The sequence below is a fragment of the Acomys minous genome (assembly GCF_964271855.1).
Source record: "Acomys minous genome assembly, chromosome: 6".
Lineage (NCBI taxonomy): Eukaryota > Metazoa > Chordata > Mammalia > Rodentia > Muridae > Acomys > Acomys minous.
Window position 1 is genome coordinate 109,144,444 of NC_140487.1, and position 68,946 is coordinate 109,213,389.

General features: G+C 49.6%; 4 protein-coding genes and 1 pseudogene across 9 annotated transcripts in view; 3 read left to right on the plus strand and 2 right to left on the minus strand.

The window, feature by feature from the left end:
• The first annotated feature begins 18,030 nt into the window (after positions 1-18,030).
• On the plus strand, positions 18,031-28,528 carry KDF1 (keratinocyte differentiation factor 1). 4 transcript variants are annotated; one of them, XM_084785280.1, is made up of 4 exons: positions 18,031-18,210; positions 26,000-27,067; positions 27,608-27,682; positions 28,034-28,528. In XM_084785280.1, the coding sequence occupies exons 2-4, from the start codon at positions 26,032-26,034 to the stop codon at positions 28,114-28,116; spliced, it is 1,194 nt and encodes a 397-aa protein (XP_084641406.1). In that variant the 5' UTR covers positions 18,031-18,210; positions 26,000-26,031; the 3' UTR covers positions 28,117-28,528. The 4 variants fall into 4 exon arrangements, with proteins under 4 accessions (XP_084641406.1, XP_084641403.1, XP_084641404.1 ...); XM_084785277.1 differs by having other exon boundaries at positions 18,032-18,210; positions 25,797-27,067; XM_084785278.1 differs by having other exon boundaries at positions 18,032-18,151; positions 25,797-27,067.
• On the minus strand, positions 18,195-19,572 carry LOC311599082 (annotated as a pseudogene). Its single transcript has one exon. The product of its transcript is annotated as an uncharacterized misc_RNA (transcript).
• Positions 28,529-30,473: 1,945 nt separating the features above from the next.
• NUDC (nuclear distribution C, dynein complex regulator) lies at positions 30,474-46,980 on the minus strand. 2 transcript variants are annotated; one of them, XM_084785291.1, is made up of 8 exons: positions 46,773-46,977; positions 39,614-39,691; positions 33,688-33,891; positions 33,529-33,594; positions 32,179-32,481; positions 31,351-31,434; positions 31,142-31,260; positions 30,474-30,730 (listed from the first exon to the last, which is right to left on the minus strand). In XM_084785291.1, the coding sequence occupies exons 1-8, from the start codon at positions 46,851-46,853 to the stop codon at positions 30,679-30,681; spliced, it is 987 nt and encodes a 328-aa protein (XP_084641417.1). In that variant the 5' UTR covers positions 46,854-46,977; the 3' UTR covers positions 30,474-30,678. The 2 variants fall into 2 exon arrangements, with proteins under 2 accessions (XP_084641417.1, XP_084641418.1); XM_084785292.1 differs by lacking the exon at positions 33,529-33,594 and having other exon boundaries at positions 46,773-46,980.
• Positions 46,981-55,083: 8,103 nt separating this feature from the next.
• On the plus strand, positions 55,084-58,162 carry NR0B2 (nuclear receptor subfamily 0 group B member 2). Its single transcript, XM_084785297.1, has 2 exons — positions 55,084-55,751; positions 57,605-58,162. The coding sequence occupies exons 1-2, from the start codon at positions 55,211-55,213 to the stop codon at positions 57,844-57,846; spliced, it is 783 nt and encodes a 260-aa protein (XP_084641423.1). The 5' UTR covers positions 55,084-55,210; the 3' UTR covers positions 57,847-58,162.
• A 7,803-nt stretch (positions 58,163-65,965) lies between these two features.
• GPATCH3 (G-patch domain containing 3) overlaps positions 65,966-68,946 on the plus strand; it is a 7,750-nt gene continuing 4,769 nt past the window's right edge. Inside the window, exons 1-2 of the mRNA XM_084785275.1 lie at positions 65,966-66,790; positions 68,456-68,880. Of these exons, the coding sequence (XP_084641401.1) occupies positions 66,355-66,790; positions 68,456-68,880 (861 nt within the window). The 5' untranslated portion in view covers positions 65,966-66,354. The remainder of the gene's footprint in view (positions 66,791-68,455; positions 68,881-68,946) is intronic.

Below are 68,946 nucleotides of genomic sequence, written 5' to 3' on the forward strand. Positions count from 1 at the left end.
ATCATGTTCCCTCCCCCACTAGGCAGCACTTCTCAAAGCCTCCATTAGGATCTCATGGCTTTTTAATTTTTTCTTTCTTTCCAGGGAGGGCATTGTTTTGTTTTGTTTTGTTTTGAATTGCCTTTTTGTTTTGCAGTACTGGGCACCGAACTCGGACTTTCTGCATGCTAGGCAGGCACTCTGCCACTGAGCCACATCCTCGGACAGGGTTCCACTTTTCACATCACTAAAACAGCCTGGACAAAAGGGGGGGGGGAATGCCCTCTCTCATGTATTCATTCAACAACCCAATTAAGTACCTTCTATTAAAAAAAAAAAAGCCACTGTGTGAGGTTAAAAGGTCCTTGTTGACAAATCTCATATCTCAGAAAAAAAAAAAAAAAAACAACCGAAGTCCTAGGGAAGGTACCTTAAAAGGATAATGAAATATCTCACATCATTTCCCACGTGCTCCCTCTCTGCCGGGAACAGGTCCCAGAGATGCTGTTGCATTTGGCATTTCATAAGTGAAGAAAAAGAAAGACAGATGGGAGTGGTCAGTGTCACACGGCCAAAGCGTGTGGAATCCAATCCCATGCCATCTACTTCTAGTTTGAAGGTGCTTCCCAGGAAACCAAGGGGGAGCTGGTGACTTGGTAGGAAAGGCAGTCTGGGAGAGCTTCCTCTGCGAGGGTGACATTTAATCTGAGACCCGGAAGGTGATGATGGGAAAATAGACTTAAGGAACTGGGGAGGCAGATTTCTCATCAAAAAATAATAGCAAGTGCAAAGCCCCTAGGGCAGAAAGGTCAGCGTGCTCATTTATCTGCTGAGCCTGCAGGAGAACGGGAGGACTGAGCTCGGAGCCAACCCTTCAGCCAAGAGGGAAGACTTCAGATGTTACTCTGTGCAGCTAGAGCCTACAGGTTGGGGATCAATGCAATCTAATTCATTTCTAAAAGATGAGGCTGTTGCTAGGTAGAGTGGAGAGACTAGACTGGAAGGGGTTGGGGGGGCAGGGGGTACCCCACGAGGGATGACTTAGGAGATTTCGTTAGTAATCCATGGAAGAGAGCACAGTGCCAGGCCTAATGGCTAGGAGGGCCCGAAGGGGATGGGTTAGGGTTCAATTTGTAAAGGAGAGGGCTTGAGAATGGATTAGTGGGGTGAGGGTGCCCACAAATCAGCAGATGGATTATGGTGTTCCTGGCAGAGAGGAGAACAGGGAGGAGAGGCCGGTGGGTAGAGAAATCAAGGTCAGGGATTTACGTTAGGGCTGATGAGATGGGTCTCCAGGTAAAGGCGCTGGCTATGAAAGCCTTACAGCTTGAGTCGATCCGCGGAACCCAAGTGAAGGCAAAAGGAAGGAACCAATGCTACGGAACTGACCTTAGAACTGACCTTTGACCTCCACACGCACACTGTGCCTCCCTGGGAGGAGGTGAGTTGTCAGTGGCAAAGATGTAGATACCGCTTGGAAAAGCTGGGGGCGGCATGCAAAAGTCAGCATGGAGCCGTGCCACTGTAATCCCAGCCGTTGTTACAGCGAGCCCACCAGAGACAATCACTGAGGCACAGCTTATATCTGGGGAATTTAGGTGTGCCCCAGAGTGTCCAGAATATGGGGGGGCCGGCTTTAAAACCACATCCTGGGGGCTGGAGAGATGGCTCAGCGGTTAAGAGCACTGTCTGCTCTTCCAGAGGTCCTAAGTTCAATTCCCATCACCCACATGGTGGCTCACAACCATCTATAATGAAATCTGGTGCCCTCTTCTGGTGTGCAGGCAGAACACTGTATATATAATAAATAAATTTTTTTTTTAAAAATCAGTAGGAGTAACAGTAACACTGCCCCCTTTCTGGCCCCTGACTTTATTCAGAGATCTCTTTCCTTTCCTTTCCTCTCTATCCTTTTTTTTTTCTTTCTTATCTAGGGTTAGGGGGCTAAAAGAGTAGAAAAAAGAGAAAGAACACACAAAGTAGCAGAGGCCGGCTATCGCTCTGAGCCTGGCGGTAGCCTGGCCTTTACCAGTTCTTCGGTACTCTCCCGGCAAGCATGGTCTCCGTTGAGCATGAAACCGGAAGTGCACGATCCAGGCAGAAAAGGGTGAAGCACTGAGTCAAAAGAGCTCAGGGCTGCGGACCCCGAGCCGGACAGCAACAAGGGCTGACTAGGGCAAGTTGGTGGCTGCTTCATGAGCCGCTAGTAATGGCGGCTCCCTCTGAGCTCTGGAAGCAAGAAAGGCAGAGGTGGGAGCCCGCGTTTGTCTGGGCAGCCAAAATGTCTTTTGAGAAGAGCCAGCAACTTGCCCCCCGCAAACGGGCACTGCTGTTTGTGGATAGGTGCTAAAAAGATGGCAGCAGCAACCCGCTGGTGAATAGTAGAAGCTGGCGGTGGCCAGTAGCACATGGCTGACTGACCAGCAGTCAAACCCCAGGAGTCCAATGGCGATTCTTCAGGGAAGAGGGGAACCCTTCCTTCCCCAGAGCAAATGTTGAGTCTCAGATAGTCACGGTGAAAGGATGATAGCAGCCCCTTTATTTTGTGTGAAACAGGGACTTTTAAACCTTGGGCAGTGGGAGGGGTTTTGAGAGTGAATGTATTTGATTCGCTAGGGCTTGGAGTGCCAGGGATACTTGATCTACATGTATGAAAATAGCCATGGCTGGGTGGTAGTGGCGCACGCCTTTAATCCCAGCACTCGGGAGGCAGAAGCAGGTGGATCACTGTGAGTTCAATGCCAGCCTGGTCTACAAAGCGGGTCCAGGACAGCCAAGGCTACACAGAGAAACCCTGTCTCGGAAAAAAAAAAAAAAGACTCTGTCTCAAAAAACCAAAAAAAGAAAGAAAGAAAAAAAAGAAAAAGAAAATAGCCCTATCATAAGAGGGGGAAAGAGATACTTAATTATCCTATGGGTGGGGGAAGAACTCCAGGTATGGTTGAAAGTCATTGGTTGAGAGAGCCAGGACACCAAGACATTTCATTAGCATAGGGTGGGTATCTCCAGGTGCTCTATGGACTGTTTTTTGTTTTGTTTTGTTTTGTTTTTTTTATGAAGAAACCGTTAGGCTTGTAATCTCCCTGAGGGCTATGAGGGCTATGTGGTGCTCCTTAGAGGTTCTGGGGTTCCCCAGATCAGGTGGAGAGGGAACCCAGCTGAGAAAGGGAGTCAGTCATCTTATATCAAGCTCAGAGGCTCTCTGGAAACACTAGACTCCAACCTTAACAGCAGAGACCCACAACTAGCCACAAGTGGCACCCAATATGGGGTAAGGCAGAATGGGAAACCCTGCTTCAAATGCCATACAGAAAACAGCAGCGGATGAAGGGATGGATTTTCCCCTCCAAGATGCCAGTTAAAACTTAACTGTGGCTACTACCACTGGGATATCCTCCATTTTGCTCCCAGAGGAGATTTTCTGTTTGGGGAGGGATTCTTCTTCTCTTCTTATATTCTGTTTTAAAAAAAGATTGGGAGAGCCGGGTGTGGTGGCGCACGCCTTTAATCCCAGCACTCAGAAGGCAGAGGCAGGTGGATTTCTAAGTTCGAGGCCAGCCTGGTCTACAAAGCCAGTCCAGGACAGCCAGGGCTGTTACACAGAGGAAACCTTGTCTCGAAAAACAAAAACAAAAAAAATGTTGCTTAAAGGTCTTAAGAGTGGGCTGGGGCTGGAGACTGGAGGCATGGCTCAGAGGTTAAGAGCACTGACTATTCTGCTGTTCTTCCAAAGGTCCTGAGTTCAGTTCCCAGCAACCACATGGTGGTTCACAACCATCTATAATATGATCTGATGCCCTCTTCTGGCATGCAGCCATGCATGCAGGCAGAGCACTGTATACATAATAAATAAATAAATAAATAAATAAAATCTTAAAAAAAAAAAAAGAGTGGGCTAGAGAGATGGCTCAGTGGTTAAGAGCACTGTCTGCTCTCCAGAGGTCCTGAATTCAATTCCCAGCACCCACATGGTGGCTCACAACCATCTATAATGTGACCTGGTGCCCTCTTCTGGCCTGCAGGTGCACATGCAAATAGAGCACTGACTACATAATAATAATAAATCTTAAAAAAAAAAAAAGTCTTAAGAGCTTGGGACAAAGTTGAGGAGGCTGGGGGAAAGTCCACCTTGTTTACAAAGATTATATAAAGCTCTGGAGAAGCCCTCACTGATATTTTACGAAGATTAGTCTCATCTGTAAACAAAGCTATATCAGATCCCTATGCAAGACAGGTGTAAGAAAATGCAAATACCAAATGTAAAAAAAGTTAGATCTTTAATGGCCTATGGACTAGTGGATAAGGGATATGGCCAATGTTGGCTCTAACCTGTACCATGCTCATATAATAGGTCAAGCAATTGCTAGAGGTCTCTGACATCAAAATGGCCGGTGCTTCAGTTGTGGGAAATATAGTCATTTGCAAAGAGACTGTGACCAAGATGCTGAAGGTCTCAGATCTCGAAATGCCTGGCGCCTTAACTGTGGGAAATACAATCATTTGCAACAGAATTGTGAACAAGGCATTGCTAAGCCTTGGCTGTCCTGAAATTCACTCTGTAGACCAGGCTGGCCTCTAATTCAGAGATCCATCTGCCTCAGCCTCCCTGAGTGCTGGGAATACAGGTATGTATCACCACACCCGGCTGGCAGTGGCTTCTCTAAATATAAACCAGAAAGAAGGCCTAGGTTTCCAGGAGTGTGTAGGTGATGTGACTTCAAGGGTTGCCATTGGGCCAATGAGTGTAGATCCAAGGGAGATATCCAATGCAATTTCTTGCAGTCAGGAAATGGCCTTGGGGGCCTGGCTGGAGCCCGCAGCAAAAGTTATGAGCCATTTCAGACAAGAGCAGCTGAAGAGTCACCAGAGAGAGAGAGAGAGAGAGAGAGAGAGAAACAACCCTGTGGAATTGAATCAGTCTATATGCTCTAAAGAAGTGTCAGAATGGAAGGCTGCAAAAGTTTTGTGTTGGGAATGCGGATTTGCTAATATTTCCACAGGAAACGGAAAGCTGTGGGTACCAACAAAACTGATAAAGGTTAGAACTGAGCAGGAGAGGTCTTCTGAAAATCTTGGCCACTGATCTGGAAAGCATTTATTTATTTTTTTAAAGATTTATTTATTTGTCATATATACACACTGTTTTGCCTGCATGTACACCAGAAGACGGCGCCAGATCACATTATACATGGTTGTGAGCCATCATGTGGTTGCTGGGAATTGAACTCAGGACCTTTGGAAGAGCAGGTGGTGCTCTTAACCTCTGAGCCATTTCTCCAGTTCCCGGAAAGCATTTATTTTATTGAAAATTTCTCTGTTTATATTTCTTGTTACACATAGCTTAAACATGAGGAGAACACAGAATATATTTTCATTTTAATCCCAGGTGTGGGGATACGGGGCTACTTCGGAGCAACTGACTATGACTTGCCTTGTGCTCTAGCAGAGGCATGAATTTGCCAGCTGCAGATAGTTTCTCTGACTGTGGCCTTTGGAATCCTGAGGACTTTTTAGAGGGCATATAAATGCTGGAGCACTGATCAGGGGATTGTTGGTGGACTGTTGGTCGCTATTGGTCATGATTTGTTAAGTAGTCCTTCGAAAAGAAGAAACACCAACAAGAAATTAGAAATCCTGACAGCGAGGATCAACCTTGCTCCAAGGAACTCGACCCCCTCAGTAGGAGGTAGTCTAAGGATAACATTGCCCCCTTTCTGACTTTATTTGGGGATCTCTTTCCTTTCCTCTCTATCCTTTTTTCTCTCTTATCTAGTTTTAGGGGATTGAAAGGGTGGAAGAACAGTGGTGAAGGGTGGAAGAAAGAAGATCCCACAACGTACTAAATGCTGGCTACACTTCTAGACAACTTCACAGAGCATGAGGTGGCCATCTTGAACTCCCAGTGGCTGGCAAGTATCTGGCAGAGACCGATCCAAGCCTGAACCCATTACCTCTCCTTCACCAGGAGGAGAGGAGTTTGTGAGGCTCCACCTCTCTCTGAGGATATAGAGTCATTCCTTTCCAGTGGTATAGTCACTTTTAAGTCTACATATTCCTGCAAATAACCTCTCACAGTTGCTCCTAGAAGCACCCCTGCTTAAGCTCATTGGTTTACCAGGCTCAACTAGGATGGAATTGTCTCACTGGGTCCCTTTGAAGAAGTAGACATTTGTTCATCTCTCCAAGCAAAGTTCACATAGCAGAAACACACACACACACACACACACACACACCACCACCACCACCACCACCACCAACCACCATACAGAAAAACACAAGCAGCACTTCCTCACATGACTCAATCTACACACAAGTGCAATGTCCCAAAACTGTGCTGACTACTGGGCCAGGAGAAAAGCCAGAGCTGGGGGAGATAGACCAGAGCTATGCCACAGTGGCTTGTAGATGGCACTGATTGCTGCCCTGTGAGGGACAGTCATGTGGAGCCTCTTTGAGGCGATTTTTTAAAAAAATGTATTTATTTATTATGTATACAGTGTTCTGTTGCATGTACACCTGCACACCAGAAGAGGGCACCAGATCTCATTACAGATGGTTGTGAGCCACCAAGTGGTTCCTCTTAACCTCTGAGCCATCTCTCCAGCCCTGAAGTGATTTTTTTTTTTTAACCTGAAGCCTCATCTAACTGACTGACAAAATGAGAGCCTAGAAAAGTCCACTCACTCAGCCCCAGGTTGGCCAGCAAGCCCTTCTGCTCCCCAGACTTTTCAAACTTCACTCACTCCATCCTCTCCACCGCTGCTGCTGCTGCTGCTGCGATCCTGCTCAGCCAGGTCACACCCACAGTTCCTCCGTGTGTGTGTGTCCCCTCTGTGTGGCCTGCCACCCATAAGATGCAACTGTGACACTTTGGCCGGTGACATTGGATCAGCTTCTGCATTCTAGGCCTTGCCATCTGCTTGAAATGACTCGACAGGCAGTCGACGATGGTGCCAGCCCACGGCTCTACCCCTGCCATCTGGGTTAAGGGCGACTGGCATTTTCTGCCTCCTCTGAGACTGGCTGAGCAAGCTTTTCTTGACATCTCATGCTGATTCAGACACTAGGGTGGCAAGGGGAGCAGAGGCCATGCCTCCTCCTTGCTTATGTGGCTCAGGCTCCCAGTGGCAGGAGTGAGCTTCAGAAGGCTCTGGAAATGAACCGTACAAGACCATGAATTGTACATAAAGGCTTCTGTTGGCTGGAGTGAAATTCTGAGTTGTAGGAACACCTTGGTACACTCATGGGATTGATCAGGGGAAATTTATTTATTTATTTATTTATTTATTTATTTATTTATTTATTTCTATTAGGCAGGGTCTCTCTGTGTAGCCCTGGCTGCCTGGAACTTGTTCTGTAAACCAGCCTGGCCTCAAGTTCTCAGAGATCCCCCTGCTTCTGCCTTCCAAGTGCCAGGATTAAAGAAAGGCGTGCACCACCACACTTGGCTAAAAGATTATTAAGAAAGCAAGGGTGGGGGCTGAAGAGTTGGCTCAGTGGTTAAGAGCACCGTCTGCTCTTCCAGAGGACCCAGGTTCGACTCCTAGGACCCACATGGCATCTCACAGCTGTCTGTAGCTCTAAGATCTGACACCCTCACATCAATGCACATAAATAAAAAAAAGAAAAAGAAAGAAAGAAAGCAAGGGTGGGGCCAGGAAGATGGCTCAGAGGATAAAACTTTCATCATGGAAGCACACGGACCTCACTTTGTGTCTCCAGAACGCACATCAGCTGAGTGTGTTAGAGTCTGCCTGTAACCCCAGTGGTCCTGTAATGGGGTGCCGGTGGCCATCTAGAGAACTACAGAGCCCACCCCATGGGATCGACGCAGAGCGAGGGGAAAAACAAACAAGCAACAATAACAACAACAAACCCAGAAACCCCAGCCTTGGAGAAAGAGAGAAAATGGGTTTAGTTGGCTGGGCGTGGTGGTGCACGCCTTTAATCCCAGCACTCGGGAGGCAGAGGCAGGTGGATCACTGTGAGTTCGAGGCCAGCCTGGTTTACAAAGCGAGTCCAGGACAGCAAAGGCTACACAGAGAAACCCTGTCTCAAAAAACAACAAAACAAAATAAAAAATAGGTTTAGTGCAAACAGCTCCCTCTGGCATGGAGAGGGGTCCTTAACTAGAGTCGGCTAAATAGAATCTGGGTTGGGTGCCCCACAGGGACCCTGGTTCCTCCCTTTCCTCCTACTGGTTCTGTTTAGATACCAACACACACACACACACACACACACACACACACACACACACACACCTGTGCCTTCAAGACATTTCTTCTCGCAATGTCTTCTGGGATGTGAGGTTCTTCTGGAAAGGTCGAAGTCTGGTATATAGGGATAGCCAACTGAGTTCAGTCTGTTCTGACAGAAAGGACAGTCTGTTCCTTTCTTAGAGGGTTCTCTCTTCACCTGACCTGGGGAGCCTCAGATCCCGTAAGGAGTGTCACATAGCCCTCAGAGAAGATTACAGGCCCAACCTTTTCTTGATAGAGCCTGTTCAGCAAGCACCTGGGGATTCCTGGAAATAACCCCGCCCTATGGTAAGGAGATCTCGGACTTCAGCAAATGCCCTTTAATTGTACCTGGAAGTTCTTTCTTCACCCATAGGATAAGTACTGTGTTCTCCTTCTTGTCATAGGACCGCCCCCCTCGCCCCACCCCCACCCCCCACCCCTGCACCCTCCTCCTACTGCACGGTAGATTAAGTATCCTGGCGTCCCTGAGCCCAACGAATCAGAAACATTCACCCTCAAACCCTTCCCCACTGCCCAAAGTTTATAAATCCCTGATTCACAAAAATAAAAGCTGGCTTGCTCTCTCTCGTGCTTGCGTTGTTCCTCCAAGGTCACCATCTGAGCCTCGTCATTTATTCTGGACAGGATTTGCTGCTGGACACCCCCGGGCTCTGACTGCCCATCAAGGCAGTGATGGCGGAGCGGCCTTGGCAGCTGCTGAAGCCTGCTCCATCGCTAATAGCTTAGTGCTGAACGCCAGGCCTGCGTCTCACCGCACCGGACCTGCCTACGGATGGTTTCAGCCCTGCTGACTTTGGGTGTTCACCCACTTCCTCTACCATGCTTAGCACAGCAGCTTGACAAAAGGCTGTAACACTTTTGGTATCATATTGGGCTTGTGGAAAACTCTTCCCACACCCTGGCTTAGCGCAAGGTTCTCACACTGAGCACTCTAAACTGCCCCTGAGCGAAAAATGGGACCTTTGATCTCAACGTCTGGAAGCAAGCACAGCACCTGGTCCGACCCTCTGGATAAAGAACCTAGGCCACCGGCCCGATGCTAAAAGACAGCGAGCATAAGAAGTCAGTCTCACCGGGTGTGGTGGCGCACGCCTTTAATCCCAGCACTTAGGAGGCTGAGGAAGGTGGATTTCTGTGAGTTCCAGGCCAGCCTGTCTACAAAGCGAGTCCATGACCGCCAAGGCTAACAGAGACCCTGTCTCGAAAAAGAAGAAGAAGAAGAAGAAGAAGAAGAAGAAGAAGAAGAAGAAGAAGAAGAAGAAGAAGTCACAGTCTTGGGGTTAGAGAGATGGCTCAGAGGTTATGAGCATTGGCTGCTGCTCCAGAGGTCCTGAGTTCAATTCCTAGCAACCACATGGTGACTAATAACCATCCATAATGAGATCTGGTGCCCTCTTCTTGTGAGCAGGCACAACACTGTATAAATAATAAATGAATAAAAATTTTTTTTTAAAGAAGTCACAGTCTTGGGGCTGGAGAAATGGCTCAGATGAAAAAATAAAATAAATTATCTGGGCAAGGTTTTGTGCACAGATGTCTGTCATTTTATTTTATTTTATTTTATTTATTTCTTGAGACAGGTTCTGTTCTTTCAAAGGTTCTAAGTTCAATTCCCAGCAATCACATGGTGGTTCACAACCACCTATGATGCGTTAAGGTGCACTCTTCTGGTATGCAGGTGTACATGCAGGCAGAACACTGTATACACAATAAATACATAAATAAATCTTTAAAAAAAAAAATAGAAGTCAGAGTCGTAGGGAGCTCACTTTGGCATTTTCTTGTCTACTTATATCTCTCTCTCGCTCCCTCACTCCTGTGGTGAGAGTGGAAGCCGAGACAGGAGAATTCCCAGAGGCTCTCAGGACAGCTATCCTGGTGGGCAAGCAGCAAAAAACAGAGAGCCTGCTTCAAAGGTGATCGAAGGCAAAGATAAGCAGCACACACACATGTATGTAAATGCATGCATTTTCTATGTAGAATTTAAGTGAGTATCCAGCCCCCATCAATAGCTTGGTAAGACAGCCCAGTCCAGTAGACCTCTTTTGTTTGTTTGTTTGTTTGTTTGGGTTTTTACTATCCAGTGCTGGAGGTGGAGCCCAGGACCTCCCCTGTGCTGGGTAAATAAATGTTCTACCACTAGCTACATCTCAAACCATACCTCCCTTATTACGTAGTCATCAGTGTCTTACAAAAGATAATTATATAGTTTATCCGTTATTTTAGTTTGTTTTTGATTTTGGAAACAGAGTCTTGGGTAGGAAAGGGTTACCTGATCCTTCTGCCTCTGTGTGCCAAGTATTAAAATTACAGACCTCTCCAGCTTGGTCTGCAAAGCGAGTCCAGGACAGCCACGGCTACACAGAGAAACCCTGTCTCCAAAAAAATAAATAAATAAATAAATAAATAAAATAAAATTACAGACCTCTGGGCACAAAACCTTGCTCAGATAATTTATTTTATTTTTTTTTATCTGAGACAGCAAAATAGGCTGCTTATTTATTTAAATATTTATTTTTTTCAGTTCAGTTTTTGTTGTTGCTGTTGTTGATTTGATTTGTTGGTTTCATTTCACTTTGGAGTTTTGAACCCTGGAACTTTTTGTAGGCGTTGACTTTTTCCAAACCTACTTTCTTTGGGGTTCTTTAACGCTTACACCTCCCTGCCAACCCACCTACCCTAGATAGGAAAGAAAAGAGGTTAATGGGAACAGGAGAAGTAGACCTTTTTGGACTCAGTTCTTGGGAGCGAGTCCCCTGGCGTAGTCAGCAGGATTTCAGCAGACCAGCAATTCAGCCAAAGTTGCTGCTGGCACCTGGAACAGCAGCCGGAACCTGGAGGCCAGAAGAAGCGTCCTCTGGCGCAGTTCTCTCTAGGAGCGTCTCAAAGTGGAGCGATGAACAGCCAAACAAATACCAAGAACCAAAAAGCCCCGCCTCCTGTTTTGGCCTCATATAAATATCTCCTCTCAGAGTGTGTACTAAGATGGGTTTCAGATGGCAAAAACAAAGCCCCCGCAGGAGGTGATTTGTCTTCTAGTGGATAAACATTACCTGTTCTCTCACAAGCCTCCATCCCACACTTGGGATCAAAACAAAAACATGTGTACATCCACTACACTTTTTAGTTCACAGTCTGAAGCCTTACCAGTTGAGCTACTAGATCATTCTTTTTTTTTTTTTTGAGGGGGGGTTGTTTTTGTGTGTAACAGCTATGGCTGTCCTGGAACTTGCTCTGTAGAACAGGCTGGCCTTGGACTCACAGAGATCCTCCTACCTCTGCCTCCCAAGTGCTGGGATTAAAGGCGTGCGCCACCACCGCCTGGCTTTTTTTTTTTTTTCATGTAAATGTATGTGAATGTGTGTGAGTGTATGAGTCTTCAGGGTCCAGAGAGCATCAAATCTCCTAGGACTGGAGTTGCAGGTGATTGTGAGCCACCTGGGGTGGGTGCTGGGCACGAAACCTAGGTCCTCTGGGAAGAACAGCAAGTGCTCTTAACCACTGAGCCATCTCTCCAGCCCTTAAAATATTTATTCAGTTTTATGGGCATGCATGTTTTGCCTTCATATGTGTATGTATGTGCTCCACACACATGCAGGCCAAAGGAAGGTGCCCTCTTCTGGTGTACAGGCCCTCATGCAGGCAAAACACCGTATATAGGTAATAAAGAAATAAATATTTTTTAAATCATGGAATGTTTATTTCTAGAATTTGTTTTGATTTTCTGTTTTGTAATTTTGTGTGTTTGTTTTGTTTTTTAAAAAGATTTATTTATTTGTTTAAAAGATTTACTTACTTCTGATGCCTTCTCCTGGCCTGCAGGTGTACATGCAGGCAGAGCACTGTATACATAATAAATAAATAAATAAATAAATAAATAAATAAAAAGAAAAGATTTACTTACTATTTATACAGTATACTATCTGCATATACCCCTGCAGGCCAGAACAGGGCATTAGATCACATTATAGATGGCTGTGAGCCACCATGTGGTTGCTGGGAATTGAACTCAGGACCTCTGGAAGAGCAGTCAGTGCTCTTAACCTCTGAGCCATCACTCCAGCCCATTTGTTTTGTGTTTTGTTTTGTTTTTGAGACACGGTCTCATTATTTAACCTTGGCTGATCTGGAATGATTAGGACAGGCTGGGCTCAAACCGGCAGAAATCTGCCTGCCTCTGCCTCTCGGGTATTATGGGATTACAGGTGGAAGGCACCGTACTGAAATTTCTCTGTAATACCGTTATCAGTTACTGTAGAAAAGGAAGCTGCAGTCAGGGAAAGGCTGGTGTGCTACCACCCACTACTTTATAGATATTTCAGAGGCACAGAGCAATTCAGTGGTTTAACCAAATTCACAAATCCAGGTACAGAGCTGGGCACAGTGTAGAGGCCCTGGCTTCAGAGTTCACACTGTAAATAATGTGCTTTCTTAGCAGAGGCTGAGCCAACTCAGAGCCTGTGAGCCCTGTCTGGCCATTTCCACTGTTATGTGCTGCCCCCTAGTGCTCCTGTGAGAGAATACAGCAGAGGCGGGTGGCCCTCGAGAGAAGGAGCCCAAGAAACTTGCAGAGCCTGAGTATAGTCCCCTGAGCCCCAAAGTGGCTGTGTATCAGCTTCAAACCAGCCATTCGTGTGCACAGCTGTAACGTGCTTGACTGCCTCACGACCCTCAAACCCAACATGTCCAACCTACGTTAGCATCCTTACACCCCACTTGCGCTCTGTCCATCCAGCCGCACAAGCGGTATCTTTATCCAGATGATCTCTCTTCAGTGAGAAGGCCCAAAGCCAGGAGCCTGAACTAGAGACCAGCGAAGGTGACCGAGAAAGTATACTCCGACACAGCGGAGCAGCACTGCTGTTGGACAACGGCCTCAAGTCAAGGCCGTCGGGCCCTCGTTACAAAGCTGGTGTTCTAGTCTAGGTGGGGCAGGAGCGACTCGGTGGGCAGAGGATTGCCCAGCATGCACAAGAGTTAGAGGAAAAGCCGGGCGGTGGTGGCTCACGTCTTTAATCCCAGCACTCGGGAGGCAGAGGCAGGTGGATCGCTGTGAGTTCGAGGCCAGCCTGGTCTACAAAGTGAGTCCAGGATGGCCAAGGCTACACAGAGAAACCCTGTCTCGAAAAACAACAACAACAACAACAAAAAGAGTTGGAGGAAAAAAGAAAAGCGATTTCAGTGCTGGGGCTTTTACTTTAATACTAGAGGATTTCTTTTAATTAAAACAGAAAAGAATGCTTTCTGTTAGGATTGTAGACAGTGTTGCCTGCAGGCATGAGATCCTAGTGTAAACCAGGCAGGTCCTTAACCCTGACACTTGGGGGGTGGGAGTGGGATCTGAGGTTCAACGTCAGTCACTCTCAGTCACCAGGGAGTTTGAGGCCAGCCTAGGTTCTGTCTCCTCTGCCTCAAAAAAAAAAAAAAAAAAAAAAAAAAGAAAAGAAAGAAAAGTGTTTCATAAACAAAACAAAAAACAAAAACAAACACTCAAGGAGAGAGGGTGTTAATCTGGACCCCTCACCCCAGACGCCTGTCTCTTCTTTGTCTGGCTGGATTCCAGGCCAGGGAGACACTCAGCTTTGTTTTAAGAATGGCCTCTTTTGTTTTGTTGGCTTTTAACGAGAAGTAAAAAATTGTGCATATTCTTTGTGATTTTGTTTGTTTGTTTGTTTATTCTCATTTTCCATGGTTTTTGAGCTAGGTGTCCTTGTATAGCTCAGGCTGGCCTCAAGCTCACTGTGCATCTGGAGCTGTCCTCAGGCTTGAAACCCTCCAGTTCGCAGCCTTCCACACTCCTGGGATGTGTGTGTGTGTGTGTGTGTGTGTGTGTGTGTGTGTGTGTGTGTGTGTGTGTCTGTATGAGATGTGTGCACATGTGTGTGAATGCAGAGGCCAGAGGATTTGAACTCAGGCCCTCAGGCTGCTGTAACAAGCCTCTTACCCACTGAGCCATCACACCAGACCCCTTAAACCCCCTTTGAAGCATCGCTTTAACTGCAATCACTGCATTTTTGTTTGTTTGTTTGTTTTTGTTTTTCGAGACAGGGTTTCTCTATGTAGCCTTGGCTGTCCTAGACTCGCTTTGTAGACTAGGCTGGCCTCGAACTCACAGCGATCTGCCTGCCTCTGCGTCCCGAGTGCTGGGATTAAAGGCATGTGCCACCACGCCTGGCACTTTATTTTTTTTTAAAATCACTGCATTTATAGTATTACACAACCTCTATTTCAAAAATGTTTTCATCATTCAAACAAGAACTCTGTACCTCATGAGGCAATAGCCGGCCATGACCTCGAGGCTAGCAGCGAATGACACCTACTCTTTCTGCGGCTGACAATGTGACTACTCTTAATATTTCACATAGTCAAAAGCCAGGCACAGTGGCTCACGCCTCTAATCCCAACACTCAGGAAGCAGAGGCAGGCAGATCTCTGTGAGGCCAGCTCTGTCTTCAAAGTAAGTCCAGGACAGCCAGGGCTATTACACAGAGGAACCCTGTCTCAAAAAAACAAAAACAAACAAACAAACTTCAGATTGTCATTGTATTTTATTTCACTTTAGGCAGTACTGGGGTTTGAACATAGAGCCTAATGCACTTTAGACAAACATTCCACCACTGAGTTCTATGCCAGACAGCAATATTTTGTGTTAGTGGGAACATACAGTGTTTGTCCTTTATTATGTGCCTTAGCTCATTTAGCATAAATGTCTTCAAGGTTCATCTATGGAGTAACATGAATCAGAAATTTATTCTTTTTTTATGACTAAACAATATTTATATATATATTGCTTATCCGTTCATCTCTTACTGGACACTTGGGTTTTGGTTATTGTGAAAAATATTACAACGGCTGGGCGTGGTGGTGCACGCCTTTAATCCCAGTGCTCGGGAGGCAGAGGCAGGTGGATCGCTGTGAGTTCGAAGCCAGCCTGGCCAAGGATACACAGAGAAACCCTGTCTCGAAAAACCAAAAAAAGAAAGAAAGAAAGAAAGAAAATACTGTTACAATGAACACTGACCTATAAATCTCTGCTTAGGTCTCAATTACCTTGAGTTTATTTAAAAAAAAAAAAAACAAAACCCTCCACACAACATGTGTGATGGTTAATCCACTGTCAGTGTGATGCCAGCTAGAGTTGCCTCTGGACATGACTGTGAGAGACTGTCTTGAGGCTAGGTCAGCTGAGATGGGAACCTGTCCCGCATGGGCGGCTCCATTCCCTGGGCTGGGATCCTGAACTGTGTAAGATGCAGGACGTGAGCATCTGTCTCCAGCGTCTGCTCCCACAACTTCACCCCAGTGGGCCAGAACCTGCACCTGTAAGCCAAAACAAACCCTTTCTCCTCAAGCCGCTTTGCTCAGGGTCTTTGGTTTGTGGTCATTTGGGCTTTATTTTATTTATTCATGTTTGGCTTTTCTCTGTGTAGCCTTAGCTGTCCTGGGCTCGCTTTGTAGACCAGGCTGGCCTCGAACTCGCAGAGATCTGCTTGCCTCTGCCTCCCGATGCTGCCACCACATAGCTGAACAGTTCCTACCAGCCCCTTGCACACGTTTGCTCCTGGCACAGCGTGGCAAGAGCTTCTTGTGAACATGCCCTAGAGCAGGCCTTGCTGGTTCTAGTACACAGAAGAGCCACTCTATACCCCAGAAGGAAATGCGGATGAGCTGTGGTAGAAAGGCTGGCCATCAGGGGCAGCACGCTCGCATGTATCTCTTCTCAAATCTAGAAGATTTTGAGATTATTTTCTCAAATTATTTTCTTATGTGTCTCTTTTCATCCTCCCCAGGTGACAAAGGTACCTTCTTGTAATTTGTTTGTTTACTTATTTTATTTATTTATTTATTTATTTATTTATTTGGTTTTTCAAGACAAGGTTTCTCTGTGTAGCCTTGGCTCTCCTGGACTCACTCTGTAGACCAGGCTGGGCCTCGAACTCACAGAGATACAGCTCTCACTGCCTCCCGAGTGCTGGGATTAAAGGTGTGCATTACCACATCTGGCTAGAGACATTCCATATCTACACAAAGGAAACTGAAAGACAGAAAGTGACTTGCTCCCACGTCACACAGTTCATGCAACTGTCTGATCAATGTCTCCTTTCTGCATCAGTTTGGACATCAGTAATGGTGTGTGTGCACACACATGCGCATGGACGTGTGTGTGTGTGTGTGTGTGTGTGTGTGTGTGTGTGTAATAATCCCTGACTCACAGATATTTCCCACATTTCTTTAACTCCTGTCAGTGGTATGAACATGATTTCTTTCTTTTCTTTTTCTTTTTGTTTTGTTTTTGTTTTTTTGAGACAGGGTCTCTCTGTGTAGCCTTGGCTGTGCTGGAACTCACTCTGTAGACCAGGCTGGCTTCAAACTCCACCTGCCTCTGCCTCTCAAGTGCTGGGATAACAAGCATGTGCCACCACTGTCTGGCTTTATGAACAATATTTCTGCCTCCCAGATTAATGAAAGGTTGAATAATACTACGCAAGTGAGGGGTTTAGCACGCACCCTAGAGATCCTCCTCAACGCTCCTAACGATCAGTACTGTTGTCCAGTTACTCAGCTGTTGTCAAGGAAACCAGGTGGTCAGGGTAGAGTAAGCCCCGACTTCTTGCTACCCACTACCTCTTACAGGAGCCCTCCTAAGGAAAGCAGCGATTATGGTGGGTTTTAGTCCCCTCTGCTGATCTCCCACGTGTCTCTCAGGGCCACACTGCCTGACAGACTCCTCCATTCCATTCAGGGCTCAAGGTCTCTGTGCCTGGGGCACCTGTTTTCAGCTGCATATTTGCAAAAACTGATGAAAAAGGTGAGCTGACCAGCCAACTGGGAGCCCCTAGCTCTGTCCCACAGCAAAGAAAGAAATCAGAGGCCGTGTTGGGCGTCACAGTGCACTCCTGTAATCCCAGCACTCCGGAGGTAACAGCAGGAGGAGCCAGTGTTGAGGCCAGCCTCGGCTACACAGTGAGTTGGAGGCCAGCCTGGGATACATGAGGCTTTGGCTCAGAAAACCTAAAAAAACAGTCTATGGAAAGCAGCTGATCTCGTCCCATCTTGACCTCGAAGCTAAGCAGGAGCGGATCCCGTTCATAAGTGGACGGGAAGACCTAAGTAAGTGGACCTGAAAAGATAGCTCAGCCGCTGGGAGAGCGCTGGCTGCTCCTCCAAGTTCCAAGGTGGCAGGTTCGAGTCTCGAGCACTCACCTAACAGCTCACAGCTCTCTGTGGCTCCAGCTCCAGGGCCTCCCGCCCTCCTCTGCGCCCTGCCTCTGCCGGCACCAGGCATGCATGTGGCGCACAGACGTGCATGCAGGCAAGACACCCATACATGTAAAAGCTTTTTTAATGTTAAAAAAATAAATAAATAAAAACAAACCAAAAAACGAAATAATCGAATACGTAGACAGATCGACAACAGATCACTGCTTAACTATTCAAACAGTGAAGAATATTTGGGGGGCATCTGGTATGATGAGGCAGGCCCTGTACTAGGGACACAAGACCAGACTTTACCCTCAAGGTCAGAGGTTAAAAAGAGGAGACAGAAGAAAAGAAAGCAACATCCTGCTGGAGGCTACAATAAAGAGCACAGAGAGTTGTTCCATATAACAGAGCTAGGGACTCGGGGCTCAGGATCAGCTTCCCAGGAGCTATGCTGTTTCAGAAGGGGCTTTAAGGCCTGGTAGGCGCTCCACGGGCTCTCAGAGACTTCCAGAACACCGAACTATAGAGCAGATGGGGACCTGAGCACTGTGGCCTCTGGCTGTCCCTCTCTGGGCCTCACTCTGCGGGCTAGGCCGGGACTGGGCGGGGCCTCGGCCAGGTGTGCCGCGGAGCTTCGCGGAGCCGGAAAGTGTGTCCCCAGCGGCGACCCGTGCCGCGCTCCCGCGAGACGCTCACCTGCGACCCAGGTGAGCGCAGAGGGGGGCGGGGAAAGTGCTGGCCGGAGTCGGTTCACCTGGCGGGGCAGGTAAGTCCGGTGCGGGGCCGCGGGGGCGCGGAGCGATGCAGCCCCGGGTGGGTGACCCTTGGAGGCCGCGCCTGGACGGCGGCGGCGGGGCGCGGGCCCTGTTCCTAGGAACCCGACGCCCACTTCCGGGTGCGCGGGCCCGGCCGGAGCGGCCCGAATGGGCGCGGGGCTGGGCGGGCCCGGAGGCCTGGGGACTGGGGCTGGGCACACGGGAGCCGGGGCAGGAACGGAACCGTACGTGGAACGGCGGCGGGAGTCGCGGGCAATGGCGCTTGCGGCGAGCGAGGCGGTGCACGCTCCGACGGCAATGCGTATCCCGCGGGCTGGACGCGGTGCCTGCAGAGAGGAGGGCGGCTGGGGCTGCGCTTTGGGGGGTGCACCGTGCCCTGCGCTCGGGCAGAGCAGACCGCGCCTTGGTGACCTGAAGTTTGCTTGGGCAGAGGCTGGTGCAGCCGGCTGGTCCTGTGGACACAGGGAGGAGGGTCCCTGGAGAGTCCCGAGGCTGTTTTTGCAGAGACTGGCAGAAAAGCGAAGACAGTGAGAGGTCCGAGAGTCCCGGGGCCACCAGACCTTGGGGCATCCTTCGAGTGAGAGTCTCCCCAGGCCCTCCCGAAACACCCAGCACCGATAGCCCAGTGGAGCGCTAGAAAGACACTAATCTCTCCCCTTTTGAGAGATGTTTAAAAAAAAACATTTTTTGGTCATATCCAGTTAATTAAATACATATTTAGTTTTGGTTTTTTGAGACAGGGTCTCATATGACTTAGGCAGGACTAGAACCCACTATGGAGCCAAGGATTTCTTTGAATTCCTAATCACTCTGTCTTGTGCTGGGATGACGGACATGGCCGCCTCACTACTTACTCTAAAATGAGCCTATTTAAAGACGAGGAAACTGGGACCAAGAGTCTTGCCCCAGGCTAAAATAGAGGCTCGAATTGGTCCCACTAAGTTAAGTGTTACTAAGTTGGCAGGAGGAGAGGACCAGGGACAGTCGTAGCCTGGGCTGTTTGAGGGGCACTGAGGCCAGGCACTACCCATACATACCACAATAGGAAGGCTGGTTGGTGTCTGTTTGGTTTTGAGACAGGGTCTATCTTGGGTAGCCCAGGCTAATAATATTGAAGTCAAGGGATCCGCCTACCTTGGCCTTTCAAATGCTGGAATTACCTGAGTGGGCCACCATTGTTGGCTTACCCAAGGCTTTGTTCCCTTTCTCTGACTGGAGATGTGGCACAGAGCAAAGTGCCTGGGCTGAAGCGCCTAGCCTACTACACAACAAATCCTCTCCCTCCCCTGCTTGCTGCCTTGCTCTGTCCCCTCCCTTCTCTGAGCTTCGGATTCCTGGGCTGTGGGGTGAAGGTACGTGATTCGTATGGGAATTGTATGGACTCCATAATGTGGAAGATCTCTGCCTAGAGCCGGTTTCTGGCCAGTTGGCTGCTTTCTCCTCAGTAGTAAGCACAGCGCGGGCCCATGGTAAATGTGTTGGATAAGAATGTAATCAACGGCAGTCAGGCCTAAACCTTTGGTATGGAGGAGAGAGAGACAGCGACCCTGCTCAATGTCAGCAGCCACGATACTCCCACAGACTCACAAAGTGAAGGAACCGGGGAGGGGGGGCAGAGGGGCTGGATGCGAGCCCTCGAAAGGTGCCGGCTCATGCAGGCAGCTTGATTGGCCCTTTGCTCATACATCCACAGATGGGACGGGGCAGTTAGAGGAACCCTTTTGAGAACTTGGGTGAGGAGTGGATGGGGTCTGAGGCTGGGCCAGCTGAGTACAAGCAAAAGTGTGTTTGTGGGATCCAGGGATCTATGGGGTAGAGCACGTAGCATGCACGAGGCCGGAGTTAGGTTCCCAGCACCTGTGAAGGCAGGAGAAGCAGTAGGTCAGTCCCATCCCCTGCTACACTGTGAGCTTGAAGCCAGCCCGGGGTACACAAGAGCCTAGCTTGAGAAACGAGCGTGGCTTTGGACAACTTACTGAACTTTTGTGCTTCAGCATAGTGGAATAATCTATGAAGGCCTTGGAAATTGATTTATCCCAGGCAACGTGCTTAATATAAGCCAGCAACAGTCACTTTCCCTAGAGCCTGCTCTCCTGGGGTGATGGAGTTAGTCTGTTTTACCGCTGTTCCGTGCAGTGTAGGGTGCACAGTAGCTCCTCAGCGTTTGTTGAATGACTGGATGAATCCATGCCCAAGCTCACACTGATCAAAGCAGGGAAAACGTTTAGTCATGTCCTTCTGGATTGTGAAGAACATTGCGTTGTGTTGAGACTAGGTCTTGCAGTGTAGTGTTGATCTCAAAGTCAGGATCCTCCTGATTCAGCCTTCATGGTAGCTGCTGTGTGCCACCATGTTCAAATGTAAAGAACTTCAAAGTCATTTATTATAATTTCAGTGTGTGTGTGTGTGTGTGTGTGTGTGTGTGTGTGTGTGTGTGTGTTTAAGGGACAGGATTTCGAGACAGGGTTTCTCTGTACCCTTGGCTGTCCTGGACTCACTTTGTACACCAGGCTGGCCTCGAACTCACAGCAATCCACCTGCCTCTGCCTTCCAAGTGCTATGATTAAAGGCATGTGCCACACGCCCGGCCACGTATATTTTTGCTTTTGCTTTGGTTTTGTTTTTTCGAGACAGCGTTTCTCTGTGCAACCTTGGCTGTCTTGGACTTGATTTGTAGACCAGGTTGGTCTACAAACTCACAGAAACCCACTGGGATTAAGTGTGTGTGCTCCCGTGCCTGGCCGTGGCACAACAGGGTGGGAGGTGTTCCAAGAGGGAACTACCTCCTTCAGGTTATAGACTTCCAACGATGGGGTCCCACACAGGAACACGTGGTTCCCTCAGATCACAGTTGCTGCTCTGATCCGCCTGGAGCCTAAACCCCTTGTCTTATCCCTACTATGAAGTCACACAGAGTGTGTCTGTGCCGTGATAGTGTTTTGCAAAACTGACCCTGTTCTAGCCCCTGAGGATCATAGTCCCTGGGGAGACAGTGATTACAAGGATGACCCAATCATCAGGAGATCTCAGCAGAAAGTGTGGAAACCCACTGCGCTCGAGGGCCTCGAGGGCCTTGAAGAAAGCAAGCTGAGTGGGCCCCAGAGAAGACTGTAAAGTTTCAGGAAGAAAGAACTCCTGTATCCTCATCCAGCCCAAGGAATATTCCCCCCCCCCCAATCTGTCTCTACAGGAGCTCTCTAGGGATGTGCTGATTGGCGGGGTTAACCCATTGATGCTCACACTGCAGATGGGAATTCCACTACCCCTAAGAGCTATAGTGTCTGTTTCCTAAGCAAAGAGACTAGGCTATTTTGTTTCTCATAGAAATGTATATGTCTGGGTCTAGATAGATGGTTCAGCTAGCATACCTTTAATTTTAGTACTCAGGAAGAAAGTCAGATAGATTTCTGTAAGTTCAAGGCCAGCCCCGTCAACTTAGCAAATTCCAGGACAGCTGAGCTACATAGTGAGACCCTGTCTTGTGTGTGTGTGTGTGTGTGTGTGTGTGTGTGTGTGTGTGCGCGCGCGCGGGCATAAATTTTAGCAATCAGGAGGCACAGGCAGTGGATCTCTATTCTACAGAGTGAGTTCATTCCAGGACAGCCAGGACCACACAGAGAAATCGTCTTAAAAAACCAAAATAAATATATGATATTTTTACTTCCATTGATAATTCACATTGTCCATGTCCCCATTACTCCTGATCCCTGGCCCTGTGCAGACCATGCTGGGTTTAGTTACTGTGTCTCTGAAGTGGGGCTGTCTGCCCTCTCCTGAGGGTCACATCCCAGCATGTGTTTGAAGCAGGAATAATTCACAGTGTGTCCTTCCTATATTTGATGTCATTTCATCTCACTCTATTGGAAACATTGCCTTTGATTGCTTGCTTAAAACAGCACCTGGGAGGTCTCTTTAACCTTGTGAGCTTTAAAATTGTCACTGGCTGCAGCCAATAGAGGAGGCCAGAACAGGACTGTTGGTGGTATTTGGGAAGTTGGCATTGTTTCACCCAAGGCGTACAACGGTTTGTTTGTTTGTTTTGAGACAGGCTTTCTCTGTAGCTCTGGCTGTCCTGGAAGTCACTCTGTAGACTGGCTTCAAACTCAGAGACCTGCCTGCCTGCGCCTCCCAAGTGCTGGGATTTTGTGTGTGCCATCACTGCCCAGGCCTGGACACATTATTTATAATGGCCAGAGTGGGAAGTAGAAGACAGAGCTTCTGGTGTCCACAGCTTTGTTCCTTTCACATCACGAGCTCTTAGGACTCCATGTGATTAGATCAGGGTACAAAGAGAAAGGGTCAGCATCTCAGAGACAGCTAGCAGGCTGCAGAGACGGCTCAGTGCCTCAGAGACAGGCTAGCAGGCTGCAGAGATGGCTCAGTGCCTCAGAGACAGGCTAGCAGGCTGCAGAGATGGCTCAGTGCCTCAGAGACAGGCTAGCAGGCTACAGAGACAGGCTAGCAGACTGCAGAGACAGGCTAGCAGACTGCAGAGACAGGCTAGCAGACTGCAGAGACAGGCTAGCAGACTGCAGAGACAGGCTAGCAGACTGCAGAGACAGGCTAGCAGACTGCAGAGACAGGCTAGCAGACTGCAGAGACAGGCTAGCAGGCTGCAGAGACAGGCTAGCAGACTGCAGAGACAGGCTAGCAGACTGCAGAGACAGGCTAGCAGGCTGCAGAGACAGCTAGCAGGCTGCAGAGACAGGCTAGCAGGCTACAGAGAGAGACAGGCTAGCAGGCTGCAGAGACAGGCTAGCAGGCTACAGAGACAGGCTAGCAGGCTACAGAGAGAGACAGGCTAGCAGGCTGCAGAGAGAGACGGGCTAGCAGGCTGCAGAGAGAGACGGGCTAGCAGGCTGCAGAGAGAGACGGGCTAGCAGGCTGCAGAGAGAGACGGGCTAGCAGGCTGCAGAGAGAGACGGGCTAGCAGGCTGCAGAGACAGCTAGCAGGCTGCAGAGACAGGCTAGCAGGCTGCAGAGAGAGACGGGCTAGCAGGCTGCAGAGATGGCTCAGTGCCTCAGAGACAGGCTGCTCCTCCAGAGGACTCTAGTTCCATTACTGGCATCCATATGGCAGCTCACTGTACAGACTAAGGATAGCTACTGGCCAGCAAAGCCTTACCTGTGGACACAGCTCGAGTCTGGCCCTGCATCGTCCCTCAGGTTGCCTCAGCAGTTCACTCAGAGCCTCACTATATAGCCCTGGCTGGACCAGCACCCTCTGCACAGACCAAGTGTCCTCACATTCACAGAGGTCATTTCCTTTCCCCCAGTACTGGCATTAAAATTGTGAGTCACCGGCCAGCCTTTTTTTTTTTTTTTTTTTTTAATACGATCTCACATACTGGGCTGGCTAGCCTGGAACTCACTTTGTAGTAGTTCAAGATGATCCAGAACTCCTAATCTTGCCTCCATAACCCAAGTGCTAGGTCTTTTGTCTTGAAGGGATTCCTAGAAAACTGAACCATCAAGTACCGTTCATTTATCATTGGTTTTGCCTTGCCTGACACACGGCCAGTGGGAAAAAAAAATCATAGTTCAGAGATTCCTAGCAAACAAAAGAGGAATGAAGATTAGTATTAATAATTTAAGACAAAGATGTTTGCTTTTTTGTTTATTTTGTGTGTCTCTATCCTCACTTGAAGACACACGCTTGTAGAAATCAGAGGGCACCTTTTGGGCAGAGCCATCGTCCTAGTCCGTTAAGATTATTTTTGTGACAAGGAACCAAAACTGCTTGGTTTTGCTAGGCCAGTAGTACACTCCTTTAGTCCACTACTTGAGAAGGGAGGAAGGGGGCCCAGGAGTTTTAAGAGCAGTTTTGGCTGGGAGGCCAAACACAAGGCCCTCTCTTGTCTTAACAAAGCCAGTCCTTTCCTCTTCAAAAAGCAAAAGCAAGGCCTGCTTGATGGTAAGTGTTTCTAGGACAGCGCATCTGAGTAAGAGGGGAGACTCATGTCTGGGATGAAAGTTATGAAGGCAGGGAGGATGGCAGTGATCTTGGCCAATCAGACAGAAAGACATCTGTTGAGGAGAAGAAGCACTGGGCTTAGTGATGCTGGAACGTGGGAAGTAAGGGCCCTGGAGAGCTTTGCTTGCTTGTGGTAAAATATATACTAAAATTACCATTTTAATCTTTTGCATCTTTTTTTTTTTTTTCAAGACAGAGTGTTAGCCTTGGCTGTCCTGGAGTCGCTTTCTAGAACAGGCTGGCCTTGAACTGACAGCAATCCGCCTGCCTGGGATTAAAGGCATGCACCACCACGCCTGGCGAATTCTTTTTTATTTAACCTTTACTTTTATGTGGTAGCCAGAAGGCAGCACCCTTGGGCTGCAGTTGCATGTGGTTGGTTGCTAGTGGCCCTGTGGGTGCTAGCAATTAAACCTGGGTCCTCTGGAAGAGCAGACAGTGCTCTTAACTGCCGAGCCATCTCTCTATCCCCCATTGATGAACTTCTGAATTTTTCTCACTTTATGGCTATTGTAAATAATGCTACCATGAGTATTGACAAACAAATGTCTGTTTAAAATTGCAATTTTCAGTTCTTTTGGGTATATACCAGGGAGTGAATTTTCAGAGTCATATAGTAATTTTGAGGGGCGGAGGTGTTAGAAACACTTTATTATATGTATATTTGATATACATATTTGAGATTTTATTTGTTTTGAGACTGGGTCTATGTATCCTTTGCTGTTCTGAAGTCACTATATAGACCAAGCTGGCCTTGAGCTCACCGAGATTCTTTTATTCCCAGCAGAGGTTTAATTTACTTTAATGTATATAAAGTATACATATATGCACCTCATGTGTGCAGTGCCCACAGAGGCCAGAAGAGGGCCTTGGATCCCCAGGACTGGAGTTAAAGAAGGTTGTGGGCTGCTTGATGGATGCTAGGGACTGAAGCCACGTCTTCTGGAGAGCAGCCAGTGCTCTAAACGGAGCCATCTCTGTAGCCCCATATACACATACTCTTTAAATGAGTAAGGGCTGGAAAGATGGCTCAGTGGTTAAGATCACCAATGGCTCCCCCAGAGGACCCAGATTCCATTCCCAGCACCCACAGACAGCTCTTAATTGTCTGTTAACTCTAGATGCAGGAGCTCCTTTAACCCTCCCCCGACCTCCTTGGGCACCAGGCACACATGTGGCACACATACATATATGTAGGCAAAATGTTCATACACATAAAACAAATCTAAAGAAAAATTTAAATATATTTGTGTGTACTTGTAGAGTGGGGGCAGGCTCTGCCTTTGGTGCAGTGTGTGTGGGGAAAGACATAAGAGGGCATCACGCCTGTGAGGCTAGAGTTACAGGTGGCCAGGAGCCTGTCAAGCAGTAGTGCACGTGTCTACTGTTGAGCCATCCATCCAGCTGCTTTTGTGTTTTTTGTTTGCAGTGCTGGGGATGAACTTAGGGCCTCATTTATGCTATGTGGGCCGTCCATATTACATTCCCTGTTCTGTTTACAGTCAGTTCATAGTCACACTAGCACAGCACAGCACAAATGGTCCATTTTCTCTGCATCTCCACTCACACTTGTAATCTTCTATGTTTTGTTTTCAAAAATAGCCGTTCACTGAGAAGTCCAGGAGATTTTAAAGCCTAAGTTAGACCACAAAAAGAACTTTCTCTTTGGGGCAAGAAGATCTCAGCGTTTGCAAGGGTTTGCAGGATGCTCCATTTATCCTCATCACAGGCTTCCCAGAAGTCTAAAGCTCTTCAGGTCAGCCCAGGGGCTTCTCTCTGACCTCCTCCTGGCTTCTCCCCTGCAGGTGCCTGGCTGTAGCAAGCCATGCTCTGAACCATGCCCAGGCCGGGACAGCCCCGCCCATCATCTGGGCCTCCACGCTTGGGGCCCTGGGAGCGGCCCGCCGAGCTATGCCTGGAAGCCAATGATGAGCGCTCCCAGCCACCTCCAGGCCGCCGCACCCGCAGGCCAGACCCCAAGGACCCCGGCCACCACGGGCCAGAGAGTATCACCTTCATTTCAGGCTCTGCCGAACCAGCCACCGAGCCCCCAACCTGCTGCTTTCTCTGGCGCCCCTGGGGGTGGGACTGGTGCAGAGCTGCCTTCTGCTTCCGACGCTGCAGGGATTGCCTGCAGCGCTGTGGTGCTTGTGTGCGGGGCTGTAGCCCCTGTTTATCTGCTGGGGACCCCACTGAAGGGTCTGCTGAAGCCACCTGGGCCAAGGAGCATAACGGTGTGCCCCCCAGCCCGGACCGTCCACCCCCCATCCGCCAAGATGGCCAGCGGGTCAAGTCCAGCGTGGGCAGCAGCTTCAGCTATCCCGACGTTAAGCTCAAGGGTATCCCGGTCTACCCCTATCGCCAGGCCACCTCCCCAGTCCCTGACACGGACTCCTGCTGCAAGGAGCCCCTGGCGGAGCCTCCTCCCACGAGGCACAGCCTGCCTAGCACCTTCACCAGCAGCCCCCGCGGCTCTGAGGAGTACTACTCCTTCCATGAATCGGACCTGGACCTGCCTGAGATGGGCAGTGGCTCCATGTCGAGCCGGGAGATTGACGTGCTTATTTTCAAGAAGCTGACAGAGCTGTTCAGCGTACACCAGATTGACGAGCTGGCCAAGTGCACGTCGGACACCGTGTTCCTTGAGAAGACCAGCAAGATCTCAGACCTAATCAGCAGTATCACACAGGACTACCACCTGGATGAGCAAGACGCAGAGGGCCGCCTGGTGCGTGGCATCATCCGCATCAGCACCCGCAAAAGCCGCTCCCGCCCCCAGACCTCGGAGGGGCGTTCTGCCCGTTCTGCTGCCCCTGCTGCTGCCCCCGACAGTGGCCATGAGACCATGGTAGGCTCTGGCCTCAGCCAGGACGGTAGGTGGACCCTAGTAGGAAAGCTCTGGGTACTGGAGGGTGGGCTGGGTTGTTCGAGGGGCTTCCCTTTAGCCTGTAGCACTCTTGGGCACGTGAAGCCGACAACTTAAGGAGCATGCAGACGCTGAGAGCTCTGGTCATTGCACCGTTCCCAGCAACTTTTTATACCTTCAGGCCTAGCCTCTGCAGAAACACGGCATAGGGATTCACACTTGTATCTCCAGAATTTCAGAGGTCCTGAGTTCAATTCCCAGCAACTACATGGTGCCTCACAACCATCCATAATGTGATCTGATGCCCTCTTCTGGCCTGAAAGTGTACATGAAAGCAGAGTATTGTATACGTAATAAAAAATGAATCTTTAAAAAAAAAATTTGCACCACCAGCCTGGCCTAACCAAACACCCACACCCTTGTTTTAAGCATACTCCGCTATCCTTTTGTACAGTGAGTGCCCTTCACTGAGCTGCAAGAATAGGGACAGGGACTGAGCTTTATAGAAGACTATGATAATGACCACTGCTTATTACTTCCGCCCTAGAACTGACAGTGCAGATCTCCCAGGAGACTACGGCAGACGCCATCGCCAGGAAGCTGAGGCCGTATGGAGCTCCAGGTGTGGTCCTGACCTAGCCAGAGGGTGGGAACCTACATTAGGTGCCCTTCAGATGATCTTCTAGCTTCCTTTGGGGCGGGTGAGGACGGGGTCACAAATGGAAAAAAGGCCTGAGCAATCACATACCCACTGCAACCTTGGAAACTGGCTTGAAGAGAAAAAAGGTTCCCAAAACAGGGCTAGAAGCTCCCTGTGTGATCTCTGCTGTCCTGCGGGCCTTCACTGCCCTCTGACAACAGCTGGGGTTTAAACATGGCATGGGCTGCCCAGGCTCAAGCCCTGCTCTCCCTGGCTATGGGCCGTGTCTGAGCTCCTTCCCCTCTCTGAGCCTCTGCTTCCTCCTCCAACCAGGGTACCCAGCCAGCCAAGACTCCTCCTTCCAGGGCACGGACACAGACTCTTCAGGGGCACCCCTGCTGCAAGTGTACTGCTAACCTCCACTGGCCCAGCAGTCACGTCCCTTTGGAAGAAACACAGCCAGCGGAGGAGCAGCCAGGACCTCTGGGGAGGCCATATCCTGAGCCCAGAAGCAGTGGCCTTTCTGGCTTCTCTGCCTTCCCTGACTCATCTCAGACCATGTACATTTCACAAGGCCCTGGTGCCCACATCCTCCGCCTCTCCAGCTGGACTGACTGCTACCTGGGCCTGAAAGCAAAGCGAGCAAAGTAGCTTCCCAGTTCCACTCCCATGCCACCCTAAGCGATTATGGAAACTAAGTGGGTTGGGTGGGGAGAGCAAGGTCTCTGTGATTCCATGGGCAGTGCCCACTTGTCTTATTGCTGAGCAGTTCTATTGGTTCTTGGCTATTCTGTATTGTTAACATGACCATAGTTACAATTATATACACCCGCCTGGTCATCTGAGTTACATAGTCCAGCTGTGCTGGTTGCCCTCGTAGCTGCTTTGCATAGGACATAGGTATCCATTTAGGTTCAGCACTGGAATAGAAGGGCATGTTGGAAACAAGATGGGCTTAAGCACTGGCTGCTCTTCCAGAGGTCCTGAGTTCAATTCCCAGCAACCACATGGTGGCTCACAACCATCCATAACATGATCTAATGGGCTCTTCTGGACAACAGGCGTACATGCAGGCAGAGCACTGTATACAAAAATTTTTTTAAAAAGACCAGCTTTGGGACATAAGGAACCATCTACAGGGGCTTTGCCTGGACTGCCTTGCTCAACTGCTTCTAGATGCCCCTCAGTCGATCCAAGTACCTCATCACGAGTCAGTGGCCCCACTCACCTCTCCTTGGTGCTCATGCAGCTGTTTTTCACCTTAGCTCTTGCTGGCAATTTGAACGAGCCTGGTGTTTCAAGACTTCCTTGTAGCTAGCAACTGGCCACCAAACCCCGGAGCTGGGCTCCCTGAGGCAAAGGCAGGCTCCCCTTGTTTGAGCACTGGGGCTCGCTTTGTCTGGGGCCCTTACTGTTCCCTTAGCAGACCCTTAGGCGCTGGGTCTAGTACAAACCATCAATCACAGCAACTTGAGGATGAGGTAAGGGGCACACACGTACAGTGCCTGCTAGGTTAGGAAGTCTCAAGTCAGTTCTTCAGCACGTTAGCACAAAGTAAGGCCCTGGCTTAAGGATTTTTATTTTCAGTTTATCCCCAGCACTGCAAAAGGAAAAGGGATGTAATGCTGCTCACCTCTAAGGCCACCTAGGGATGCCAGCAAGGACTGATTGTTGAGTTCAAGGCCAACCAGGGATGTGTGTCAAGACTCTGCCATAAGCAGGGACAGGGGTTGGTTTACTAGTGTAGAGTACGTGATTTTACAGAGGACAGTCTCAGTGCTCGGCACCCCCATTCCTATCTCCAGTTCCAGGCAGTTTGACACCCTCTTTTGAACACTGCACCAGGCACATAGATGGTACATATATATAATACAGTCAAAACATTCCCTCACTTTAAATAAATCTATTAGAAGACTACAGAGTAACCACAGTAAGACTTACCAGTCCCTAAACTCTAGCCTTGGCCTAGAAACTAATTTCCCAACAGCTTTGTGACATAGTTTGCATTCCCAGAAAAAGGTCTATCAAAACAGGTACGTACCTGTACCTGCACAGCCCCTGTGCTCAATGGTCCCCACCCTATGGTGGATGCAGATGCTCCAAGGGCCAGATTTGAGCACAAGTACCTCTTGGCCCTCTACTGCATAGGCACTGGCTGAGGATGAGTAGGTAAAGCGCCCTACTGGACTGTACCCTGCCTCCCCAGCTCCCGCACCCAGGCAGTGGCACTCGGCTTTATTACTCTCCTGCTTCTGGCAGACAGTCCAGTACTTCTGGGACTGGGCTACTGATAACGTCTGCTGGAAATCTGTAACCAAAAAGACTCACCTTTGCTCAGAACCCTTGCACACGTGGCTCAGTGGAAGGCACTAGCACAAGCCTGGCAACTGAGGTGCATCCCTGGAACCCCCATACACATGATGTACCTGACACAGAAGGTGGTAGCATGTGTGCATGCACACAATAAAAATTAAAACCTACAACCTTTGTCATAGTTCTCCCTAAAGTCACAGAAGCGAGATCCAGGTATCAAGAACCTGCTCTAGGTGCCGGGCAGAGGTGGTGCACTCGGGAGGCAGAGGCAGGCGGATCGCTGTGAGTTCGAGGCCAGTCTGGTCTACAAAATGAGTCCAGGACAGTCAAGGCTACACAGAGAAATCCTGTCTAGAAAAATAAAAACAAAACAAAACAAGAACCTGCCCTAATAAGTAGACTGCCAAAGCCCCAGCTCCCAGCAGCAGCCAGGGAGGGGCTAGAGGGAGGACACAGGGGGAGCAGGGAGAACAGTTTTAATGTGTAACAGGCCAAATGGGAGGACAAGACCCCCAAGACCCAGCCCTTCTCCAGTGAAGGCCTGGAGCTCACATGCCTGGGAAGTCCTATGCCTGCCCCAGCAAGTTTCCAGGCCCAGGAGAAGGTGGGAGAGGAAGCTCACTGGCTAGGGTTCAACTGCAAGAGTTCAGGAAGGCAAACAGGAGCTAGTTGAATTTGGCCTTAGAGAAATCCATCTCTGGGTGTTGATCCATGAACCTAGGAAGCAAAAGTAGAAAAGTGAAGCGACAGCGGCTGTCCTGTCCCACCCCAGCCGATTTCCTGACACTGGGCTGGACGCTTCAGAACCATGGAAAACCCAGAGCCAAGCCACGCAAGGCCTCGGCTCAAGCCCATTAGCCTTTAGGAGGGAAAGGGAAGAGCCAGCAGTGGCACCAGTTTCCAGTAGGTGGCAATGGCGGCCTGTTCCTACTGCTTCCCACTGTGAAGGCAGCCTGGTCCTGGAGGCGGCCCTGCCAAGTGGTCAGAGTAGGCAGGCCAAGGCCACAGAGCCATGAACTTGGCTGATCTGTGCTGGAAGGGGGCAGGGCAGTCAGTCCCGTCCAGGAGCATGCTCTCGTCAGCCAGGCCTAAGTGCCCAGCAACACTCCCCAGCCACGCGCTGCTTACTTCTTCAGGATTTCCTGTTTCTTCTGCTCATCAGAGGTGGGCAAGCCCATGGACTTCTGCCTCTGGTCATACATCATTTTTTCCACCATGCTGCGGGTCTCACTGTCTAGGTCTGACAGCTAGGCACAGGCAGGGAGAAGAATCAATGAAGCACTGGGCTACACATCCCAAGACGCATAGAGAAGCTTCCCTGGGCAGCCAGGACTCACCTTGGAGTTCTCAGGGTTAATCTTCTTGGTATTGATTTCGGGGTCACTGCTGACCAAGCGGTTCCACCATTCCATCTTGTTGATCTGAGTGGAGGAGGAAGAGAGCCATGGGGCAGGGGAAATTACAGCTCAGCCTTTTTACAGCCAACCTCTCTCCCACCCACATCTTGTATCCAAGGCCCATCAGGCCTGTGCTGGGACCAGGAGCACAGAAGGCCCAGCCCTCTGCCCGCCCAGTGACTGGGGAAGACACACAGAGGCCAACAGTTACAAAGCAATGATCAGGGACAAGATAACATGCAGGTGCTCACTCAATGAAAGAAACGAGATAACAGTTGGACTAGTTCTTAAGGCATTAGCAGTAGACAAGAAGGAAAGAAAAAAAAAAGGCAAAGAACAAAAAAAGGAGATCCTCCTGGCTGGGAGGAAAATCACATGCAGGGGCACAGAGGTGAGTGAGCTGCAGCGGAAGCCGAGCCCTCTGCGCGGGGAGGCCGTGTTCTGACTCTTACCCTCTCCAGACAGCGCCTTTGTTTACCCCAGTGAATACCCTGCCTCTAGGGAGCGGTGTGGGAGACAATGTGAGAAGATTTTCCCACATTTTGTTCACTGTTCTTTCTCCGGTCCTGAGGACAGTGTCTGGCACACAGCAGCTGTCCAAGCATGTGTGGAAGGGACTAAGCCAGTGGGCAAGCACAGTGGGAAAGGGAGAGGCTTGGCACACAAGACTGCTCAACCTGACTTTGCCCACCCTACCCCGAGCAAGGCACACAGGTGCATGGCAGCTGTTTGCTGACTGTAAAGCAAGGGCAGAGTGAGGACCAGTACCTTCTCCAGGTGCACTGTCACCACCTTGCCATCCTCAATGAGCCACGAGCTCTCCTCCACTTTCACTTCATTGTAGAGTTCTCCATCAATCACCGGGGGCTGTCCTTTGAGGCCCACCCGGAGGTGCCGCCGCTGGATGTCCACCACCACGTCCTTTCCCTTCAGCCGGAAGCTGACTCGGAAGGGCACTGCCAGATCCAGTTCCGACAGGGTCTGGGTCCAGCGGTAGTTGGGCAGGTCAGCCCCATTGCCTAGGTTGGGCTTCAGCTTTCCTTTGTCCTCCTCTTCCTCTTCCTCAGCATCCTGCTCACAGTCAGGGGTGCTCAATGACTTACCTGACAGACCAGGCCCAGAACTGGACATAACAGCCACAAGAAAACAGACAGACCTAAGCACGACAGACCTACACAGCCTGGGCTGCTGGGAACCAAAGGTGACCTCTGCCAAAAGGCTCACAATACACAACATGACAGAGGCCTGTGGCTGGCCCCCTGCCCCTCAGCCCTTCATGGTGTCCTGACTGACTCGTGACCATTCTAAGAAATATTTTAGGTATATATTTTGTTTACATGTATGTATCTGCACCATGGGAACACCTGGCACCCACAGAGTGCAGAAGAGGGCATCAGACACCTAGAACTGAAGTTAGAGATGGTTGTGTGCCACCACTGGGTGCCGAGACCAAACCCGGGTCTTTTGCAAAACCAACAAATGCTTCAGACCACTGAGCCATCTTTTCAGCCCACTTGTGGGTTTTCTTGTCCCAGGATTAAGGCCAGTAGGGTTATCAAAATTTTATAATTTATTAAAGACAGTCAGGGCTGGAGAGACTACTCTTCCAAAGGACCCAGGCTCAAATCCCAGTACCCACATGGCAGCTCACAACTGTTTGTAACTCCTTTAATACTAGCACTTGGGAGGCAGAGGCAGGTGGATCGCTCATGAAGCCAGCCTGGTCTACAGACTGAGTTCCAGGACAGCCAGGGCTACACAGAGAAACCCTGTCTGGGGGGTATGGGTACAGAGATGGATGGGGACAGTCTCTTACGTAGCCCTGGTTAGCCTGGAACTCAAGAGAGCTGCCTGCCTCTCCTTCCTGAGTGCTGGCATTACTTGACCTTCTTTTGCAATGGGTTCTCACGATACAGCACAGATTTACATCCATCTGCCTCAGGCCCCAAGTGCTGAGATTACCAGTGTGGGCAAGCACGCTGGCTCTGTTCTAGTTTTTCCATGTCTTTGGGGTGGGAAGTATGGAAGTGTGGAAGTGTGGAAGGCTCCCCGAGGGTGAAGGGGGAATCCTGTGGAAGGGACAAAGCTGGCAGGCAGGCCCCTGCTGGTCCACCGTACCTGCTTCCCGGGTGTGTCGAGGCTGCCGTTCTTGAGCTGGCCCTCGTGATTCTCTGCATCCTTTTTCTGTGGCAAAGGGCACACAGTTGGAACAAAGCCCTAGTCCCAGGCCACTGCCCTCAGGAGTGCGGTGGAGGGAGAGGAGGGAAGTCAGCTCACCTGGTCGATCTCCAGCTGCAGCCTCTCTGCCTCCTCATCAGTCAGCTCCTTGATCTGTGGCCCCGGGCTCTCTGCCTTGGCCTCCTTGGCCAGCCTGGCTGCCCGCTCTGCCTTCTCCCGGCGCTCGGTCTCCTGCCGAGCTCGCTTCTCTCTCCGGCCCTTCTGTGCCAACTGGTTGTGGTGGTTAAAAGTCTGTGTGATAAGCTAAGGAGAGCAGCAAAGCATCAGAGCAGGGGACAGTGGCTACCCTGCCTTACACCCACTGTTGGGTACAACAGCTGCACATTGGTGGGGACAGTGCTTGTAGCAGCTTTGTTACAAGCAGAACTCAAGCTCAGCCCTTCCGGGAAGCCGGGAGCACCTAAGCGATACTTCCTGTCCCCGACTGGCTCTCTTCCTGCCTCTGTCCATCTTGGGCATGTAGCTACAGATGGTGGTGCTCAAAGGCACCCAGAATCAGCAGGTTAGACTTCTGATTTCAAGTCCTTTCATGTCCACTGAACAAGCCTCCCATGATGCTTCAACCCCAGCCCTGTAGATGGTCTTCTGCCACCCAATGCTGACCCATAGCACCTGTCCCAGGTGTGGAGCATGACCCTGAGTCATCCCTGTCTCTCTAGATGCAGCTTGGCATATGCTGTTCTCACCTGCTTGAGACCTCTGCTTTACTCACTGGCCAGGCCCCAGGGCCAGCTCAAATGTCTCTTGAGTTTTGCCTTTCATCTGCTCTGAACAGACTTAGAAAATACAACTCTGCGGCCACCCACACTGAATACACAGTGCACACCTCCACCACCTCCACCCCCATCTCCCAGGGCAGCCACCACATGACCAAGGCTCAACAAACCATCTTCTAAGCACCTCTGCACCTAACCTGGAGGGTGGGCACAATCACAGAAGTCACCTGAGATTCTGCCAAATGTCCCACACTCTCATTCTTCTGTGACCCTTCCTCCCCTCACTCCCAGGTCCCAGCCCCATGCCACCCAAAGCAGCTTCAGATTGCAAGGGGGAAAAAAAAAAAAAAGAAACCAAAAAAAAAAAAAAAAACACACCAAAAGTGACAGCAGTATGAGTAACAATGGAGCTGGGTGGTGGTGCACGCCCTTAATCCCAGCACTCGGGAGGCAGATGCAGGTGGATCTCTTAAATTCGAGGCCAGCCTGGTCTACAAAGTGAGTTCCAGGACAACCAAGGCTACACAGAGAAACCCTGTGTCCCAAAAAAAAAGTCAAGTACCAATGGGAGTGAGAGGAATAAGGCACACAGAGGCCATGCTGCTGTGGGGAGAGACAACAGGTCATGAAGCTGCTCTGCCACAGGGACTTGTCCCCAGCTTCTAACCATGGGGACCTTGAACTCAAGCCATTTGACAATCAGTGGCCAACGAGGGGCAGGAACAGGGACCTCCCTCTTCCAGTCCCATAAATCATGTCACAAGCCTCTCGTCCTATTACTTCCTAGGCACTGGGGTTAAAAGAGGGCAGAGATAGCCAGCAGGCAAAGTCTAGGCCTCTTCCCAATGCCCTCCCACCAAACAACTCCCCAGTGGTGGCCTAAGCGGAAGCTGTGGAGGTCATGGAGCCGAGCTGCAGTCACTGACACACTGTCAGGAGCCACAGCATTCTGTGCCTGGTGGGTGAACACGGGGGTTTCTTTACTGAGCTGGCAGGACAAGAATGGTCCCATGAGGCTGGCACAGCAGACTGCACAGCCACGGAAACCCAGCCCACACTGACCACACTCAGGGCAGTGGACAAGAGGAGACTCCAAATGATCAGCGACGCTCATGGAGGGGGGCCTGCTGATTCTGTCTTCTGGCCCCCACCTAACCAATCTCTCTCCCTTTCCCAGCATGGGTTAGAGCGGCATACATTGCCCCAGGAGATGCCTAGAGCTGGGGTAGGGGAGACACAGTTGGCAGTTTATCACCTAAGTAACAGACAGAGCCAGCCTGGCATCTTTCCACCCTTACCCACCCCACAAGCCAGTACCCCAGCATCCTTCACCTTTCTCCTCCTCAGAAACTCCTCATTTTGAGGGATTAACAATGGTTATCCAAGTGAGCAAGGCCAGACCCAATCTATGACACCCACCTAGCGCCAGTCTTAAGGCCCTGGCTGTTTTATCTTCCAGAAGCAGCCTCACACAGAATAGCCCACTACTCCCCGGCCTGCAGCCTATGACATGCAGTCTCTGCCCAGGTCCTGCCTGGCCAGCCCCTTGCTGACTTTGACTTCCTCTTTCTCCAGCCCTCAAGGTCAGGACTCCTTTAAGTGATGCTCACCAAACCCAACTGGTGTGTGTGTGTGTGTGTGTGTGTGTGTGTGTGTGTGTGTGTGTGTGTGTGTGTGTGTGTGTGTGTGAGAGAGAGAGAGAGAGAGATATGCTGGAATAGATTCGCCTTTAATCCCAGGAGACAGAGACAAGCAGATCTCTGAGAGCAAGGCCAGCCTGGTACAGAGCAAGTTTCAGGTAAAGAAAAGCTTTAATCCCAGCACTCAGAAGACAGGCACACAGGTCTCTGAATTCTCGTCAGTGCTGTTCAGACAGAGGGAGTGGGAGGCAGTGTGGTGGAGCTGAGTTTGTGAAATTCAGAGGCAGTTTTCACCGGGAGAGTTTTCAGAGAAAGCTTGAAGAGAGAACAAGCTAGACACATAGCTGAATGCAGAATAATTTTACAAACCATTTCTTACCTAGCTGCTAACAGGAAGCATATCTATCCAAATGGTTGTGGAATTTAAATTATTTTTATTAAAAGAAAAAAATATCAACGAAATGAAACAGCCAGGCATAGTGGCTCGCTCCTGTAACTCCGGCACTCAGAAGGCAGAGGCAGGAGATCACAGGCTAGTTGTGCCCCACATATTGAGACCCTGCCTGGGGGTGGGAGTGGGGATACACCTCAACACATAACAACAACAAAGAACTCAGTATCCCTAACCAATATCCAAAGGCAAACAGGAGGCCACTAAGCTAGGGAGAGGAAGTCAGGGAAGCAATGAGATGGAGCGGACAGCAGTGTGTTTACATGGGGCCTGATGCTGCGGCTGCTCCCAGCCTCAGAAAGTATCAAAGCCAAGCTGGCCCGTGTCGGATTTCCCTCTTGACTGGCTTGTAACCCCCTGGTACACATTTACGCAAGCCCATGAGTTTTGTTGTTGTTTTTAAAGATTTATTTATGTATACAGCGTTTCTCTTGCATGTACACCTGCAGGCCAGAAGAGGGTGTCAGATCACATTATAGATGGTTGTGAGCCACCATGTGGTTGCTGAGAATTGAACTCAGGACCTCTAGAAGAGCAGCAGCCAGTGCTCTTAACCTCTGAGCCATCTCTCCAGCTCCAAGCCCATGAGTTTTAACAGTGGGAGAAACCCACCTCCCGGGTCACCTTGGAAACTCACTAGCAATTACTGTTTAGTGACATCACCCCTCTTTCCGTCGTCTGTAGCCACTTCTCTCACTGTTTGGCTCTGTGCAGAGGCTGTGCAGGTAGAGCCCTCACTCTGCCCTCAGCATAGCCTCTGCACAGGCATGACCAACAGCTGGTGTCAGAGAGAAACCACTCAATGTTTTTACTTCCAGACTACATAACAGTCTAGGGAGAAAAATGAGCAAAACAAGCCTGGAAGCCCACCTGCCAGCACCCCACGAATCTAGAGAGCAAAGAAACACTAGTGCCATTAGGGGACAGGAGCTGCAGCAAGAGACTAAGTCTGTGTCCCAGGTTCTTGACCCACTCAGCTCCTAAGTCCGTGGTATTTCCAGACTGGCAGTACATCTTAGGTTGGACTGAAGAAGCCATGGCTGTCAGAACCCTATGTCATGGCTCAGGACAGGCTGGCTGCTGGAAGACTCCTCAGGAGCTGAGGGCCGGGTCAGCAGAGGAAGGCAGCTGGGAAAAGCCGCAGGCTGAGGTGCTGAACAGCCATGGACTTAGTAGTTAATCATGCTCGCACAATGAAACCTCCGTGAGAACCAGGCATGGTAGTGCACGTCTTTAATCCCAGCACTCGGGAGGCAGAGGCAGACGGATGGATGAGTTTGAGGCCAGCCTTGTCAACAGCTACTCCAGGACAGCCAAGGCTACACTGAGAAACGCTGTTTCAAAAAACCAAAAAACCAAAAAAAAAAAAAAGAAAGAAAGAAAGAAAGAAAGAAAGAAAGAAAAGAAAGAAAGAAAGGAACCTCCACGAAACCCCTTACAGGATGGAATCTAGACCATTCCTAGCTGCTGAACATGGAAATCCTGGGAAGAAAGCATAAGTCCAGAGAGGGGGTGGGAACGCCACACCCTCACACTGTGTGTATGTGTGTGTGTGTGTGTGTGTGTGTGTGTGTAAAGCAGACTGCACAAGCCAGGCTGGTTTCAAGTCCTCCTGCCTCTGCTTGGTGAGTGCCTCCAAGTATGTAGAGCTGGGAGGAGAGGACAGGAAGCACTCCCACACGCTCTGGCCAGTCTCACAGACTCTCAGCAAACCAGTTTGGGTATGTACTGGACGTGAGTAGTGAAGAACGGGCTTTTTATTTTCAGGTCTCGTGCCATTCAGGAGGCAGAGGCAGGTGGAGCCTGTGAGTTGGAGGCTAGCCTGGAGAGGAGGGGCTGTTCAGGCAGACTCTCTTAAAAGCAAAAACAAAACAAAACAAAACAAGAAAACCCTTTAATCCCAGCACTCAGGGAGGTAGAGGCAGGTAGATTTCTGTGAGTTCAAGGCCAGCCTGGTCTACAGAGTAAGTTTCAGGACAGCCAGGGTTGCACAGAGAAACCCTGTTTCAAGGACAAAACAAACAAACTCACCTTAATTATGTGTGTATCTCTGTGCTGGTGTGCAAATCTGAGTACAAGTGGCCAAGAAGGCACTGGGTCCTCTAAAGCCAGTTACAGACAGCTGTGAGCTACCTCCAGTGATGCTGGGAAAGTCCGCATCCGCCCTACCTCTTACACAGTGCCTTCTCCTCAGGCCCCTCCACCCTCTGTCATTCTGAATAACATTATGAGGAACTCAGGGGTGTGCAAGCAAGTCCTCCAAATCTTGCCCAGAAACAGAACTGTTGGGTCTGGTAATTTCTATTTTTGTATTTGAGGAGCTGCTGGGTGTTCTCCACAGCACAGACCATCTGACAGTCTTGCCCACTGTGCAGCAAATCCAACTTGTGCACATCTTTGTCAACACTTAATTGCTGTTGTTATTGTGTCTTTTTTAAGTGTGCTGGGCTGGTCTCAAACATGCAGGCTTAAGCCACAGTCCTGCATCAGCCTCCACAGTAAGTGTGTGTGCAGGGCACACTACTTTTCCTGTGTTTTTGATGGGAACCATCTTAATTAGTTTGAGGTAGGAGCTCATTGTGACTTGGGGAAAAGGGGAAGTAGAGTTGTCTGACACAGGATCTAGTGATGTAGCCCAGGTTGACTATTTAGCCAAGGATAACCCTTAACTCCCAATCCTGTGCAATCACCTCCAAAGTACTGAGATTACAGGCCTGAGTCACTGTGCTTGTAATTTTTTAATTTTTGCTCTTTTTTTGAGATGGGGGTCTCATTCCATAGCTCAAGGTATCCTCAAAATCACTGCTAGGATTACAGGCGTGCATCACCATGCCTGATTTTAAGCTTGAAGCTGTAATGTCTGTCTACTCCTCCCAGCCAGACAACGGGTAAGAACCTTGTGGGGGTGAAGGGTAGGTCAGAGAGAAGGCAAGCCCACAGCAGGCTGGTCTCTACGCAACTTCCCCTACAACTCAGCTCAAGCCTGCAGAGTGTAAACACCCAGTCTCCTCATCCATAAAGTGGGGATGGCTGACACCACTAAACTGCTCATGAACCACAAGAGATTCCTGGGCAAAGGATAGAGCCAGAAGGGGGAGTGCCTCAGTGACATTCCCTTCCCCAGACCCACCCAAGGAAAGGGGGTCCCCAGCACTCACCTTCTCTGCCATCCCCTCTTCTCCTCCAATGAAAAAGTCTGTTTTGCGTCGGAGGAAGCTGAAGAAGGTGTTCACGAGCTGAAAGACAGAGGTGGCGATGAGGGCCTAGTGCAAGTCTGACAACTGAGTTCAACTGCCCAGAACCACAGTGTGAGAAAAGAAACAGCAGCCAGGCGTGGTGGCACATGCCTTTAATCCCAGCCTGGTCTCAAAAGCAAGTCCAGGACAGCCAGGACTGTTACACTGAGAAACCCATCTCCAAAAACCTCAGATACAGTGGCACACACCTTTAATCCCAGCCTTTGGAAGGCAGGTGGGATCTGAGTTCAAGGCCAGCCTGGTCTAGAATTTGAATACGGAGAATTCTAGGTTGACAAAGGACAGTGAAGCCTTGCCACAACAAAAATGTGTGGCAGATGTCCATAATCCCAGCTAATGCAAGAAGAGAGTTCAAGGCCAGCTTTAGTTATGTGGCAAATTTCAGGCATCCTAAGTTATATGAGATCAGGCCCTCCCCAACCCAAACGAACAAGGAGCAAATTGGGATGACTCAATAGCACTTAGCAACATTCCAGAATCCACATGGAAGGAAAAAACCAACTTTCAAGTTGTCCTCTGACCCCCAAAGGCACATAATAGCACACGAACACACACACCCTACACAAAATACAAACCACTGCCACCCGACCCCCGGCCAGGTGCAGTTCCGCTGGGCTTACCTAGCATGCTTGAAGCCATGGTCTCCCAGCAATCATAAAACCAAGCACGATGGGGAATGCCTGTAAGCCTCGCACTTGAAGGCAAGGGAACTGGGAGGCCGGCGTGGGGCACATGAGACTTCATCTCATAGTAGTGGCAATCCTGGTTAAGTAGCAGCACTCAGAAGGACTGATGGACCAGGGGTTAAGCGGGTGACCCTGTCTTCCACAAAGGAAGGCTGAGCAGGAGATGCGCACTGCATCTGAATCTGCCAAAGATGTTCCTAACTTTGTAACCTTGATCCTCAGGCCTCCTACGGACCAGATGAAGCAGTCAGCAGTCAGTGAGAAGGCTGAGCCTCTTAAGCATAAGTCTCAGAGGCTGAAAACATTCTAGGCCTAAATGAGCAGGCAGAAGCAATAAGCCTCCGAGACAACTGAAGTAGGCGAATAAAAGTTCCTTTTACACTTCCCACTTACGTTTTAAACTCCCCCTCGCCCCACCCCCGAGTCAGGGCTTCTCTGTGTAGCCTTGGTTGGTTTGGACTCACTTTGTAGACCAGGTACAGTGATCCAGCTGCCTCTGCCTCCTGGGTGTTTTGTTGTTTTTTTTTTTTTTAAACTGGAAAAACCTGTTTCTAGTTGGGGTGTGGCTAAGCCTTAGCACACACAGTTAATCAAAGAGCATTCTGCTTGAATACTGTGAACAGAACTAAATAAAGTCAACCATATGTCAAGAGGTGGAGCAAGTAACCAGTTGACAGGAAGTGAACATAGGATTATTAAGAAAACAGAGAGAGGAAGCAGAGTAAGGAGGACAGACAGAAAGACGCACGGGACATTCAGGTTGAAGGAGGTTGTTCAAGTCGGCATTCCTTCTGGGACTTCGGCTGAGGAGGAAGTCAGGTGGGGGCTTTTCCACCGCTCTGAACAGCAGACTCTCACCTCATCTAGTTCTTGAGTCTTTAGTGGTAAAGCTGAACACTGCCATGCAACAGGCTCCTCTGTGGAGCTGAGCGGGCGTGCATGGTTCAATGCGATCTGCTTTGAGCGCTGCTGCTGGGTGCTGTGAGGGTCAGTCAAGCTCTAAAAAGCAATATGGCTACAACTGGGAAGACCAAAATATTGAAGAACATTTTCAAAGTTCTGGAAGACATGAAAGAGGGCTATGGGATTACCATGGAAAAGGTAAAACAAGTGTCACTCGCTCAGAGCTCACACCCTCAGCCTGCAGCATAAAGCAGTGGGAACTGCAACTGGTGTGTGGCCACCCCACCCCCACCCCATGACATACTCCTCCAGCAGGACAGCATTTACTCAATCTTTCCAAATACAACTACCAACTACAAGGACTGACTTTCTGACTTCCAGCCTACATGCCTGCCTTCTGTTACATGTACCAACTCAGGATGAAGAAAGCCTCTGTAGGTGCCTGAGGTGCCTCAACATCTGAGACCCAGGAATAAATGCTTACACAAAAACATTCAGAGCTGGACATGGTGGCACACAACTTTAATACCAGTGCTTGGGAGGCAGAGGGAGGTAGATCGCTCTAAATTCAAGGCCAGCCTGGTCTACAAAGGGAGCCCAGGACAGCCAAGATTACAGGCAACACAGAGAAACCCTATCTCATAAAACAAAAACAAAAAAATAAAATAAAATAAATAAATAAATGGGGGGACATTCAGGAATAAAATGTATTTATTTAACAATAACCATTTGGCACCCAATGTAGGGCTCAAACCCTGGGATTAAGAGTCCCAAACTCCAGCTGGGTGTGGTGGCACCCGCCTTTAATCCCAGTACTAAGGAGGCAGAGGCAGGTGGATCTCTGTGAGTTCAAAGCCAGCCCTGTCTACAAAGCAGAGTCCAGGACAGCCAAGACTACACAGAGAAACCCTATCTTGGGTCAGGTGGGGGTGGGGGGGATGGGTGTTAAAATTTGCCAGGGAACAAATTCAGAATAAATCAATAAGAATGACAAATTACAACACTGGAGAGATGGCTCAGTAGTTATGAGCACCAGCTGCTCTTCCAGAGGAGCTGGGTTCAATCCCCAGCACCCATGACAGTTTACAAGTGTCTGTAACAGCACCATGGAGTCCAACACCCTCACACAGACATACATGCAGGCAAAACAACAATGCACATAAAAATAAGTTTATAAAAAAATGAAGAATGAGGACTGGAGAGATGGCTCAGAGGTTAAGAGCACTCACTGGCTGCTCATCCAAAGGTCCTGAGTTCAATTCCCAGCAACCACATGGTGGCTCACGACTATTTGTAACGAGATCTGGTGACCTCTTCTGGAGTGTAAGCACACATGCAGACAGAACATTGTATACATAATAAATAAACAAATCTTAAAAAAAAAAAAGAATGATAGATTACACATTCAAAAACATTTTCTAAATTAAAAAAAAAAAAGGTAGGTGGGGAGGCTCGGGGAACTAGCCAGAACAACTCTCTGAGAATAACTATTAGAAGAGAGCCAGGTGTGGTGGAGCACACCTGTGATCCCAGCACTCGGGAGACAGAGGCAGGTGCGGTGGAGCACACCTGTGATCCCAGCACTCGGGAGGCAGAGGGATCCCAGCACTCGGGAGGCAGAGCCAGGTGTGGTGGAGCACACCTGTGATCCCAGCACTCGGGAGGCAGAGGCAGGTACGGTGGAGCACACCTGTGATCCCAGCACTCGGGAGCCAGAGCCAGGTGTGGTGGAGCACACCTGTGATCCCAGCACTCGGGAGGCAGAGGCAGGCTGACCACTGAGTTCGAGGCCAGCCTGGTCTACAAATTGAGTCCACAACAGCCAAGGCTACAGAGAAACCCTGTCTCAATAATAAAATAAAATAGTTACATTTTCTACCATTCCTAACAGTAACCTGTGAGGTCTCCAAAAAGATGGGGCTGTCTGCAAAGACAAATCCACCTGCACTGTGAACAAACTGCCCCTTGTTGCTTCTGCCACAAAGTTCTGTGTGAACAGTGAGCACGTTCCGGTTGACTGCTGTGTTCTGTCTGGCCAGGACGGCCACGAGGCTGACTAACACCCAAAGATCAGCTTCAGACTACAAACCGCTCAAAACATTCAACTTGCTGAGTTCATATGACTGACATGAACAATTTACAGAACTTTAACTAAAAAATACTTAATCCTAAAACTGCCGAATACAACCAAGCTGGACACCGTGGAAAGCTTGGCAGAAATAGCTTCTTTATTATAAACAGTTTTTCTGTGTTAGAGTTAAAATCTTTCCTTTTTACTCAGACAAGAAAGGAAAACTATTTGATTAAATGTGAACCCCAAGACTGTGTTATTTATTGGAAAAGGGGGAAAATATTTCATCAAATACGAACTCCCAGGTGTTTCTAGTTGTGCTATGGCTGAGCCCTAGCACATACCTTTAACTTAAGAGCTTTCTACTTGAGTATTGTGACCAGGACTAAAGAAAGTCCACCAGGTCAAGAGGCAGAAGTAACCAGTAGACAAGAAGTGAAGTGAACATAAGATTATTAAGGAAGCCAGGCAGTGGTGCCGCATGCTTTTAATCCCAGAACTTGGGAGGCAGAGGCAGGTGGATCAATTTGCGTTCAAAGCCAGCCTGGTCCACAAAGTGAGTCCATGACAGCCAAGGCTACACAGAAAAACTCTGTCTTGAAAAAAAAAAGAAAAATACAGAGGGGCTGCAGAGATGGCTCAGAAGAGCACAGGCGGTTCTTCTAAAAGTCCTGAGTTCACTTCCCAGCAACCACATAACCATCTATAATGAGATCTCTTCTGGCATGCAGTACAGAGTACTGTATAAATAATAAATCTTAAAAAAAACCACACAAAGATACAGATAAGTGTGGAGGACAGAGAGAGACACAGGAAATAGAAAGGAGGGACACGGAGTTTAAAGGAGGTTGTCAGGGATGACATGAGACCGTCTTTCTTTTCTGAGACTCCAGCTGAGGAGGAGGGTCAGCTGGTTCTCTCTCTCTCTCTCTCTCTCTCTCTCTCTCTCTCTCTCTCTCTCTCTCTGCGCTACTCTGAGCTAGCAGGCTTTACCTCAGCATCTGGCTTTATCCTGAGTCTTTATTGGTAAAATTGAACTATTGATATTTTGTTAAAAACAAGACACAATGGTGGCACATGCCTTTAATCCCAGCACTTGGGAGGCAAAGACAGGTGGATCCCTGTTCAGGACAGCCAAGCTAAGGATAAACAGAGAAACCTTGTCTCAAAAAAAAAAAAAAAAAAAAAAAAGAAAAGAAAAGAAAAAGAAAAACAAGACACAAGGAGCAAGCCAGTAAGCAGCACTCCTCCATGGCCTCTTCGTCAGCTCCTGCCCCCACCCCCACCCCCGGTTCTGGTACGCACTACATTTGACGACCAACTGTTATGGAACCAAGAGTGAAATAAACCCTTTCCTCACCAAGTTACCTGGCCATGATGTCCCATCATAGCAACAGTCACCCTAACACACACAGTATAGAAAGCTAAATGAGGCCGGGCGGTGGTGGCGCACGCCTTTAATCTCAGCACTTGGGAGGCAGAGGCAGGCGGATCTCTGTGAGTTCGAGGCCAGCCTGGTCTACAGTGTGAGTCCAGGACAGCCAAGATAACATAGAGAAACCCTGTCCCAAAAAATCAAAAAAGGAAAAAGAAAGCTAAATGAAAACCCATCCCCAGTGACCGTAACCCTTAGGTCAGGGGCGTGGGGTCTAGTTTTGGGTCAACCTGCCGCGCTCTGACCCTCAGGTGCTTACAGAGTGAAAGATCTGTGCGAATCGCCACACACATACAGTTCCCCCTCTACCAGCTCTTTTCGGTTTGACCATCTGTGCCGCTGCTCTTTGTGGCTTATAAACCACACCGAGCCACTGTGTGAACTAGGTCTGGTCACTCAGCATCAGCTATGAGCTATCTGGGGGTTATTATATTTGGGGCTTTCACTGTAACTTGCTATATAGACCAGGCTAGCCTCTAAGATGTAGCAATTCACCTGCCTCTTCCTCCCCTGTACCAAGACTACACACATGCACAATCACATCCAACACTGATTTACGCTTCTGAAATGTTCCTTGTGGGCCAGCAAGATGGCTCCCCGGGTAAAAGTGACTGCTGCAAAAGCCTGCCAACTGTATCCTTAGAACCCACATACAGGCCGGTGTGGTGGCGCACATGCTTAATCCCAGGACTTGGGAGGCTGAGTTCAAGGCCAGCCTGGTCTACAAGGCAAGTCCAGGACAGCCAAGGCTACACAGAGAAACCCTGTCTCAAAAAAACCCAAACAAAAAAAGAAATGTTTTTGTTTTTCTTTTTCCAAGAGAGGGTTTCTCTGTGTAACCCTGGCTTCCCTGGAACTCTCTCTGTAGACCAGGCTGGCCTCGATCTCAACAGATCTCCCAGCTTCTGCCCCCTCCCCAGTCGTATAAATTAAAGGCACACCAGCGCCAAATAATACTTTTTTGGGGTTTTGTTTTGTTTTTTGTTTTTCCAGACAGGGTTTCTCTGTGTAGCCCTGGCTATCTTTGAACTCTTTTTGTAGATCAGGCTGTCCTCGAAATCACAGAGATCCACCTGCCTCTGCCTCCCAGAGTAAATAACACATTTTTAAAGCAAGATGTTTTCTGTGTATATAAGTAACTCCCCGAAGGTAAGACCTGGTCTCTGTCAGTGTCTGCATGCCCGGATCCAGTCTTATTACGTGGCTGGTACAAGATAATGACAAACCCCTGATGAACAAGCCTTGTTTCTATGAACTTGGGTCTTTCCCTTGAAGGCGCTACTCTAACATTCAAGAAAACTAGGAGCCAAGCAGCGTGGCCCACATCCAAACCCCAGAACATGGAAGACAGAGGCAGAAGGAATTGGAAGTCACTTTGGTCTATATATTGCAAGTTCGGGGCGTGCCAAGGCTACACAGCAAGACCCTGACTGAAAAACAAAAGGAAAAACCAAGTACTGCTATTCCTAAGTTTCACTTGACAGACAACTGAGGCTAAACCAGGCAGAAAGCGTAACCTAGAAGGAAAAAAAAAAAGTCTACAGGTCTCCAGTTCACTTCCCCAGTATACTTTCAAGTATAAAGAGGCCACGTGTTAACCTCCCACCCACCCCGCAACTTCCCCCCCCCCCCAACTACACTAGGCAGTGTCGATATGTAGGCTCCACTCTGGGTAAGATGCAAATCACTTCTAGGACAGTTGGTCCAGCGATGCTCTGGAGAGAGAGTAACCATTAAAATGCACGCAGGAGCACCCGTGGAGCGCAGAGTGGATGCAGAAGCTCTGGGGTCACTCTGGGACAACGAAATTATTCTTGGGGGGCTTGGGAGTAGGGAGTATGACTTGGGAGGAGGGGGGAGGACCGGAAGCTGGGGCGCCGGGGGACAATCTGCGGGCCCGGGTGGGGGGAAGTCTCGGCCGTCCACGGCGGAGAAGGGGCTGGAGCGCGGGGCCACGCCGTTTACCTCCTGCACGCCGCCCTCGTGCTGCTGCGCCATGGCCAGCAGCATTCCATCGAAGCGCTCCTCTTCTTGCTCCCCTCCCATCGCGCTAGGTTCCAAGCTCCGCACTCCCGCTCAGCGACGCCCGCGCTCAGTTCGGCACGGCTCGCGTCCGGCCCAACGGTTCCCCTCGCCAGCCTTCCGCAGCGGAGCCGGAAACACGCACCGGCCCGGCCGCCCGGGTCCGCCCTTCCCTGCTCTCGTCCCGCCTCCCCGTCCATCGGTGGCCATTGAGATCCCGGAACACAGCCCGCTTCACCGGTCATTGGCTAACCCAAGGAGCAAATCAACAGGCGCGGCCGTAAAGCGGTGGGCGGGGCTTGAGGCCGCAGAGTTTGGCTTGAGGAGTTGCTATGGTCACCGGATACCTCCCTGGGTGCCTTCTAGAAAGCTCTGAGCTCACTTTTGTTTTGTTTTGTTTGTTTTGTTTTTTCGAGTGAACTCACTTCTTGATAGGGCTGGAAGGTAGAAGAGAAGTTTTGGGTCAAGCGAGTACCTTTAACTGTCTCTTCCTACAAGTGGCAGTTGAGACTCAGGAAGAAATCACTCACCAGAAGGGACAGCCTGCTCCTTCACACTGGACCAGGCTTTAAGAAAAGAGCATAAGGGCTCAGAGGTTAAGAGCACTGGCTGCTCTTCCAAATGGTCCTGAGTTCAATTCCCAGCAACCACATAGTGGCTTACAACCATCTATAATGTGATCTGATGCCCTCTTCTGACATGCAGGCAAAATACTGTATACATAACAAACAAGTAGACTTTTTTGTTTTTGTTTTTGTTTTTTTGAGACAGGGTCTCTCTGTGTTAGCCTTGGCTGTCCCGGACTCACTTTGTAGACCAGGATGGCCTCGAACTCACAGCGATCCGCCTGCCTCTGCCTCCCGAGTGCTGGGATTAAAGGCGTGCGCCACCACGCTCGGCTGTAAACAAGTAAATCTTAAAAAAGAAAGAAAGAAAGAAAAGAGCACAAAGCCGGGGGTGGTGGCACATGCCTTTAATCTCAGCACTCAGGAGGCAGAGGCAGGCGGATCGATGTGAGTTCGAGGCCAGCCTGGTCTACAAAGTGAGTCCAGGATAGCCAAGGCTACACAGAGAGACTCTGTCTCAAAAAACAAACCTGAAAAAAAGAAAAGCACACAACTGTAGTTTGCAAAGACTAGTTTTAGAAACTATTTGTACGTGCATTGATGCTGTCTGGAAATTCTTAACTTTTCTGCTTTTTGTTTTGCTGTCGTTGGCAGCAGTTTGTACATAATGGTACTGTATTTGGCTTCAACGGTATATCCAAGGCAAGGACGAACTTGTACTCCTGGCTTGCCTGCCTTCACCTCCAAGCACTGACATTGGAGGCATGTATTACCTGAAGGTTCCTCCCCCCCTTCCCCCCCCCCCGAGTTTGTTTGTTACTTGGTAAACCTGGAAGTGCTGTACTTTCACAAGATTATTACCGTAAACTTTTCCAGAGAGCCTGGCTGGCTGACACTCCTTTGAGGGTTGAACTTCAGATGAACACTCCCAAAGACCTGGCCTCAGCTCCTCTATCGGAGCTGATCTGTGTCACCTCCATGTTAGAACCTGTACTGGTTCATGTTATGTCAACTTGACATAAGCTAGAGTCATCAGAGAATTTGAGAAAATGCCTCCATAAGATCCGGTTGAAGCCGCGTGGTGGCGGCGGCGGCGGTGGCAGCGCACGCCTTTAATCCCAGCACTCGGGAGACGGAGGCAGGCGGACCGCTGTGAGTTCGAGGCCAGCCTGATCTACAAATCGAGTCCAGGGCAGCCAAGCCTACACAGAGAGACCCTGTCTCAAAAAAAAGAAAAAAAAAGAAAAGAAAAATCCAGCTGTAGGCAAGCCTGTAGGGTATTTTCCTAATAGTAATTGCTGGGGGAGGGCCCAGCCCAGTGTAGGTAGTGACACCCCTAGGCTGGTACTCTAGCAGGCTGAGAGGAGCTAAGCAGCATTCCTCACTGGGCTCTGTAGCAGCTCCTGCCCTGTGTGAGTTGCGGTCCTGACTTCCTTCAGTGATGGACTACAATGTGGAAATGTAAACCAAATAAACCCTTTCCTTCCCAACATGATTTTGGTTTTGTGTTTTGGTTTTTGTTTGTTTGTTTTGTTCTGGGTTTTTTTTGTTTGTTTGTTTTTGTTTTTGTTTTTCGAGACAGGGTTTCTCTGTGTAGCCTTGGCTATCCTGGGCCCCAATTTGTTTTTGATCGTGGCATTTTTGTCACAATAGAAACCCTAAGAAGTGCAAGATGGTCTGGACTTCTCCAAGCAAATGGCTCTAAGCAGACCCTGGGCTACAGCGATCCCAGCCGCAGCCCTTTCTCACCCTCCAGGGATCCCAGACATGACACCTGGCCTTAAGGTCACACCCAGGCACAGGAACTGCAGCTCCCCACAGTAAGAGGGACCTAGCTTCCAGCCTGGTGGAGGGCTTCTTCCTTCTCAGCTTCCTCTTCCAGAATCAGGGTGACAGTGATGAATGCTAGCCCCCAGAAATCCCCTCAGTGCACAGGGAGGGTGTGGGGGGAGGGGACAGGGAAAAAGAGGTGTGCTGAGAGCCCCACAGACAACGAGGAAAAGCACTGTCAAAGCAGAGTGAAACTTTCCATGAAACTTAAAAGTAAGAAAATTAACTGGGCAGTAGTGGTGCACACCTTTAATTCCAACACTCAGGAGGCAGAGGCAGGTGGATCGCTGTCAGTTTGAGACCACTTGGTCTACAAATCTAGCCCAGGAGAGCCAAGGCTACACAAAGAAACCCTGTCTTGAAAAAACAAAAACAAAACAAAACAAAAAGGTCAGTTTATACACCGGAAAAGACAGTGTGTGTTTTGCCTGCATAGATGCCTATGCGCCATAAATGTGCAGTGCCTGCAGAGGCCAGAAGAGGGCGCTGGATCCCCTGGAACTGAAGTTAAGAGATGGTTGTGACCTGCCATGTGGGTGTTGAGAACAGAACCCTGGTCCTCTGCAAGAGTATCAAGTGTTGTAACCGCTGAGCCATCTCTTCCAGCCCCAACATTCATCTCTTTCCTATATGGACTAAAGAAACAGAGCTGGGCTCGGTGGTGCACGCCTTTAATCCCAGCACTTGGGAGGCAGAGGCAGGCGGATCTCTGTGAGTTCGAGGCCAGCCTGGTCTACAAAGCAAATCCAGGACAGCCAAGGCTACACAGAGAAACCCTGTCTCAAAAAACCAAAAAACAACAAACTAATACTGTGGCTATCTTAGTCTTCAACCCCATCAGAGACCCCAGAAGGAAATACTATCTAATATGAAGGAAGTGCAGACAAGCAACTTCTAAAAGTGTTGCTAGGACAGAGAGCTAGCTGACTGGACAGTCAAAGGTTCCTCTCCATCGTCAGGGCATCCAGTCTTGAGCCCGCTGGCCCAAAACCATCTGACAGACTGCTCTGAAGCAGGAATCCTGAAGGACTGGCCCGCCTGGTCTCTGCAAAGCTGGGCAGCCAATTTCTCAGTATCAGGCTTGATCATAGCGGATGGTCAGTCTGTCATCAGCAGTAGAGATAAGCACAGTTCATAATTAGACTCGAGGTGCTACCAGGAGCAGATGTGTCTCTCTGTCATAAAAGCCCTTTATTATTAAATGCCATTTTCTGTGCATCTCTGAAGTGTTTGAAGACCATTTATTTACTCCATCCATTATCTATCTATTCCTTTTGATAACATACACAAGAAACTAAATAAGGCTTGTCCTGCAATTAAGTAATTTAGTATCTAATAAGATTTATAGGTGACTAACTACCAACGTTTATCTCTGACCATCCTGAACAGGTTATAACAGTCAGCTTTCATAAGACTACAATTGTACGTCACCTTTTCAAATGAGTTGCACATGTATAATACATTAAGTAAGCGTTGAACCAAATGATCTTAAGTTTCAACCACCATACAATATACAATACATAAAGCAAAAGTTGAATAAAATAGTCTTAAATTTCCATCAATCTACAATGCCAATGTAAAATATTTGAATACCAATGTAAAATATTTGAGGCTAGTAGATTTAATAATCTACTTTTTATTCTTTTTTTTTTTTTGGTTTTTCGAGACAGGGTTTCTCTGTGTAGTCTTGGCTGTCTTAGACTCGCTTTGTAGTCCAGGCTGGCCTCGAACTCACAGAGATCCGCCTGCCTCTGCCTCCCGAGTGCTGGGATTAAAGGCGTGCGCCACCACGCCCGGCCTACTTTTTATTCTATAAATCTATCTCTTTCCTTTATATCCTTCCCTTCTTTTTTTTCCAACAAGAAGCTATAACTTAAAAAGAAGAAGAAGAAGAGGAGGAGGAGGAGGAGGAGGAGAAGAAGAAGCCATAACTTTATTAGTGATAGAAACAGTACAAATTTCAAAACAAGCTGCAGCTCCACTTTTCAAACACCAAATTGAGGGAGGGATTGTTTTGCTGTCAAATAGTTACATCATTAATTCAATAATAGCATTTACAATATCATTGTATATATACACATCCTCTCAGAGTCTCGGCTAGGATGCTTTCAGCTGGCAACATCCAAGCTCCCCCAGGAAATGGTGAGACTTCTAAGTGGAAAAACATCCTGCTCTCTCACAAATCTGTTCCCCATCCCACACTTGAGATCAACAGAAAAACATGTTTATCTCTCCTAAAACACAGAGCCCCGACTGTCCTGGACTCTCTTTGTAAAACAGGCTGGCCTTGAACTCACACGAGATCTACCTGCCTCTGTCTCCAGAGTGCTGGGACTAAAGTTGTGCACCACCACGCACAGCCCATATAAATGGTTTTTTTTTTTTTTTTTTTTTTTTTTGGTTTTTTCGAGACAGGGTTTCCCTGTGTAGCCTTGACTGTCCTGGACTCACTTTGTAGTCCAGGCTGGCCTCGAACTCACAGCGATCCGCCTGCCTCTGCCTCCCAAGTGCTGGGATTAAAGGCGTGCGCCACCACGCCCGGCCCATATAAATGTTTTTAATCTGGCACACTGGCACATGCCATTAATCACAGCACTTGGGAGGCAGAGGTGGGTGGGTTCTATGAGTTCAAGATTGCCTTTTTAATTTTTTGGTTTTGGTGTTTGTTTGTTTTTTGTTTTTCCAGACAGGGTTTCTCTGTGTAGTCTTGGCTGTGCTGGATTCGCTTTGTAAACCAGGCTGGCCTCGAACTCACAGAGATCCACCTGCCTCTGCCTCCCGAGTGCTGGGATTGTAGTTGCCTGCCACCGCACCAGGCGCTCAAGACCATCTTTAATCTACACAGTTCTAGGACAGACATGGTGTCTTACATAGGGCTACTATTAATATGATGAAACACTATCACCAAAAGCAAGCTGGGGAGGAAAGGCTTATTTGGATTACACATCCAGATCGATATTTACCTTCAAAGGAAATCAGGACAAGAACTCAAACAGAAAGCAGGTGGTGATGGCGCACACCAGCACTTGGGAGGCAGAAGCAGGTGGATCTCTGTGAGTTCAAGGCCAGCCTGGTCTACAAAGTGAGTCTAGGACAGCCAGGGCTGTTACAGGGAGAAACCCTGTCTCGAAAAACCAAAATAAAAAACAAAACAAAAAATAAAATAAAATAAAATAACTACACAGAGAGAGAGAGAGAGAGAGAGAGAGAGAGAGAGAGAGAGAGAGACAGAGAGAGACAGAGAGAGATATTTGTAATTGGTTATTTTATCCAGTAAGTTAACTTTGCAGCAGTGATGGCGCTCACCTTTAATCCCAGCGCTGGAGAGGCAGAGGCAGGCGGATCTCTGTGACTTTGAGGCCAGCCTGGTCTACAAAGAGAGTCCAGGACAGCCAAGGCTACACAGAGAAATTCTGTCTCGAAGGGGGAAAAAAAAAGACAGCAGCAGCAGACTCTAGCAAGCAGGTGTGATAGCTCAGATTTGTAATCCTAGCACCTGGGAGGCTAAGGCAACACAGTGCAAATTCAAGGCTAGTCGGCGCTAGAGAGTAAGAAATCAGCACAAAACAAGCAACAAATAAGAGGAGAAAGGAAGCAGCATCCTCCTCCATGTGACAGTCCTAGGGAGCAGGGGAGTCCTCAATGGAGTCTCCAGAACCGCTCTGAGAACTACCCCACCCAGCTCTGTTGGTCTCTCTTCATTTGTGTTCGTTTTTCTCAGTGTGACTCTTCCTGATGGACCAAAGTAACTTCAGTTGGCTTAACATTTTCATTTCTGTATTTGGGTGCCCTACTCTTGAACTCCGGATCTAGGAAACCCACAAAGATACACTCGGCACAAAGATATAGAATTGCCAATTAGCTGGAAAATTTTTTTAAAAAGTAAGAAAGATCAGACACTCCCCCTGGATTTCTCAAGAGTTACGCCTTAGAAGTTAATCATTGGTGGGTTGATTGATACCGGACGAATATCAATTAGTTCAAGAAACAATCAATAGGATGTTTGCCAAACTAGAAATTCACTTACTTGCTCTCTCGTTTGCTACAATCTATAAAAAGTTCTTTCCCACTTGTGCTCGGGACTCACACCTGATCCACTGTGTCGGTGATAGTGTGGGTCCCAGCTTAAGCTGAACAGTCAATAAACGAGACCCTTGTGTGTTTGCATCCGATTCGGCTCCTAGTGTTGATTGGGGTTTCATTGAAGCCCAGCACAACATTCCTCCCCCCCTTTCTCGATTGATTTATTTATTATGTATACAGATCTCATTATAGATGGTTGTGAACCAACATGTGGTTGCTGGGAATTGAACTCATGACCTTTGGAAGAGCAGTCAGTGCTCTTAACCTCTGAGCCAGCTCTGCAGCCCAACATTCCTTTCCATGCCTGCTTGTCTGTTCTTTTCCTAACAGAGGCCTGAGCTGAAGGTATATACCACCACAGCGAAGGCAGTGTGCCTGCCTGTGTGTGGGGATGAAAAGAGTGGGATGCCAGCCCTTACTGTCTATGCTGGACCTTGCTCTGTCCTCAAACCAGCACCCCAGGGAGACTTTGTTGTCTCTGATAAGACACAGAGGCTCAGGCCAGGTGGTGGTGGTGCATGCCTTTAATCCCAGCACTTGGGAGGCAGAGGCAGGCAGATCTCTGTGAGTTCCAGGCCAGCCTGGTCTATAGAGCAAGTTCTAGGACAGCCAGGGCCACACAGAGAAACCCTGCGGGGAGGTGGGGGTGGGGTGGAGACCCCAAGGCTCACAGAACACTGATAGCTTCCAATGCTAGAGTCTCTCTCCTCATCCAGAGCACCAGGTTGCCTAAGAATGTGGCGATAGCAAGCCTGCTAGGCAAGGTTACCCAAAGTCAGGAACCTGACACAACTGAGGCCCTCCCATTTCCTTTGTCCCTCACCTCTAATTTTTGAGACTCATATGGAGGAGAGAAAAGCCTTGTGCTAGCATGGGCCGCATTTGCCCGTGGGTTCCACCTGCAGACCAGCCAGGGGTGGGCGTGGCTGCTAGGCGCCAGTGCTGGGAAAACTCACGATTCAGCTGCACCAACTGATCCCAGGGGGACAAACAAGGATGGCTTTGAGGTCAGACATATCTGTGTTCTGTCCCTTCCTGCTTTAGTGACTTTGAGCAGCTCACCTCTTGGAGTGTCAAGGGTCGTGTCACAGAGTTAAGAATCTAGCCTCACAGGAAAGTCCTCCATGCTACACCGGAAAGTGAGGCACACGGAGCGGGTCCTCAATAAATGGCAGCCATGTAGTCGCACCGTTTTGCGAGGGCGGACCCAGCCTCTCAGGAGCTACAGGAATGCAGGCTCGGGGCAGGGGCTCTTCCTCCTAAAGGGGCCCTTGTACTGGAGGTCACAGAAGGGTAGCCTCCTTGACTGTACTGTGAGCAAAGTCCCCCAGGGACCTGGCTCCCTTCCCTGCAGCCTGTCCATTACCGACAACAGGAGCAGCGCCCCAAGGTTAGGCAAACACAGCAGCGATAAGGCACTTCCAGGCTGGGTCATGAATTCAAGGTTTTAGCCAGCTCTCTGGCTGGCTCCTTGGCTCGGTGAGAACCCTGCACCAATAGAAACAGCAGTCGCAGTCACAGGCTGGTTGAGCGCCTGAGACCTTGGTGCCCTGGTACAGCCTGGGTTAATGACCCTGTTTATACAGTTGAGTCATCCGATAAAGGGCACCCAGGCACCGGGCAGATGGCCATGTGCCCTGCAATGGCCATTTCATTGACTAAAGCGATAGCGAGGCCACGTGGAGCTAGCTCCCAATACCCCTCCCCCACCACTTCCCCGCCAGTCCTGCCAGGGTCAGCGTGTGCATTGTTTGTGTGTGTGTATGGGTTTTTTTTCAATGAACATGACTTCTGGAGTCAAGGTTGTGTGGCCATGCCCCCTCCCGCCCATCAGGGATATAAATAGCACCCACGGGACAGAAGGCCACATAGCTAGGAAAAAACAGGAGCAAGACACTAACTATGAGCTCCAGCCGGCCAGGGGTCTGCCCATGCCAGGCTTCCGCAGCCCGCCCGACTATTCTGTACGCCCTGCTGAGCCCCAGCATCAGGACCAGGCCCATTGCACCCGCGTCTCGCAGCCACTGCCTGTGCCAGCAGCACCGGCCCGTCCGCCTGTGTGCTCCACACCGCACCTGCCGCGAGGCCTTGGATGTCCTAGCCAAGACAGTAGCCTTCCTCAGGAACCTGCCTTCCTTCAGCCACCTGCCCCATGAGGATCAGCGGCGGCTGCTGGAGGGTGGCTGGGGCCCTCTTTTCCTGCTTGGGTTGGCCCAGGATACCGTGACCTTTGAAGTGGCTGAGGCGCCGATGCCCAGTATACTTAAAAAGATCCTGCTGGAGGAACCCAGTAGCGGTACCCAGGGTGCCCAGTTACCAGACAGGCCGCAGCCCTCGCTGGCTGCCGTGAGGTGGCTGCAGCGCTGCCTGGAGTCTTTCTGGAGCCTTGAGCTGGGTCCCAAGGAGTATGCCTACCTGAAAGGAACCATCCTCTTCAACCCAGGTGAGTTCCCAGCCGCTGCTTGGATGGGCATCAAGGTGGGAGGGGACGGGCCCTTCCAGGGAAAGAACCCTCTTGGGGCTTAACATCCGTGCTTTTCTTTTGGGTCCTTGTTAGCCTCAAATAGATAACCACAGGAGAGGCACAGAGAGGTTAAGCAACTACCTGAAGGCCACACAGCAAGGCAGAGGCAGCGCAGGCATGGGAACACAGCCAAGCTAAGGCAGAGGCGGGTCTTTGCCACCGCACCTGAGAAAATCTGGCCGGAATCTCAAGGAGTGTGGGAGGGTAGAGGGGTTGGGGGGGTGGACACAGCTGTGTGGCAGCCACGTCTTCAAGGGCAGGCTGCACAGTGAGGTTCTGAAGGTTAAGGTCCTCCGTGGGTTCAGAGCGGCCACACAGAGCAAAGCAACGAGAGGGTGGAAGTGGGGGCGCTCCTTGTATAATCCAGGGAGGAGAACAGTGATGGCGGTGAGGAAGAGAATTGAGGCAGAGTCTCACCGTGTACCTCTGGCTGGCCCAGAACTCACTGTGTAGACCAAGCTGGCCTCAAACTACGACCATGAGGGAATATTCTTTGAAGGTTTGAGGAAAACAAGAGACAGGCCTTGAAAGCTAAAGCATAGTGTCAAACAGCAGTACCAACAGCACCAAACGGTCACACTGGGTTTGCCATATGTTAGGACTCAGCCTAAGGGCTTTACAAATATTGGTTTGATTAAACCTCACAACAAGCGTGGGCAACAGATGATGTCATTATCCCCGCCTGACAGACGGAGAGACTGAGGCACAGAGTTTAAACTACTCAGCTAAGGTCGCTCAGAAAGGTTAAACTACTTGTCAGAGGCTACTCAGCTAGCTAGTCAGTGACAGTGCTGGGATTCAACCCCAGACAGCCTGGCTCTGTTTTGTGTTTTAAGATGTATTATTTAGCTGGGTGATGGTGGTGGCAGCAGCGGTGGTGCACACCTTTAAACCCAGCACTCAAGAAACAGAGGCAAGTGGCGCTCTGTGAGTTCGAGGCCAGCCTGGTCTACAGAGCTCATTCCAAGATAGTCAGGGCGCCCGGCGTGGTGGCGCACGCCTTTAATCCCAGCACTCGGGAGGCAGAGGCAAGCGGATCTTTGTGAGTTCGAGGCCAGCCTGGTCTACAAGGTGAGTCTAGGACAGCCAAGGCTAACACAGAGACAGAGAAACCCCATCTTGAAAAAAAAAAAAAAAAAAGAACCAAGATAGTCAGGGCTAGCTACATAGAGAAGCACTGTCTGTGAGTTCCTGTGTGTATGTGTGTGCATCATGGGAGCTCAGAGAACTCAGAAGAGGGTACCAGATCCTCTGGAGCTGGAGTTATAGGCAGTTGTAAGCCAACATGTGGATGCTGGGAACTGAACCAGGTCCTCAGCAAGAGCAGTGCTCTTAACCACGGAGCCATTACTCTAGCCCATATGTCTTAGTCACTATAGCCACATTATCTACTTCCTCTCTATAAGTGGACGGGTAAATAAAGTGGATAATGAAGGAGATGGAGCCCCCAAGAAGGGAGGGGGGCCAAGGCTCGTGACTCGTTAGTAAAGTATTGCCTTCCGTGCTCCAGGCCCTGGATTTGGTTCCTAGAACCACAAAATACTCAGCTCACACCTCTGCCTTTAAAGGCGGAGAACGTTCTGTTCGATGATACAGCACTGGCCTGCCGTGGTTGAAGGAGGCCAGTCATAGAATGCCCGCCTAGCATGCGCTAGCCCTGCATTGCGCCCCAGCATGTGAGGCGGGGGAACTGCTCACCTTGCACACCCCGGGGCTAGCCAGCCTCCCCGGACTTAGCTGCTCACCAGCCCTCTCCACCCACTCTGCCGCAGATGTGCCAGGCCTCCACGCCTCCTGCCACATCGCGCACCTGCAACAGGAGGCACACTGGGCTCTGTGTGAAATCCTGGAGCCCTGGTACCCAGCTAGCCAAGGCCGCCTGGCCCGAATCCTCCTCATGGCCTCCACGCTCAAGAACATTCCGTGCAGCCTTCTGGTAGACCTCTTCTTCCGCCCTATCATCGGAAATGTTGACATCGCCGAACTGCTGGAAGAAATGCTTTTGCTGAGGTGACCTACAGAATGCAGTCCAGTGCTTTCAAGGCAGCAGTCAGCTCCCCCCACAAGGAGCAACTCTTATCTCAGCCACACACACACACACACACACACACACACACACACACACACAGCTTGGACTTCCTTGGGTTGGACACTACTAACTGCCTAGCAGGCCCTTGTTGGCTTCCAAAGCCCCTGGGCCAAACTGCCTTTCCCTGCCTGGGACAGGGATGGGTGCATGAGTCTGTACATCAGGCAAGAGTTCCTCCTGACTTTGTATAGAACGAAATTAAGTTATTGACTTTTGTAATAAAAGGTATGACCTGCTGACACCATGGTTGCCTGCGGAAGGGTTCAGCCAATCCCCAGGGTGCACCCTCCTACTCTTGCCAGGGGGAACTCTGGGAAGAGAACCGGGGGCCAGCTCCCTAATGTTTTCGGGAGGGAAGATGACAGCAGAGCTGGGGATAAGGTTTATTTTACAACTGACGGTGAAGCAGCAAAAAGCATCTGCTCATCACCTGCCTGCCGCCCTCCTGCCTTTCTCCCCAAGCAGAGGTGCTTTCTGTTCTTGTCCCCAGAGCTTCCATTGTCCCTTCCCAGGTTACTATTTTTCTAAGCGTGTCTCTCACCTCAGGAATGCCCCATTCCCCAAAAAAACACAAGACCACTTCACTCTCTGGAATTTCTGACCCTCCAAGTCCCCCACTGCAACCCCCCCCCATTCCCACAATTGACAGACGACCCTGGTCCATTACTCTCCCAGCACCAGAGGACAAAGCAGCAAGGGCTGCCCTGTTAGCAGCTTGGAAGCAGAGGCAGCCAGAGGTTTAGCATGTGGCATTGGTCACCCTAGCTAGTGGCTACAGCCTGAAACCATTGTGTCTGGGGCCCCTGAGTTCCTGTCCGTTGCCCCTTGGCCCTGCCCCATTTCTGGGACCCTCCTGTCAAAGAGTCAATTCCCACTGTCCTAGCCACCAGAGAGGCTGTGCTGTGCTTGGCAACAGCTTCCACCCCACACCCCACACCCCACACGCCACCCCTCACCCCGCCAGCTCCATTCAGAGCCTGGCTAGGGTCTGTTTTGATTGGTTAACGTCTGTGCCTCAGTGTTTGTTAACTACTGTGACCTGGTCACCCTGGGTCGGGGTGACTGACCTGAAGGGTGGGCAGAAGAAAGTGATAACAGCGCAGTTGCCTATAGGACTCCCAGACCCTCCTCCTGCCCTGATCAGGCTCCACCCCCTCACCTCCATGGTTTGGCACCTTCCCACAGGGGCCAAGTTAATCATTGCTCAGCAAGAGGTCATTCTTTCGGGGACAACAGCCTGCGAGTCACCACTCTGACCTGTCTCTAAAGCTCCCCCAGCTTGGGACCATGCCTCCTCCTCGATCTGGACAGACACCCAGGGCCAGCACCAAGAACACCCCTGTGCCTCCTTACTCTAGAATAACACAGCTCAGACCCCACAATAAGGACACACTGAACCCAGAAGTACAGCTCAGGGCCACCCACACAGACACCTCTCTCTGTGTCTGTGTGTCTGTGTGTCTGTGTGTGTGTCTGTCTCTCTCTCTCACACAGACACACCCGACCCTCAGCTGACCCTCACATAGTATTAGAAAGCATAATGCAGCTGCTCCTGTCTCCCAAAACACACAGGTGTACCCACGCCACCCGTCACAACACAGTGCACCTGGGCACCCAAGAATGAGCGTTGCTGGGGATACCTTCCGCGACACATAGTCCTCTGCTTATTTTATTTATGTATTATGTATATGAACATGCTGTCTTCGTGCAGGCCAGAAGAGGGCATCAGATCACATTATAGATGGTCGTGAGCCACCATGTGGTTGCTGGGAATTGAACTCAGGACCTCTGGAAGAACAGCCAGTGCTCTCCAGCTCTGCAGTCAGTGTTCTTAACTGCTGAATGTGTTATGGTTTCAATAAGAATGGCCCCTCTCGGCTCATATATTTGAACATATGGTCCCCATTTGGTGGCACTCTTTGGGAAGGATTAGAAGGCGTGGCTTTGGTGGAGGGAGTGTGTCACTGGGTGTTGGCTCTGTTTATTAACAATTAAACTTTATTATACAACCCAAGGGGCACACCATGAATACCTTGTGACACTGGGAGTGGGCTTTGAGCTTTCTTTCTTTTTTTTTTATTTTAAATTTGTTTATTTTCATTTCGTATGCGTTGTTTTGCCTACATGTGTGTCTGGTGAAAGTGTCAGATCCTCTGGAACTGGAGCTACAGACAGCTGTGAGCTGCCATGTGGGTCCTCTGGAAGAACAGCCAGTACTTGTAACTGCTGAGCCATCTTTCCAGCCCAGGGTTTGAGATTTCAAAAGACTCACTCCATTCTCGGCTAGCTCTCTGCCTGCTGCTAGCAGATCAAGAAGTGAATTCTCTGTGAGTTCGAGGCCAGCCTAGTCTACAAAGCGAGTCCAGGACAGCTAAGGCTATACAGAGAAACCCTGTCTCAGAAAAAAAAAATGTGAACTCTCAGCTGCTACACCACCCACCTACCTGTCGGCCTTCATAAACTCTAAGCCTCTGGGACTATAAAACAATTAAATTCACATGGCAGCTCACAACTGTCTGTAAGTCCATGATCTGACACTTTCACACCAATGCACATAGATTAAAACTAAATAAAATATTTTTAAAAAACAATTAAATCCTTTCTGCTAAAAATTGCATTGGTACCAATGTCATGCGACTTTAATCCCAGTATCTAGGAAACAAAGACAGGTGGATCTCTGTGAGTTTAAGGGCAGCCTGTTCTACAAAGAGAGTCTCAAGACCACCAGGACTATTACACAGAGAAACCCTGTCTGGGAAAAAAATTTTTTAAATTAGGGCTAGAGAACGTAGCTCAACTGATAGAGCATTTGCCAAGTGTATGCAGAGTCCTGAGTTGACCTCCAGCCCTGTGAGTGAGGCTCACCTTTAATCTGAGAGTGGAGGCAGGATAACCAGAAGGGCAAGATCTCCTCTGATACATAGGGAGTTATAGTGAGTTCGAGTCCAGCCTGAGCTACAGGAGACCACATCTCAACATGAGTAAATGGATGAATGAATGAATGAATGAATGAATGAAGTGGTAGACTTATGTTTATGCATCGTCAGAATCTACAATCCAGGCCAAACTGCTCTAATATCCTTCAGGACTTAACTAGACAATCACTCTTTATAGTGACCTGAACACTCACCTTCTCCACAGCCATTCCCCACCACCACGCCCTCCCCAGCCCCCCCAGAAGACACCCACCTCCCACCAGACCTCCAGACCCTGGCCTGAGCCACCCACTTCTCCCTGCTTGGCCTACGCAACCCCTAGAACATTCTAGCCCCTCCCACGTTGCTGACACAGGAGTTTTGTTTTGTTTTGTTGTTTTTCGGGGTTTTTTTTTCGAGACAGGGTTTCTCTGTGTAGCCTTGGCTGTTCTAGACTCACTTTGTAGACCAGGCTGGCCTCGAACTCACAGAGATCCACCTGCCTCTGCCTCCCGAGTGCTGGGATTAAAGGCATGCGCCACCACGCCCAGCCCACTTCTGCTTCTTTGTCTCTCCACTCACTCCCTGTGCCCCCCACTCAAACTCTTATGCTAGGAACATAGAGAAAATGTGACGAAACCAAAGAAAGAGTTATATCCTACGGAAGGAGGGCCTTCCAGAGCTGGGGGACCATCTCTATTATCAGCATCCGGGGGTGGGGTCTATGTCTCCTTTCCACTGAGAAGAGGAAGAGCAGCAGACACAGCGGAGACATGGACTTTCTCAAAGTGTAAGGCGAACGGTGTCCATACTGAGACTTGAGCTGAGACCCCTGTGACTCTAGAGGTGGGATTCTTGGCCATCTGCAGAAGCTGGAATGACTCACAGACAGCACCAGCCGCTGTTTGGGGACCATCTGCTTCTAGGATGGAATCTTTGTCCTCAGGTTAAGCCAGGGATGGATGACTCACTGGAGGGCTGGAAGAGTGACTGTGGCCCCAGGGCAGCTTAGGGTATTGGTTTATAGCCCTTATTAGCTCTATCTTCATTAGCCAAATCACTGGCTGCCCATTAAGCAGTCAACAGCTGTCAGGTGACTGCTGTGCCATAGGCTACCCTGCCCTCAGGGCCTTTGCCTACCCTAGAACCCCAAAAAGTGAGGTGACCCCCCCATGATCACCCCATCCATTCCCTCACTGTGTCACTAATGTCTCCTGGCATTTCCTCAGGACAGACTCTGATAGATGTCAGGGGGAAGGACCCAAAGAATAAGACCTGGGCCCTGCCCCCGTGGAACTCTTCCCATGGCAGACAAAGATACCTAAGAGGGGTCCTGGAGAGATGCCTGCTCTTCCAAAGGACCCAGGTTCAGTTCCCAGCACCCACATGGCAGCTCACAACTGTCTGTAACTGTAAGATCTGACACCCAAAAAACCAAAAAACCCACCAAAATAAATAAAACAAAAACAGGGTTATTGGCCGGGTGTGGTGGCACACACCATTAATCCCAGCACTCAGGAGGCAGAGGCAGGTGGATCGCTGTGAGGTCAAGGCCCAGCCTGGTCTACAAAGTGAGTCTAGGATCGCCAAGGCTACACAGAGAAACCCTGTCTGGAAAGACGTGATTCAGAAGTTAAGGGCACTGGCTGCTCTTCCAGAGGACCTGGGTTCAATTCCCAGTACCCACATGGCAGTTCATAACTGTCTGTATTGGGATCCAATACCCTCTTTTAGTGTGCAGATGAACATGTAGACAAAGCACTCATACCATAAAATGTATAAATATATCTTAATAACAGGACAAAACCAAACTGGGCTTGATGGCACATGCCTTCAAACCCAGCACAGGCAGGAGTATCTTTGTGAGTTCAAGGCCAGCCTGGTCGACAAAGTAAGTCCAAGACAGCCAGGGCTATTACACAGAGATACCCTGTCTCGGAAAACCAAATTTAAAAAAACAAAACACTGTTTATAAACTGGGCAGTGGTGGCATGTGTATTTAATCCCAGCACTAGGGAGACAGACAAATGGATCTCTGACTTCAAGGCCAGCTTGGTTTACTGAGTGAGTTCCAGGATAGGCAGGGTTATAATACAGGAATGGCCACACACCTTGAACTCACAGAGACTTGACAGCCTCTGCTTCCTGAGTGCTGCTGGAATTACATGTGTGTGTCACCACACACCTTTAATCCAAGAGCTTTCTGCTTGAATACTGTAAACAGGATTAAATAAAGTCAACCACTAGTCAAGAGGCAGAGCAAGCAACCAGTTGACAGGAAGTGAACATAGGATTATTAAAGAAAAAGAAAAAGAAATAGAGGGGCTGGAGAGATGGCTCAGTGGTTAAGAGCACTGTCTGCTATTCCAAGGGATCAGGGTTCAATTCCCAGCATCCACATGGCAGTCGACAACCATCTGTAACTCCACTTCCAAGGGATCTGACACCTTCACACTAATGCACATAAAATAAAGGTAAATAAATTGAGAGAGGGGGGGAGGAAGAGGAGGAGGGAGTCAGGGGGACAGACAGGGAGATGCACAGGAATTAAAGGTTGGGGCAATCAGTTTGAGGAGTCTTGTTTGAGACAGCGTTGCAGAAGGGTAGATATTCCTTCTGGGACATCGGGTGAGGAGGAAGGTCACCTGGGTGCTTTCTCTGCCTCTCTGAGCTAGCGGGCTTTAACCCTAGCATCTGGTTCCAGAGTCTTCATTGGTAAAATCGAATGATTGAGATTTTGTTTAAGAACGGAAAAAAAAACAAAACAAAACAACAACACAACATCAACAGAAGCGAGATGAGCAGCGGGAGCAGGTCAGGTTGGTTTTGTTTTTGTTTTTGTTTTTCGAGACAGAGTCTCTCTGTGTTAGCCTTGGCTGTCTAGACTCACTTTGTCGACCAGGCTGGCCTCGAAATCACAGCGATCCGCCTGCCTCTGCCTCCCAAGTGCTGGCATTAAAGGCGTGCGCCACCACGCCCGACACAGGTCGGGTTGGTAAGTGGGAATTATTTGGTTCCAAACGCAGCCCGTTTTCACGAGGGGCTTTTGAGGGAGAGGAGGGAAGAGCTGGCTCAAGCTGAGAATGGGCCAAAGTTCAGAGACCCAGGGGAAAGGGAGAAGGAAGTTAACCCAAAGCTTCATTGGCAGGGACAAGAAGGTCAACTAAGCTATTAGCAGGCAACGGCCTGGAATTTGGAATCTGTCTGATTTCATCACAGGTAAATAAGGCGCGCTCATGACTCTTCTGTTAAGTCCCATGAATAAAGCTGCTTCTTTGCAGTGAACTCTGTTCTGGAACTCAGAACAATGGTCTGGAGGCCTTACCCTTCACTGCTGTGCTGGACCACAGGGCTCTGGTCAAGTCCCACACTGTCCTAACGTCTCACGACAAATGCTAACAAGACCTCTTAAGAAGCTAGACATGGTGGTGCTCACCTTTAGTCGCAGCGCTCTGGGAGGCAGAGGCAGGTGGATGTCTGTGAGCTCAAGGCCAGCCTGGTCTACAAAGTAAGTCCAAGACAGCCAAGGCTACACAGGGAAACCCTGTCTCAAACAAGAGAGACAGAGAGAGACAGAGCTCTCATGAGCCCAGGCTGGCCTTAAACTTGTTTTACAACTTCTGATCCTCCTGCCCCTACCTCTGAGATGCTGGGATTACAGACACTGCGGTGCTGGGAACTGACTCAGGGCTTGATGCATGCTAGCCAAGTGCTCTATTAAACAAAGCCACACCCCAGCCCTGTTTGCTTCCTTTTAGGTTTTAATTTTTTGGGTTTTTTTTGTTTGTTTTTTGTTGTTGTTTTTGTTGTTGTCTACTCATCCTAAATAGGGAACCAATGACAGACCAAAGTTTGCATAAAATTAACCAGCATTGATTCTCCTGATGTCCATGTTGGTGAGCCAATGAACTTATCCGGGTTATTTACAGGAGTATGGGTAAGGGGTTACCTGTAGGAGCATAGATGGCTCAGACACAGCCCGTTGTATTACTGAAAAGTCACCCGAGCGTGAGGATGACTTAGAAAAGATGCAGCCCTAGGGTTCTATGCTGGACTGGGAGGCAGCTGGACCAGTTAGTCTCTTTTCTCCAGCAATCCTTACTGCTTCGTGAATCTTGTATGTTTTAGGAACTGAGAGTTGTGAATTGTTTACTGTTCTAAATTTTATTCTAATTTCTATTTTGAATGTATAGTTGTTTGGCTTACAACCATATCTGTGCACCATGTGTCCTCAGAGGACAAAAGAAGGCATTGGATCTCTTGGGACTGGAGTTACAGGTAGCTGTGAAATGCCCTGTGGGTGTTAGGAACTGAACCTGGGTTCCCTCACTCTTAACCACTGAGTCATCTGTCCAGTCCCCATTGTTTACTTGGAGGGATCTTCTTTCCTTTTCCTTTCTTTCTTGTGTGTATGTGTGTGTGTTTCAAGACAGAGTTTCTCTTGTAGTGCTGGCTGTCCTGGACTTTGTAGACCAGGCTGGCTTCGAACTCACGGCGATCTGCCTGCCTCTGCTGGGATTACAGGCGAGCACCACCTCACCTGGCAGATCTGCAGTTGTTATGAGTTCAAGAATGCACCCGCCAGCTGGGTTTGTGGGGGCAGGCCTTTAATCCTCACATTCCAGAGGTAGGCAGATCGCTGTGAGTTCGAGGCCAGCCTGGTCTACAAAGCGAGTCCAGGACAGCCAAGGCTACACAGAGAAACCCTATCTCGAAAAACCAAAACCAAACAAACGCTTTTGTGTATGGGAGTTTGGCCTGCATGCATGTGCACCACCTGTGAGCCTGGTGCCTCTAGAGGTCAGAAGAGGGTGTCCAATGCCCTGAAACTGGAGTTACAGATGGGTGAGCTGTCTTGTATGTGCGTGCTGAGAATCCAACCCAAGCACTCTGTAAGAGTAGTTTTGTTTTTTCGAGACAGGGTCTCTCTGTGTTAGCCTTGGCTGTCCTGGACTCGCTTTGTAGACCAGGCTGGCCTCGAACTCACAGCGATCCACCTGTCTCTGCCTCCCGAGACCTGGGATTAAAGGCGTGCGCCACCACACCCGAGTAGAGTAATAAAGGCTCTCAAAACTCACTGTGCAGACCAAGCTGGTCTTGAATTTGCCTAAATCTGTCTGCCTCTGCCTCCCAAATGGTGGGATTTAAGGCGTGAGCCACCACGCCCGGCCTTCTTCAACTTTTGTTTTACTTAGATCCAGTCTCGTGATGTAGCACTGCCTGCCTTGATCCTATACAGTTCAATCTTGCATTAGACTCCCGCCAGCTCCTAGCTCAGCCTCCAAGTGCTCCTCACTGGTTCCTCCTTTGCGCCTTGAGCCTCTCCCAGGCTGGGTCAGCTATCACTGAGCTACAGCCCAAAGCATCCGACGAGTCTCCCATCATCTGTGGATCTGGACAAACGGTTTCGGCCCAAGAGCAACAGAAACACAGCTTGTGAAACGACCACGGACGGCAAAGTCCAAGACGCGGTGTTCTCGCGAGAGTTGACTCCAAACTGATCATGTGACAATCCAAGATGGCGACTCCCAGGGAGGTGGACAAAGAGTCGGCGGTTTACCTGGTGGTGAGTGGGATCCCACCTGTGTTACGCTCGGCCCAGCTACGGAGCTACTTCAGCCAGTTCCGGGAACAGCGCGGCGGAGGCTTTCTCTGTTTCCACTACCGGCATCGGCCCGAGAGGGGCCCTCCGCAGGCGAAAGCTGCCCCCCAGCCTGCTGCGGAGGATCCGGGGCTCGCCCAGGCTACAGCCACCGATGCCCGCGCTGTCCCCGCCCGGGACTCGGCTCCGGTCCACACCCGCACCTGCTGCTGCATCGTCTCGGTGAGGGGAGTGGCGCAAGCTCAGCGGCTGCTCCGCATGTACTCGGGCCGCCGGTGGCTGGACTCTCAGGGGACCTGGCTCCCGGGCCGTTGTCACATCCGCAGGCTAAGGCTGCCCACTGAGGCTTCAGGTAAGCGGGAGAGAGAATGGATTGGAATCGGATTTACGGCCCTTGAAAAGGAGGAACAGTTCCTGGGTTGCGAAGATAGGTCAGACCTCTGGTTACCACCGTTTAGGAGCCTAAGTCAGTTCTGGACAAAGCTACAGGTTTTCAGCCCAACTCGCCAGTTTGTTTCACTCAAGAACTTAAAAGGCGAAAAAGCAAAACAGAGGCCAGTACAGATGAGTCCCAAAGTTATGCCTTCTTAGGACCATTTCTCTGAGGGGTTGATTTTGCACTGACAAGATTTCTTGAAAAGGAAATTTGGAGCCGGGCTTTAATCCCAGCCCTCAGGAGGTAGAGGTAGGCAGATCTCTGAGTCTGATGCCAGCCAAGGCTAGACAGAGAAATCCTGTCTCGGAACAAAGAAAGGAAAATTGGTTTCTTCTAACCTCCCACAAGCGACTGGAAGGCTGGCCCTGCAGAGGAAAGAAGTAACTCTAGGGTTGGAGGCAATCACAGTTGGGCTCCCTGCAGGACTTAGACCAGACCACAGGGGGCAGCAGGAGGGGGCGGGGCACAAGTGTGTCCATTGGCAAAAGGAAGTCAAATAGTTATAAAATGCCAGATGGAGAAGTTTATTTTATTTTTTGAGACAGGGTTTCTCTGTGTAGCTTAGGCTGGCCTTGAAATCACAGCGATCCACCTGCCTCTGCCCTCGGAGTACTGGGATGGGACTAAAGGCTTGCACCACCACTCCCAGCTCTGATGGAGAAGTTTAAATAAATTATTTTGAAACATTTTATCCTTGGCTACAACAGTGGTGCCATACCCCTTTAATCCTAGAAGAGGCAATCAAATCTCTGAGTTCAAGGCCAGGGAGATAAGAGATGGCTCACAGTTAAGCACACACGTTACTACCCTTGGAGAGGACTTTTGAGTTTCCAGCACCCATGGGATAGCCCATAACTGCCTGGAACTCCAGTCTCAGGAGATCTGACCTCCACAGGCTCCTTTGCGCACGTGATGCACATACGTACGCCCGGGCCTATACACAAAGACAATTGTTTATTTTACATTTATTTTGTGGGAGTAGAAGATACAGTGACACTAGTGTGGAGGTCAGAGGGCAATTTGTGGGGGTCCAGTTATCAATTCTGCCATGTGGATTCTGGGGGTCAAACTCAAGTCATCCAGCTTCAAGGTAAGATCACCTTGTTAGCTTTCTTTCTTTCTTTCTTTCTTTTTTTTTTTTTTGGTTTTTTTTTTTTTTTTTGTTTTTCGAGACAGGGTTTCTCTATGTAGCCTTGGCCATCCTGGACTCACTTTGTAGACCAGGCTGGCCTCGAACTCACAGCGATCCGCCTGCCTCTGCCTCCCGAGTGCTGGGATTAAAGGCATGCGCCACCACGCCCGGCGCTTCTTTCTTTTTTTTTAAGATTTATTTATTTATCATATATACAGTGTTAGGCCTGCATGCCAGAGAGGGCACCAGATCTCATTATAGATGGTTGTGAGCCACGTAACTGGCCTCTTAACTCAAGATCATCTGCCCCAGTTTCCAGTGCTGGTCTCAGAGATATATACCACAAGTCTAGTAGGAAAAAGCTTTAAACTGGGATTTGCTTCTGGCTTGATTATTTCTAAAAATCCTCTAGGGTTTTACAATCCATCCATTCTCCCTTCCTCCCTAAGATCTGGGGTCTTTTCCCTTTAAGACCCGGAAGGAGCTGCAGAGTCGGAGGGCTGAGAATGAAGCTTTTACCCTGGCTGACCTGAGGCAGCTCCCGGAGCTGAACCCCCCAGCGCTGATGCCCAATGGCAACGTGGGCACCCCCCTGCGCGTCTTCTTGGAGTTGATCCGGGCCTGCCGGCTACCCCCTCGAATCATCACCCAGCTGCAGCTCCAGTTCCCCAAGACGGGCTCCTCCCGGCGCTACGGCAACGTGCCTTTCCAGTACGAGGACTCTGAGACTGTGGAGCAGGAAGAACATGTGTACACAGCGGACGGGGAGGAAATCCCCGAGGGAACCTGCTCGGAAGATCCAGCAGCCAGCCCCTTGGATGAGCCTGAGGATGAGGGGCCTCAAGAGGAAGAAGAAGAGTGTCACTCAGAAGATGTGAGTGCTGCCGCACCCTGCAGAGGCCAGGCTCGGGCTCTGGGGAGAGCTCATTTGGTGGACAGA

What these genes read in the sequence shown, in the direction of transcription:
- NUDC (XM_084785291.1), bottom strand. Translation starts at nt 46,853, where the DNA reads ATGGGAGGGGAGCAAGAAGAGGAGCGCTTCGATGGAATGCTGCTGGCC. An exon ending in TGCAGCTGGAGATCGACCAG is followed by an intron (nt 33,595 to 33,687) that starts GTGAGCTGACTT and finishes CCTTTGCCACAG; the next exon opens with AAAAAGGATGCAGAGAATCA. An exon ending in TTAACCCTGAGAACTCCAAG is followed by an intron (nt 31,261 to 31,350) that starts GTGAGTCCTGGC and finishes GCCTGTGCCTAG; the next exon opens with CTGTCAGACCTAGACAGTGA.
- KDF1 (XM_084785280.1), top strand. Translation starts at nt 26,032, where the DNA reads ATGCCCAGGCCGGGACAGCCCCGCCCATCATCTGGGCCTCCACGCTTG. An exon ending in CTCTGGCCTCAGCCAGGACG is followed by an intron (nt 27,068 to 27,607) that starts GTAGGTGGACCC and finishes CTTCCGCCCTAG; the next exon opens with AACTGACAGTGCAGATCTCC. An exon ending in GAGGCCGTATGGAGCTCCAG is followed by an intron (nt 27,683 to 28,033) that starts GTGTGGTCCTGA and finishes TCCTCCAACCAG; the next exon opens with GGTACCCAGCCAGCCAAGAC.
- NR0B2 (XM_084785297.1), top strand. Translation starts at nt 55,211, where the DNA reads ATGAGCTCCAGCCGGCCAGGGGTCTGCCCATGCCAGGCTTCCGCAGCC. An exon ending in AACCATCCTCTTCAACCCAG is followed by an intron (nt 55,752 to 57,604) that starts GTGAGTTCCCAG and finishes ACTCTGCCGCAG; the next exon opens with ATGTGCCAGGCCTCCACGCC.